General features: G+C 42.3%; 2 protein-coding genes across 7 annotated transcripts in view; both read right to left on the bottom strand.

Annotated features, from left to right (window-relative positions):
• Positions 1-1947: 1947 nt before the first annotated feature.
• Positions 1948-36537, bottom strand: prune2 (prune homolog 2 with BCH domain). Of its 5 annotated transcripts, none has more exons than XM_077206394.1 (12): positions 36408-36534; positions 26488-26597; positions 26167-26243; positions 25205-25405; positions 24957-25133; positions 23399-23501; positions 13335-13466; positions 13117-13203; positions 10613-10711; positions 10119-10157; positions 9968-10012; positions 1948-4659 (listed from the first exon to the last, which is right to left on the bottom strand). In XM_077206394.1, the coding sequence occupies exons 3-12, from the start codon at positions 26219-26221 to the stop codon at positions 4632-4634; spliced, it is 966 nt and encodes a 321-aa protein (XP_077062509.1). In that variant the 5' UTR covers positions 26222-26243; positions 26488-26597; positions 36408-36534; the 3' UTR covers positions 1948-4631. The 5 variants fall into 5 exon arrangements, with proteins under 5 accessions (XP_077062509.1, XP_077062508.1, XP_077062510.1 ...); XM_077206393.1 differs by lacking the exon at positions 36408-36534 and adding an exon at positions 27460-27714; XM_077206395.1 differs by lacking the exon at positions 26488-26597 and having other exon boundaries at positions 36408-36537.
• A 34896-nt stretch (positions 36538-71433) lies between these two features.
• The window catches only part of LOC143714915 (guanine nucleotide-binding protein subunit alpha-14-like), an 8836-nt gene continuing 8180 nt past the window's right edge, over positions 71434-72089 (bottom strand). The window contains exon 8 of one of the 2 annotated variants that reach the window (XR_013195650.1): positions 71434-71955. The gene's annotated coding sequence lies outside the window, so the exon portion shown is untranslated. The other variant, XM_077206388.1, reaches the window with a different exon arrangement.

Genomic DNA, 72089 nt, shown 5'->3' on the forward strand with positions numbered 1-72089 from the left:
GCTATTCCTGTCTTCGTGTTCCTGTTCTGAGTTCCCTCAGGATTACTTGTTTGTTAAATAAAGTGCTTGCGATTGGATTCACTCTCTGCTTCATTCCTGCCAGCACGTAACAGAATAACTCACCAAAATGTGTCCAGCAGCCACAAGCAACCAGGCCCTAAGGAGATACCTGTCGTCTATGTCACAAGATGGCCAGCCCATAGTAAGGTATGTGAAGGACTCCTGGGTTTTCTGCCATTTAGCATCCCTAGACGACGCCCAGCTGATAGAGCTGTTCCAGAGTGGACTAGACGAGGACATCGCTCTTATGATGTCAGATGACTATACCGACTGGACGCTAGAACGGTATATCGACCTGGCCCTTTCCTGGTGCATTTCTTCGTTTGCTGTGGACATGAAGGAGAAACCTGCAGTATCCCTTCAGTCTTGTCTTTACGTCACTCCCATTATCAAGCCACCCACCAGATCGATCGATAGCCGTCCGGGTTTGGTGTCCAGCGTGGTCGATCCCGCGCTGAAGTCAGCACGGGTTGCCAAGAAGGCTATCCTGCTTGGGACTCGGTTCGTCCAGACCATCCCGCCTGCCGAGCCTTCGCTTCACGTCAGCCCTGTAGAGCCTCGTCACGTCCCAGCAGAGCTTCCACAGCCTCACCATGTCTCAGCAGAGCTTCCAGAGCCGTGCCATGTCTCAGCAGAGCTTCCAGATCCTCGCCACGTCTCAGCAGAGCTTCCAGAGCCTCGCCACGTCTCAGCAGAGCTTCCAGAGCCTCGCCACGTCTCAGCAGAGCTTCCAGAGCCCGCCATGTCTCAGCAGAGCTTCCAGAGCCTCGCCATGTCTCAGCAGAGCTTCCAGAGCCTCGCCACGTCTCAGCAGAGCTTCCAGAGCCTCGCCACGTCTCAGCAGAGCTTCCAGAGCCTCGCCACGTCTCAGCAGAGCTTCCAGAGCCTCGCCACGTCTCAGCAGAGCTTCCAGAGCCTCGCCATGTCTCAGCAGAGCTTCCAGAGCCTCGCCACGTCTCAGCAGAGCTTCCAAAGCCTTCACCGCTGGTCCCGTCCAGCTCAGAGCCCTCACTGTTGGTCTCGTCCAGCACAGAGCCCTCACCACTGGCCCCGTCCAGCCCAGGGACTTCTTCACCATTGGTCCCGGCCGATCCAGAGACTGTTCAAGTCAGGTCTGCCGATCCAGAGACTGTTCAAGTCACACCTGAACCTGAGCGCTCAGCGGAGCCCGTGTCTGTTCCTGAGCCTAGAACCCGTGTCTGTTCCTGAGCCTGAGCCCGTGTCTGTTCCTGAGCCTGAGCCGGTGTCTGTCCCTGAGCCGGTGCCTGCTCCTGCCTATGACCCCGTAACTACCCTCAAGAAATTTTTGGGGGGTGGCAGTAGGTCCTCGCCGTGGCAACCCAGGGGCCCACGGCCACCAGAAAGATCTTCACCGCCCTGGCCGCCCGAAGGGTCTTCTCCGCCGTGGCCGCCCGAGGGTTCTTCTTCGCCGTGGCTGCCCGAGGGGTCTTCTCCGCCGTGGCCGCCCGAGGGGTCTTCTCTGCCATGGAGATAGCGTTGGAGGATCTGCACGGCAAAACAACTCAACGTGATACACAATGCAATGCGTAATTCAAAATATGGTTAAAAAATCTTCATATTAATACTTTTTTTACTGAATTTTCTTATGGTGTGGGCATCTTAAAATTAAAATGTAAAAATTCAAGTCACTTTTTCATCCAGATTTTGTGTGTGTGTGTGTGTGTGTGTGTGTGTGTGTGTGTGTGTGTGTGTGTGTGTGTGTGTGTGTGTGTGTGTGTGTGTGTGTGTGTGTGTGTGTGTGTGTGTGTGTGTGTGTGATGTGCTTCTCAGAGAACTGGCCAGTGTTCTAACATTTTTGTCATTTAAAATGTCAGAAAGAAATGTCATAGGTATCAAAATAGTACATGAAATACTCCCACACAACTGTTCAGATATTAATTAAATTTATTGATATTACACTGCAATATGACATACATCTCAATATGCTCTGCTGGAGAAGGCCTCTGGATAAAAGTTCATATTCTAAGATAGAATTTCAGTCTAAAAGGATCAAATATCAACAACCAGGGACACATGCAGTGATACAATCACACACACAATGTCTCACAAATATTCACACACACTTCATTTGAATATTGTGTTTACAGCAATCTTTTTAAGTCCCTTTATTTTATTTCAAGAACTTGGTACCTAAAACAGCATATAAACTCATTCACAAACAGTCACACACCAAAATACAGACCTCTACACATACACTCTCCCACACTGACACAAGAGGTGTTCGAAAGTAGACAGAGAAGTCACAATGAAAGTGAAAACCTCTGAAACAGCATGCTCTTAGGATTTGACAGAACTTTGATTGTGGCAACTATTTTTACCTTTATTCATGGCAAACACGCAATAAGACATCAAAGTTTTGAAACATCTAGGACTGATTTGAGAGCTCTGAGCACAAGAATGACTAATGCATTACTACATAGCTTATGATTCTTAAAGGTGAAGTGTGGCATTATGGCACCTCTAGTGGCACCAAACAGAATAGCAAAAATAACTTGATTTAAAATGTTAAAGTCCCACACACACACACACACACACACACACACACACACACACACACACACACACACACACACACACACACACACACACACACACACACACACATATATATATATATATCCATTTTAATTTGAATATTTCATTCACATTGCTTTGTGGGGATGTAGTTCTCTATCATTAAAGCCGTAAAAAGACACAATGTCTTGTATCTGTGTCTTTTTGTAAAAATGTAAATACTTTTTTGCTTCAAATCAAATTTGTAATGTTATGATTCAACTCTTAGCTGATTAGTTTGTTTCATGACTTAACTTTTTTTAAATCCCTTATAGGAAAAATGATTGGGAAAAATACTTCCGGACCCAAGGCCACTGAAAAAGTGAGTACTCTATCATTTGCACTCTATCATGTTTATATTAGCAAACATCGTGTTACGCAAACGTTCTGAGGCCACCTCTTGTGGCAATATCCACTATTGTTCAAGGAAATTTACGTAATTGGTTGAGCAAGACATGTTTGACAGCAAAAATTGATTATGAAACAATTTTGTGAAAGAGCCACAAAAGTCTTTATGCTATATTGTTCACAGAGTCAACCTATGAAGAGCTTAAAGGGTTAGTTCACTCCCCCAAAAATAAAAATTGTCATCCAAAAACAGTAATTGTCATTACTCACCCTCATGCCGTTCCAAACCCATAAGACTCTCGTCCATCTTCGAATCACAAATGAAGATATTATAAATGAAATTGAGAGATTTCTATCCCTCCATTAACAGTTCACGCAACCATCACCTTGACGCTTCAAAAAGTACATAAAGAGATCTTAAAAAAAATCCAAATAAATTGAGTGGTTTAGTCCACATTTTCTGAAGAGATACAATCACTTATGATGAACAGCTTTAATTTCGGCTTTTATTCCCATATAAACATTCATCTACGTGAGAACCAAAGGGTTAATTCCTGTGTGCCATGCAGAGCTTTCGCAAGAAACAATGTTTTTACAATAAATGTTGTATGGTTGAGCTTATGTTTATATGTGAATAAAAGCCTAAATTCAATTTGTTCATCATATAAAGCAATTGTGTCTCTTCAGTAAATTTGGACTAAACTGCTCGATTCATATGGATTAGTTTAACAATCTATTTATGAACTTTTTGCAGCGTCAAAGTATTAGTTAATGGAGAAACAGAAAGCTCTCAGATTCCATTTACAATATCTTCATTTGTGTTTCGAAGATGAACAAAAGTTTAATGGGTTTGGAACGACATGAGGGTGAGTAATTGATGACAAGGTTTTTTGGGGGTCAACTAACCCTTTAATGTAATAGAGAAAGCATTTTAACATAATACACTTCACATTTAAGAACTATAAATGATTTCTCTCTGATGATTTTAAACTGATACCCAAACTGATATGAGGCTAAATTTAAATTAAAACCCGACTAGTACTGTTTCTGACAATGGAAATAAGTAACTCTAGAGTGCTCTATATTCTATGTCCCCAAGTCATCAATTTAGCATGAGAAGGTAGAGAGTTAGCATTGGTGCTAACAGGATGCTACGCATTGTCTTTGTGTCTAGAATAACCTTGCATGCATTAATATTGATATACAGCAACTGAAGTGACATGATTATTTGCCTATTTTGCCTTTTATACATGCTCCAATTAGAAAAATACCTGACTGTGAAAATTATGAGCCTAAAGGGGAAAAGTACAACATGATATTATTCCTAAAATGTCTCCCATGCATTATTCAAGTAACAAGAGAAACTTTTGCAAGAAAATAGGAGACAAAGAATGTTTCAAGCATTGAGCTGGTTTAAACTATGGTTCTGTGGTGCAAATTCAAATGTGAGAAGAATTATTATATATGAGGTGATTTGTTTTTAAGAAGTGTGGTGCTGCTTTAATCTTCCCTGCACTACGAGTTAACAAAAATACCCTTTTCTCTTATTATAAGTGATTATTGCATCAATATTAGCGTGCAATCATTACAATTTGAAATACTCAAAACCTTTACAGACATATTGTTCTTGCATCCACAGCTGACGACTCTTATGAACTGCTCACATTGGGTTGAGCTCTGCAACAGATATAAAAAGTTCTATCATTATTATTATTTATAACATTATTTAGTATTATTTAAAAAAATGAATATACTTTAAAGTTTACTTGAAACAGCATTCATATAACATTTTACTTCTGTAATATGACATTTCCAAGTAACAATAAAAAAAGAATTGAGTGTATGAATGAATGTAGGATTATAGTTCACCTAAAAAAAAATGAAAATCCCATCAACAATTACTCACCCTCGTTCCAAACCCGTAAGACTTTTGTTCATCTTCAGAACAGAACTGAAGATATTTTTAATGAAATCTGAGGAATTTCTGTACCTCCATTGACAGTCTACACAACTACCACTTTTGACGCTTCAAAAACTTCATAAAGAGATCATAAAACTAATCCATATGAATAGACAGGTTTAGTCCAAATTTTCAGAAGGGAAACGTTCGTTTCATGTGATGAACAGCTTGAATTTAGGCTTTTAATGTCATAAACATTGATCAGTGAAAATAAACAGAAGTTCAACCGAACAAGCGAGAACAAACCTCATTGGTTCTTGCGGAAGCTCAAACATGCTGCGTAACATTTGAATGAACCTCATTAGTTCTCACATGTCAAGCAAGCATGCTTGAGCTTCCATTTACCACACCTGATGTGTGCTTTGATGAACATTTATAAATGAATAAAGTCCTAAATTAAATCTGTTCATCATATAAAGTGATAGTGTCTTGGACTAAACCGCTCAATTTAAACTTTGTGATGCGTCAAAGTGGTAGTTGTCAATGGAGGGACAGAAATCTCTAAGATTTCATTAAAAAATATCTTCATTTGAATTCAGGTAAATAAATGTCTTAAAGGTTTAGAACGACATGAGGGTGAGTAAAACATAACAATTGTAATTTTGGGGAGAACTTACCCTTTAAAGGCACAATATGTAAGACTTTTGGATAAAAAAAAATCCATTAAAACAATTATATATATTTTGTATATAAGCACCGCTGCAGCTGATGCCATACAGCCCAACATCCTTTCAAATGTTTTCAAAGGGAGTAAGCTGCGAGCAGCGCTCCGGGTGGAAAAGCTTCCTGTAAGCATGAGCGCGTGTGCGCGGGCACTAGACTTACAAGTGTATTTGACGCCCCGATCATAATGGATGGGGAGCGTTTTATTAATGCCTTGCGCTTTGTGATAACACTTAAACGCGCGGGCGGAGCCCGGGGGGAGGTTTGTGTTAGCAAGCGTGAACGCACTCTGGCGGGCACGAGACTTTCATTCATAACCTGCTTTCTTGATCGTGTAACAGAGCGGGCAGATAGTGGGCACAGACTTGTGGACACATTTCTTACATTCAACACTCGAGCGGCTTTTCCACGCTTTATGAGAGTGTGCTCTGCGAGATTCGGAGTGCTTATGTGTAGGGGTGAACACTGGGGCGTGGGGACTTTCACTGCACTTACAACACCGACGGCATGAGCCGGACCAGACATTATACTCTTTTTGAGATTTTTCTGGGTCGCCGTGAAAACAGCGTTTGTGTGCAGGCGAGAGGGTAAACAAACTGGCTCGTTGGCTGCTAATTGAACCACTGCAGTAGCCTGTTTTGAAAGCGTGAACGCTCGTGAGCGGGCACGTAACTTACATTCTTAATCTGACATTATACTGCTACCCACTTGAGATTTCTCTGGGTCGCCGCGAGAACGGCGGATGTGTGCAGGCGAGCGGGTTGCATTACCGGCTCGTTGGCTGCCAAATACACCGCTGCAGTAGCCTTATCTAAGGGGACTGACAGGGCGAGACATTTCGACGGCGGCGCGCAAGCCCGTCCGGGTCATGCAGAGAGCTCGAGAGGGCTCTGCATGACGCGCGAACAGGGACAGGGGAAGCTCCCTTGTAACGTAAAGAGAGCTAGCCGCGTGCTAGTACGTGTCCCTCGGCCTCATCCTCAGATGCGACGGCAGTGAGGCTCGTGAGCGGCAGCTGCGCATCGGTGAGGAGGGGCGGGGGGTGTTGAAGGCTTCGAGTCGAGCCACAGAGCTTCACAGAGCTCGAAGCCCCGGAAGTGCGAGGCGTCTTAAAAAAGACAATCGCTGCTCTTTTAGAATAGGTTTTAGCAAGGTAAAGGATACGTCGCCGGATAGCGTAGCTCGCACGGATGGCTGAAGGTGGTGAAGACGGCCGGCTACCTCAGCGCTGTCCTAAGTTGGCTGTTCGCTGTTCGACGGCGGCGGTGGCTTCTCTCAGATCCAGCGATGCGAAGAGCTCGCTGAAGAGACGAAAAATTAGGGAAGTCAGCCTACAGCCCCTATGTTTATACGCTAAGCCACGCCCATTCTGGTGGGCTGTGACGCTATGAAGGCGCGGGCGCCCTTCATTGGGTGTGACGTCACGCCGGGTTCACTGGTAGGCTGCAGCAGTTGCCCGCAGGGCAGCCAATGAGCACGCGAGATGGCCTGCTCTAGGTCTGCTAGCTGCTGCACTGCGTTGACAATGAATACAAAATTAAGGATCATTTTTTGGCTTCAATATCTCGAGAAGTTGAATCTTTCCCGTAGCGTAAGCTAAACTTAAGCAATACGAGAGAACCTCTCATAAGAGGTTTAGCTTATTACGCTAGTATATGGGGCATATAATAAGTAAAAAGAGATCGCTAGTTAATACCACTAACAAGGCTCAAAATAGCCCCACACTAACACGGTAGCTTAATGAGGGTCTCTACATACAAACCGAAGCACTGAGAACTTTGTAAGTGTACAGACAGTTTAATAATAATATACTTTATAAAGACAGTACCATCGCGTATACAGGCAGGAGCCATCTTTGGGAAACAGCCTCGACCAGGCGAACCACTAACGCCGTGCTAAGTGAGCTGAACTGTGAGATTCACAGTCACAAGTCACAGTTCAGCTCGTAGCACGGCGTTCGTGGTTGACTGGTCGAGACTGTTTTCCAAAGATGGCTCCGCGATGGTACTGTCTTTATGGTACCGATGTGTTATTACACCCCAGGTTTATTCTTGGAGTTCTCCTTTAATGTTAATAAAAATGTTATACATTAGCTCACCCATGAACATATAATTTTTGCCTGAGTCCCGTTGGATTGCTTTCCATCGGCTGTGGAGGTGAAGACAACAACTCCTATGATTCCACGGTCATTCATAGTCTTATCAAGCTAAGCCTTTGTTATTGATCTCTACTGGTGAAACTTACATACTGTGCCTTTAAGAAATTTTTGTATTGGGGAAAATTGTCAAGAATTGAATAGGAGTTTGCTCTGGATTATACTGTATAAAACAAAATGTTGACAGCACAGGTGGTAATGTGTAATGTGATAGCCTCTACTGTATATATATATATATATATATATATATATATATAGTAGAGGCTATCACATTACACATAACACATTGTATGTATGTATGTATATTGCCATAATCTTCATTACATTAATGCTAAACTGCATTAAATAATTGTGTCAATTATTGGCAAGGTTTAAAAAATCGCTGCAATTTAGTTATTATCGTAAACCAATAGACCTTATGTAGCCCCGCCCCTTTTCAGCGCTGCGCTAATTGTCTTTTGTCTACCGGTCTGTATTTTCACAGCGATCTTGCGTATTTATAAATGAATCTTGAATTTTGAATGAAATGAATTTATTAAAATCTTCCCGGTCTACTGACATTTGTTAAGACATCTGGTTTACTCATTACAATCCTCATGATAACTTTCGTTAACTTTACATCAAGTAAATCCACTTCAAAAGCTAATTACTCCTGGACAGCAATGCCATAGAGATATAACAGAGCGACCGCAAAAACGGAAGTTCAAAGACAATATTCTAAAGATGGCTGCGCCCTCGATTCTCTGGCGCATAAGGTCTATAGCCTGCATAATGTTGGTGATGTCAGCAGAAAATGAGAGCTCCCTTACAAAGTAGAACTCAACACTTATCTATGGGGGATATACTATCAGCGTGATCAGTGTCTGAAGTACGTTTGCCAAAACAAAAAATTTATTGGCCAACGAGAGTCCATAAATTCACTACCTGAGCGCCTGTGAGTAAAAGAGGGCACCTGCAATGTATGTAATCAGCTTTTCTGTCTTCAGGAGCCGATTGTTTGTGTTAGCGAGTGTTAAGAAAGAAAGCGATTTGGTAAACAGGTCAGAATCACTGAGGAAAATTCAAATCCCTTCTCCTTCCCTTCCTTCCTCCATAACTATATACAGTATTATATTGTTCTTGTCACTATGGCTAGTGCTGACTGAATCAAGCATGAGCTATAGGAGGCCCTAGATGAGTGTGTTAGAAGGATAGGATAGGAAGTAGGATAGTTCCCTGGTGTCTCCCTTCTAGAAGGGCAGCAGTGCCAATGGTTGTAGCAAGCGCTTAGCAGGCTCCCTTTGGTAGGCTGCTCTTTGGGGTTAAGTGTTGAGTAGAACCCTGTGCTACTGTTGGGGTTTTAAAATAGTGTCCTCCACTCCCTGTTGGAGCCCTAACCGATCCCTTAGAACCTAACAAGTAGAGTTAAATTGTCTTCTAGCATCCCTTCTTGTTATCGGGCACCTTTGCAAGTGCCAGGAGTCTTGGGATCCTAGATGAGTCCAGGCAGGGTGTGAGCACTTTCCCCCCATTGTGCGGTGATGGTAGAGCTAAAGCTCCCCTGTGGCTCCCTATGTGTTGGAGTTCTATGTTATGAAGCTGATGAATAATTATTCTAGGTGTGACTCCAATATGTGCTCTCCCTGATGTAGTGGTAGGCCAATGTTGCATTTTAAAATATTCTCCCTGGGCCAGTATTCCTTAGAAAGCTGTGTCATGCAAGAGAAATTTATTTAGAACCTAAACCTAGAGCTCTGCTCTTGAGCTGCATGTGGCTACGCCTGGCTCACAAGGAAGGGAAGAAGGCTGTAAAGACTGGGACTTTCCTTGTCGGAGCATAAGAGCTTGAGTGTTGGCCGAGGGAATATTACAACTTGACAGCTATGAGGCATCGGAAGCGCCTTGAATGATTGACGCATCTGACTCCGTACGTCTCTCTGTAGAGTAAAGTGATGTAATTGACTGTCATCGGCCAATTAAATTGTTGTGTTTGCACACGTGCTTCAGAAAACCGTCATGCTGATGACGTTACCCATGGTACGTCATCCAAACGCTGAGTCTCGTTCCCCTTTTCAAGAAATGATGGTTACAGTCATAACCTGAGATGTTTTTTTTTTTGCACAGTAGGACCAGGAACATGTAAAATGTGTGTTGCTATTTCATGTTGACTTTAAAAACCTCTTAATATGCTAATATGACTGTTTAATAAAATGATTTAAAAATCTTACATAGATCCTTGTGGAATCTCACTTCCTTGGAGAAAGCTGTTGATTCTTCATAAAGAAATGAAAAAGATATGTTTCGTTATATAGATAGTGCACTGTATGATATTTTGACGAAAATAGTCCAAGACCTCTAGAAAAATGCTCTAATACTCACGTAGAGCTCTCCGATGCTTCCCGTAACTCCTCATCCAGTCTAGAGAGGCAGGAATTAATTAATTTATATTTTAGCTCAGTTATATTTTTAACTTTCTTTAAATTTAAATAAAATGTAGAATATATAAAACTATAAAAAAGCTCAGATTTTTTAATAAAAAAAATAGAAAAAAAATTCATACAGTATTTATTACATTATTAGATTGCTAGATTATAGGGGTTTGGCAGAAAAAAAGGTTCGTATCTCCTAGTAAAACAGATCAATCTTATAATGTTACTCTTCACCCCAGCATTTGAAATGTCTGTTCCCACAGAAACGGGTCTTCACAGGTTTTAATTTATAGAATCACAACTCTTGTGCAAATTCTCATAAACAAACTCGACACCTTTTCAGCAGCTACATCTGTCAGCGATTGTCTCGCTATCAGAATCTATGTGTGCTGCTTTCATTTAATGAAAGACAGTTAAACATGTCGCTCATTGATACTTGCTCACCTGATGATGCACTCGGGTATGTGGACATACTCCATTGGGATGAGCTCCTCCAGTTCAGCTAAGCTGTTCACATACTTTATCTTACTGCTGAACTTTGAGCTGGAAAACATTTATGAAACAATTTTATTTTGTTTCTTTTTGTCTCCAAAGGCAATATTTTGTACACTACGACTATATTCAGACGGCAGACAAATCAGATTTTTTTCTCAGATCTTCTCAGACAGACTGTCTGCACCTTTAATTGTAAGATTTAATTGGTCAAATAAGATTTTTGTGTTCAGACATAAACAACCCCTTTGCATGGGTTGCTTTGGTAACAACAAGGCGCACCCATTTGGAGTTGTGGTCGGAATTAATGGCACCCCTGGTAAATATGATCAAAAATGTCTGTAAAAAATAAATCTGCATCGTTCATCCTTTTGATCTTTCATTCAAAACAATTGCAAAAACCTTTTATTGAAGTAAAAGAATTGAAAGTGCGGGGGAAATCACATTATGAAATAAATGTTTTTCTCCAAAACACGTTGGCCACAAATATTGGCACCCTTTTATTAAATACTTTTTGCAATCTCCTTTTGCTAAGGTAACACCTCTGAATTTTCTTATAATGCCTGATGAGTTTGGAGAACACCTGACAAAAGATAAGACACCATTTCTTCATACAGAATCTATCCAGATCCTTCAGATTCCCAGCTCCATGTTGATGCTTCTCTTCAGTTCACTCCACTCATCAGGTTGGGGAAGTGGGACGGTCATGGCAGAAGCTTCATTTTGTTCTCCGTAACACATTTTTGTGTTGATTTTGATGTTGGTTTTGGATCGTTGTCCTGATGGAATATTCAACCACAGTCCATTATAAGATTTCTAGCAGAGGTTTGTCAGGTTTTGATTTTTTATCTGTTGGTAATTGCTAGAATCCATGATACCATGTATCTGAACAAGAAGTCCAGGACCTCCAGCATAAAAATATGCCCACAACTTTAAAGATCAACCGGTAAATTTAACCGTGGGTATGGGGTACTTGTTATCCCTGTTTGCACCAAACCCATCTGATGGCCTTGCTGCCAAAAAGCTCTTTTTTAAGTTTCATTTGACCATAGAATCCGGTCTTTTTTTTTTTTTTTGGCTTCTGACCTCAAGACTCAATTAATCTCAGCAATTCTTCATCTGTGATCCTTGAAGAGTCTTTGGTCAGTCAAACTCTCCTCTTCACCATGCATTAAGACAATATAGACACACATCCTCTTCCTGGCAGATTCGTAACATCTTTAGTTGATTGGAACATCTTAATTATTGCCCTGATAGTCCAAATGGGGATTTTCAATTCTTTAGCAAATTTTTTTCCAGCCACTTTCTATTTTGTGATGCTCCACAATCTTTTGATGCACATCAGAACTATATTCTTTGGTTTGACTTATTGTGATGGATGATAACGGGAATTTGCCCTTTGTGTTTCCTCAAAAACAAGAAGTCATAGCTAGACAATTTCATGTTCCTAGTCACCCTGGTGTGTTAAAAAAAGGTAAATATTAATGGGAATATACTTCAGAGATATTTTACTTGTAAAATATTCTAGGGGTGCCAATAATTGTGGCCAACGTGTTTTGGAGAAAAACATTTATTTCATAATGTGACTTTCCCCCCACTTTCAACTGAAGAGAAGAAGCGCCAACATGGATCTGGAAATCTGAAGGATCTGGAGAGATTCTGTATGGAGGAATGGTCTCTGATCTCTTGTCAGGTGTTCTACAAACTCATCAGGCATTATAGGAGAAGACTCAGAGCTTTTATCTTGGAAATAGGAGGTTGGAAAAGTATTTAAGAAAAGGGGGCAAATAATTGTTCCCAATGTGTTTTGGGGAAAAACATTTATTTCATAATATGACTTTCCCCCCACTTTCAATTCTTTTACTTCAATGAAAGGTTAGATTTTTGCTTTTTTTTATTTATAAAATATCCAAAGGATTAAAACCGCTGATTTTTTTTTTTAAATAATTCTGACCAGCACTGTATATCATGATTTAAAATAACTATGTTCTATTTTAATATATTTTAAAATGTAATTTATTTCTACGATAGCAAAGCTGAATTTTCAGCAGTCATTACTCCAGTCTCCAGTGTCACATGAATCATGATAATTGTGTGTTGATTGGTGTGCAATAAACATTTCTTATTATTAACAGTTATTTTGCTCAATATTTTTGTGGAAACCATTATATATTTTTTTCAGGATTCTTTGATGAATAGAAAGAACAAAACAACAACATTTATTTGAAATAATTATTTTAACATTGTAAATGTCTTTAATATCATCTTTCATCAATGCATCCATGCTGTTAATCTGCTTTTTTAAATCTTAAGGTAGTTTTTATTTGTCTACAAAACTACTAACTTTAGATGCTAAGGTTTTTAAGATCATGAGAAATGTATTCTGTCGAGTGTATCTAAACAACTGACCAATCCTAAAAAACTAAAACAAAACAAAAACTTGCCAGTCAACATACCTGATAAATGGTTTTGTGATGGCTAGAATTGTCCTAATGAACCATGATGGGTGAACAATAATGAAAGATTTTAAATTCTTTCTAAGCCTGAAAAAGAGTAAAAAAACAAAAATAAGTCATCATGTTTAATATACTGTATATTGTGCATTGCACATTTTAATTTATTTAACATACTGTAAATAGGCAGAATATTGATAGGTAAGGCATATTATATATACCTCCTGTCAATCATCTGGTAACATCTCTTAAGCCAGTTGAGGCCAGGCATCCTCCGGTGTGGAGTGGCTCCATTCAGATAGATGATCATGTAGTCCTCTGCTACCATGAGCTCTAGTGTACTGATAACATACCTGAAGAGTAATTCACATTCATTTAGTGATTTGTTCTCAAAACATTTAATATTATTATATTCTAGGATTATTCTATGGAGGGTATGTCACTGCGGTTACATCCTGAGTGGCAAAAAAAAAAAGTGGCAACATTGTGTTCTGCTTGAAAACATACAAAACACTTCTAAAATGGGAAAGAGATTTGCGGTTGACTGTACAAATAGATTTAACAAGAGATCTGAGCTATTTCTTTACATACTGCCGAAAGCTACAAAAAAGAGAACCAAATAGGTCGCTGCCATTTGGAAAAATTATACCATAGCTTATACATTGTTTTGACAACACATCAATTAAATAGTTACCATTTGCATTCTGCATAGCTGTAAAATTATGTCAGTGTTTATTAAAAAACATCCATTATGATGAGCATTGTGTTCTACAAAGAGGGATGGTTGGATGTTAGTTGGATGTTAGTTGGATGTAACGTCTCGGTTAGGAATGTAACCCTCGTTCCCTGAGTAGGAGACGTTCCGTCGTGACGACGAATGGGGTTTCGCTTAGAAAGCCTATCAACTTCGAGTATTACAAAACGAGCCAATGGCAAAGAATTGGCGCAAAGAAATTCGATCTGCCGAATTTGCATGGCGTAACTCCGCCCCACCTCGTGGGTATAAAAGGAGGACGCCGGCAACATGCATATATGTTTCTTTACTGAGGAGCCGAGACTGAACTCAGGCGCTACCAGCGGTACAGCGGAAGTGGCAGGAAGATGGAATGTCTCTGTTCCCTACTCATACATACGTAACCGAGACGTTCCCTTTCGTAGTCACTACGAGTTCAGACGTGACGACGAATGGGGTCTGAGCTCCCTGTCGTGAGACTAGCATGGACGAAGGAGTCCAACTTAACACAGGAATACCAAAGTACACTGGGAAGCATATCTCAGTGGAAATATGCAGTCAGTGCCAACTCGAAGTGGACGAGAGTTGGGTGGGGTATTTGGGGGGGGGGCTTAAGAATACACATACTGTACGACCCGGGAGGGGGCTGCATATGGAAAAACACTGGGGTGTCCAGCCCGCAGGGTGGAATGTTTCAACCCCAGGGGAGGCAAGGTGGCTTGCCAAGGGAAAGACACATGCTCAGAGAGGCTTACAGTGGAAATACACATGTGAGGGTCGCCCAGAGGGGGAACCATGCACATTGCGGCCCCTGGCCAACGCGAAAGCTGCCAGTGGCATAACTATGGCATTTGACGTCAACAGTGCTGGAGGAACTCGGGGCTTGACGGGGAAGCTCACCTGAGGAAAAAATATTGCACGTATCCAGTCCGTGGTGTGGAATGGCGAGCAACCGAAGACACCTGAGCAGATCCTAGTTGAAGGATGGCTGGTTGAAGCGAGTACATGAGAGGACACTGGCTCAGCTTGGAGATTGTAGAATCTTGCGAATGTGTTGGGTGTCGACCAGCCTGCAGCTCTACAGATGTCTGTTAGCGAGGCACCATGCGCTAGAGCCCAAGAGGAAGCCAAACTCTGGGTGGAGTGAGCCTTCACACCAAGGGGGCATGGTCGACCTTGCTGCTGGTATGCCAAAGCAATGGCGTCCACTATCCAGTGAGACAACCTTTGCTTGGAGAGAGCCTTTCCCTTCAGCTTCCTACCATAACAGACAAAGAGCTGGTCTGAAGTCCTGAAACACTGCGTTCTGTCTACGTAGTCACGGAGGGCGCGTATTGGACAGAGCACTGCCAAGGCTGGGTCTGCCTCCTCCAGGGGTAGCTTGCAGGTTCACCACCTGATCTCAAAAGAAAGTGATGGGAACCTTGGGCACATATTCAGGCCGGGGTCTCAGGATCACGTGAGAAAAGACCGGCCCGAATTCCAGGCACGCTTAGTCAACGGAAAATGCGTGCAGCTGTGCGCCAGTGCGTCCGTGCCGAGTGTGCCCTCGGTCAGGGAGTAAAACGGGTCGCAATGGGACGAGCAGTGGGAGGCAAACAGGTCTACCTGTGCATAATACTAAACCTAAACCTGGTCTCGAGAGTGAGCTAGGATTAGCCAGTCGTCGAGATAGTTGAGGATGCGAACCCCATGTTCCCGAAGAGGAACAAGGGCTGCCTCGACGACCTTCGTGAAGACGCGAGGAGACAGGGCTAGCCCGAATGGGAGAACCACGTACTGATATGCCTGCCCCTCGAAAGCAAACCGAAGAAACAGTCTGTGTCAGGGGAGAATGGAGACATGGAAGTAGGCGTCCTTCAAGTCGATCGCTGCAAACCAATCCTGTGGTCGCACACATTCGAAAATGCATTTGGCCGTGAGCATCCTGAACGGCAGCCTGTGAAGGGAGCGGTTCAAGACGCGCTGGTCCAGGATTGGCCGTAACCCACCGGATTTCTTCGGGACAATGAAGTAGGGGCTGTAGAAGCCGGACCTCATTTCGGCTGGAGGGACAGTCTCGATCGCACCCTTCGCCAGTAGGGTGGCGACCTCCGCTCTCATGACAGGGGCATTGCCACTGACCATAATGAAGCGGACTCCCCTGAAGCGGGGAGGAGACCGTGCAAACTGAATCGCATAGCCGAGCCTGATGGTTCGGGCGACCCAGCGGGACAGGTTGGGAAGCTCTAGCCAGGCTCCCAAGGTCATGCGAACCACAGACGTCCCCTCAGTGGTGCAGCGAAGCGGAATGACCAGCCCGGACATGGGTGGCATAGCGGCTCGGTGTGGGGGCACGGTCATTAGCTGCATCCTGACAGAGGAGGCCAGGGAAGGACCAGCGTTCCGGGGTGGCCTGCTCTGCCAGTGGTCTGGCGCCTGAGGGGGACGAGAGTGGCGGGGCCCATGGGCGACGCACACTGTCGTCTGAGAACTCTGTGACAGAGGGGGACGAGAGTGGCGAGGCCTGTGGGCGGCACGCACTGTCATCCGAGAACTCTGTGTGCTCAGAGATGGGTATGTCAGTTCTTTCTTTAACCACATTAGGGTGCTGCCCACCCAGGGGTGAGCAGCGGGGAGTGGAGAACAAAAGATTCTCCCCCGGCCCTCCACCGAGGGAAGGAATGGTCCTGCTATCATCTCCTGACAAGGCAAGGCAAGTTTATTCATCTAGCACATTTCATACACGGTGGTAATTCAAAGTGCTTTTCATAGAATAAATTAAAATAATCAAAAGAAATCAGAGTAATTAAAACAGTTTTGAATAAAAAAAATAAAAAAATAAAAATACAGTACAAACAGTCGGACGAACAGTGGCACAGTGCTCATTCAGTAAATGCACAGCTAAACAGATGTGTTTTGAGTCTGGATTTGAATGTGACTACTGTATGAGCACATCTGATCTCTTCTGGAAGCTGGTTCCAGCTGCGGCTGGCATAGTAGCTAAAAGCAGACTCGCCATGCTTAGAGTGAACCCTTGATATTTCAAGCTGATGTGATCCTAATGATCTGAGTGATCTATTGGGTTTATATTCAGTGAGCATGTCTGCAATGTATTGAGGTCCTTTTTCCATTTAGTGATTTATATACCAGTAATAATACTTTAAAATAAATCCTAAATGTAACTGGCAGCCAGTGTAAAGACCTGAGGACTGGTGTGATATGTTCATATTTTCTGGTTTTGCTCAGAATCCTGGCAGCAGCGTTCTTTATGAGCTGCAACTGTCTTATGGTCTTTTTGGGAAGGCCAGTGAGAAGTCCATTACAATAATCCACCCTGCTGGTGATGAAAGCATGCACAAGTTTATCTAAGTCTTGACTGTAAACAAAGCATCTAATTCTTGCAATATTTTTCAGGTGATAGTATGCTGATTTAGTTACTGCTTTGACATTATTACTGAAACTAACCCAGCAGGCACAGTATGTCAATGTGACGTCAGGAAGACGTTGGACTCCAACTAATCCAACGTCAGTCAGACGTCATATTTTGGTTGAAAATGAAAGTCAGGTTGACGTCTAAACCCAACGTTTGTTTGACGTCAGACAGATGTTGAATTTTGGTTTGAATAAACACTGCAAAAAAATGTGACATGCAAGGCAGCACATTAAATATGTGAAGATCTCAGCAGAGGAGGATTAAACAACTCCACAAACAGCATTACCAACTTCACTTATTACTAACCAGACTGACTTTGTTTGATTTCCGTTTTAATTAAATCAATAGTTGTATTTTAAAGTAACTATGGTGGTTGTTAGCGTTTTTTTTTTTTAGTTGGACTCTTGACCCTTGACTCTTTAGTATAAAACTTTCTCTGGCTGCTTTAATTGTGTGTTTATAAAGCACATTTGTTGTGGCAAAAAAGGCTAGAGAAAATTAGATTAGATGATGTTGACTGATTTTTGATGATTTGTGTTTTTAGTGTTGTTTTATCATAGAAGCCATTTAATTTTACAGCATGAGAGCAATGTTCTTCATCAAATAATATAAAGGATTTTAAAAACATTTAGTTGTTCCTCTGCATTATTACTTAGCCATCAAGAATCAGTGCATGACTCTCAACAATGGTGACAATCAATGAAATGCTTCATGCTGTGTACCACCAATCAAAACTCACCCGTATCTCCCAGCATTAGCTTGTTTTATGCTCAGAGTTGATCTGATTATCTGGATATTTTGTTTGATTGTCACCATTTTTGACATTCATATGCTATTTCTTGATGTCTGTGTGCGTCTAAGTAAAGCAATAGATGAAAGGTTTTTGTGCACTAAGTAGTTTTAAAAAAAAAAGTATATTATTTGATAAACAACACTGCTAGATATGCTCTAGAATCAAATGACTTCTATTGTGAAAAAGACATTATTAAAACCACAAATTCCATATAATCAAAGCATTAGACACAGAACAAGATCAGGGATTCAAGCAATTGCATGATGTTCATCATCAATAAACAGCCAACATCACCTGTTCTCATGGCATTTTTAGCTACAACAATTGTATTTTATAAACACACAATTATAGCAGCCAGAGAAATTTTGATATTAAAGAGTCAAGGGTCAAGACCATAACTAAAGCAAACGCTAACCACCATCATGGTGACTTTAAAATACAAAATATGATTTTATTAAAGGGGAAATTAAATAAAGTAAATCTGGTTAGTTTTAAGTGAAACTGGTAATAAGTGCACGGCCATGCATTTCCCCTTTTTGTTTGGTTTATTCCAACCAAAATTCAACGACTGCCCAACGTTGGAGCTTGACGTCAAACAAACATTGGATTTAGACATCAACCCGACTTTCATTTCAACCAAAATCCAACGTCTGACAGACGTTGTAGTCTATATCTTGTGCCTGCTGGGAGGGTCTGACTCTAGAGACACACCCAGATTCCTGACTTGATTTTTAGTTGTTTGACCCCTAGAGTGAAGGTATGCGTTCACCTTGAGAACTTCATCTTTGTTTCCAAATGCAATGACTTCAGTTTTGTCTTTGTTTAACTGAAGAAAGTTTTGGCACATCCAACTGTTTACTTCATCAATGCATTGGAACAGGGAGTTAATGGGGCTGTAATCGTTAGGCGATAGGGCTAAGTAGTCGTAATAGTACGTGTGTCATCTGCATAGCTATGGTAAGCGATTTGGTTCTTTCTCATTATTTGGCTCATTGGGAGCATGTACAGGTTGAATAGGAGTGGTGCAAGAATTGAGCCTTGAGGGACTCCGCATGTCATGGATGTCGATTCAGACTTATGGTCTCCTATACTCACATAATAACCTCTGCCTTCTAAGTATGACCTGAACCATTTTAGGACTATCCCTGAAAGCCTGACCCAGTTTTCCAGCCTGTCAAGAAGTATGTTTTGATCGACAGTGTCAAATGCAGCACTGAGGTCGAGTAGTACCAGCACTGATAATTTGCATGTATCAGTATTTAAACGAATATCGTTTATTATCTTTATGAGCGCTGTCTCTGTGCTGTGATGCGATCAGAAACCAGATTGAAAATTGTCAAAGTACCCATTCAAGCTTAAGAATTTGTTCAGCTGATTGGAAACAACTTTTTCAATGATCTTGCCTATGGAAGGAAGTTTTGAGATGGGTCTATAGTTTGTATAGTTTAGTATGGTCTTATCCAGATTCAGGAGAGGCTTGACAACTGCAGTTTTTAGGGAGTTTGTAAAACTCCCAGAGAGAAGTGAGGCATTTACCACTTCTAGGAGATCTGCTTCTAAACAGTTAAACACACTTTTGAAGAAAGATGCGGGAAGTGTGTCAAGAGCGCAGGTTGATGTTTTAAGGTGCTGTACAATATCTTCCAAAATTTTGCCATCAATTTCTTCGAAATCAGACATAGTAACTACTTTCTCAGGTTGCGTTTTGATCTGTCTGACCCCAGCGCAACTCAAGGATGAGCTGATCATCCTTCCTGATTTTATTGATTTTCTCAGAGAAGAAGGAGACAAATTCACTGCACTTGCTGTCTGAGAGCATTTCACTGGGAATCTGGCTTGGGGGGTTTGTCAGTCTCTCTACAGTAGCAAAAAGGGTGCGTGTGTTGTTTATGTTGCTGTTTATAATATTTGAGAAAAAGTCTGTCTAGCTTTGCCTAGTTCCATATTGAAAGCATGGATGCTGTCTTTGTATATGTTCTAATGGACTACAAGTTTTGTCTTCCGCCCCATGCGCTCTGCTTTTATGCATTGTCTTTTCATATTTTGCACTGCTGTTGAGTTTCTTAAAGGTGCTTTTTGTCTGCCACTCTTCCTGACTTTCACAGGAGCAATATCATCAATTACACTTTTAACTTTTGAGTTAAAAGAATCAAGGAGAAAATCAACAGAGTCAGCAGATATGTTTGGTGTTAAAGATATAGCCTTCATAAATAGAGGACTAGTGTTCTCATTTAAGCATCTCTTCTTAGCAGACACAGATCTAGTTTCAATGGCAGGATCAGTATATCAAAGAAAATACAGAAATGATCAGACAGTGCCACATCCTTAATAACAATCGATGAAATGTTTAGACCGTTACTGATAAGTAAATCTAGAGTGTGTCCACAATTATGTGTGGGTCCATGTACATGCTGAGTCAGATCAAAAGTATTTAAAACAGTTATGATTTCTTCTGTCATATTTTGCCATATTCTTTTGCCAGCAGCCATATCACCCTGTTGCCCAAGACTGGTTGCGCACTGAAGCTAAGCAGGGCTGAGCCTGGTTAGTACCTGGATGGGAGACCTCCTGAGAAAATCAGGTTGCTGCTGGAAGAGGTGTTAGTGAGGCCAGCAGGGGGTGCTCACCCTGTGGTCTGTGTGGGTCCTAACGCCCCAGTATAGTGATGGGGACACTATACTGTCAAAAACCACTGTCCTTCGGATGAGACGTTAAACCGAGGTCCTGACTCTCTGTGGTCATAAAAAATCCCAGGATGTCCTTCGATAAAGAGTAGGGGTGTAACCCCGGCATTCTGGCCAAATATGCCCCTTGGCCTCTGTCCATCATGGCCTCCTAATCATCCCCATATACTGATTGGCTTCATCACTGTCTCCTCTCCACCAGTAAGCTGGTGTGTGGTGGGCGTTCTGGCGCAATATGGCTGCCGTCGCATCATCCAGGAGGATGCTGCACATTGGTGGTGGTTGAGGAGATCCCCCCTTCTATGTAAAGCGCTTTGAGGTCCCAGAAAAAGCACTATATAAATGTAACTAATTATTATTATTATTATATTGGTTTCTGCATTATCTATGTGGATGTTAAAATCTCCAGCAATGGCAAAACAGTCAAATTCAGAGGAAATTGTTGATAACAGTTCTGTAAAGTCCTCAGCAAAGGCTGGAGAGTATTTTGGAGGCCTGTAAATAATGAGAAGTAAAATTCGTGGAGCACCTTTTAACACAATACCCAGATATTCGAAAGACGGGTAATTACCAAATGATTTTTGCTTACATTGATTGACATCTTTATAAAGAGCAGCTAAACCCCCACCTCTTCTAACAGCTGTGCAGACACTCATAAAAGTAAAGTTAGGAGGGGATGTTTCATTGAGGACTGTTGCACTGCAGCTGTCTTCTAGCCAAGTTTCATTTAGCAACATAAAATCCAGGTTGTATGTGGTTATTAAGTCATTGACTAGAAGTGATTTATTTTTAAGTGAGCGGATGTTTAAAAGTGCTAACTGAACAGTCCTATTTTTTGTCCCCACAGCAATCTTAGTTTGGCGTGTAATAAACACCAGATTAGATGGGTTTGCTGTACGGCTTTTGAAGGCCTTAGACTTTCTATCATGTAATCGAACAGCAATAGCGAAAGATACAGGCACACTGGGTTCCCGCTTGTTCTGTAAACATTTGAGAAAGTTACTGTCATCATAGCGGGGACCCGACACATATCATCGAGAGCTGGTATCAGTTGTTTGTGGTTCACCTCGAGCCGCTGGAGGAGGGTGTGGGGCCTGGCGCTGTGGCAGAGGCCGAAGAGGCTCTCACAGGTGGAGGGGGAGGGCAAGCTTTGGTGGTTGCGGGGCCTGCCGTTTTTTGGTTGATATCTGGGGGCTTGAGTATGAGTGGGATAGTTTGGTTCCAGCATACACCAGTTGTTCCATTTTCTCTGAGAAGCACAGAAGTGGAGATGCTGGAGAGAGGGATAACGTGTCTGGTGAGAGGGGCTGTTGCTCTGATGTTATCGGAGGCTGTAATATGCTGTCCCGGTTTTCTTGGCTGTTTTCCAGAAAGTCGTCCTTGGGTGCTGAATCTTGGAGCAGTGCTAGTATGTCACAGTCTGTCTGTGGTGACCTCTGTGGGCAGGGCTCAGCTGAGATTGTGTCCATATGCAGAGGTTGTTGTGGCTGAGTGGTGTTATCATTGTCCTTGTGTGATGTGTCAACCGCATGGTTCTGAAGTGAACTTTACAGTTTACACTGAGTGGATTGGCACACACTGCAGAAGGATGATGGAGGGAGAAGTAGATGTTGTCCTTTAGCACTCTTTAACCAAGTATGTTTGGGTGGTGGCCATCCTGTTGAAACAGTTGCCTCTGACTCCAGAAAAGATTGAAGTTGTCAATGAAGTTCTCTCCTTTTATATTGCAGGTTTTTTTGCAGCCATGTATTAAGCCCAAGCAACCATGATAACCTGTTTGTTCCTCTTGCTGGGAGTGGTCCCCTGATGAATGTTTGAACTTTCAGTCTTTTAAGCATTTCAAAAAGTTCATTGAAATCCTTCTTAAGGAGTTCCAACTGCTCTTTATGACTATCATTCTTCCCAACATGAATGATGAGTCGATTTGCAGTCTTATGTTTCATCAAAATGTTCTGAAGTTCCCTGTTTACATCAGAAGTTGTTGCTTGTGGAAGGCAGCACGTAGTTGTATCCCTGCTACTAATGTTTCTGATTATGGAGTCGCCCACTATCATAGTCCTGGGCTCGGCTGCACTCTGAGCTGAGTGCCGCTGTCTGCTCGACCTTGAGCCCCAGTTAGCATCAGTGTTAGCTACTGGCTTATTCAGTCTGTGACAAGAACTGATCGCCATCTCTGAGCAGCCCGTCTCAGGGGCGCCATGGCCATGGCACGCAGTGAGGCGGCTGCCTGTTCCGCGGCTCTATAGGATTTCGCAACGAGAGTAGACGAAAATCTACAAGCCCATTTATTAGTGCTTCACAATACACATTGTTTCTAAGCAGCTTTACAGAAATGTATAATGTTATGTCTATAAAATTCCTTAATGCTTTAACAAGTTTTAGGGCTTGGTGATGACAATTTAAAAATGATATAACTGGTCATCCGGATTTAGATCTACCAAATAAATAACACATTCATAGTGTTTTGTTTAACAGGTAAAGCATTCACAGGCAATTGTTTTACTCCCATTTTCGCAGTTTCCTCTATTAAATCTAGTCGTGTTGCAGACTGTTTTGCCATTTAGTGACGTCAATGCATACCCTCTATATTATAGGATTAACAAGCCTTGTAAGATATTTTGACATCAGCAACTGATTGGCTGATATCAGACTGAACTTACAGAAAGAGGTTTTCCATGATCTCGTGATAGTCCTCTCTGTCACTGTCAGGCAGGAAGCATGCAGCAAACACAATGATGGCATTTGCACCATTGCTATAGTAGCCTGTGGGTAAATAATAAATATATTTCAATATTAATTGCTCAACACAATTTAAAGGCATATTACAGGTCAACCTTGTGGAAAAAGTGGGCTAAATTGTAATAAATGTGCACTAAGTAGTGTATTTCAAATATAATTAAAAACTGTACTTGCAGGTGATATAATATTGATGAAATAAAAGCATACTTAAAGAGAGTGCACTTTCATGACTGTTTCTTAACACACTTAAGTACACAGTTAAAAAGTGCACATTTAAAAGTCTGTTGTCATGCTTTAAAGAAGAACACTTATTTTGAAATGGTGACTCAAATACTAAAGCACATGTGGAATATTTGATGGATGTAACTGTTAATATATTTTAAATATACTAAACTACAACTTCATCATTGCAAATGTGTAATTGCAAATATAAAAAAATAAATGACATAAGTTTCAATAGAAATTATCTTTCTAATACACAATAAATGCTTGTCAATACATTCGACAATATGCTTTTACCATATTTCAAAGACAACAGAATTATGAAATTACATATAAACATGCTGAAGTCCTACTTCAATTGGGACAAAAATGACTGTTACATTTAACTAATTGCATTTAATTGTCAATAACATCTAACTAGATGGTTAGTATCCAACTTAACTAAATGTGCAAAAACATTACATTTAATTTGCACTTAAGTATGTTATTTTCAAATATATTGTTTCCGTATAATATTAGTCTACTCTTTTTAAAAGTAAGCTAAATGTACTTAATTTTCACAAGTTTAAATTCACTTTAAGATATATCACCAGTGTCTGTCTGCTGTTATAATTATGTAGATTACATTATATATATATATATTGGCTAAGCATACAGGACCACAAATAAATTCAAATGCTTAAAAGTATAACCACTTAACCATAACTTTCAAACATTACTCATGATTTGATATGAATCATGAATTTGATGTCTTTCCCTTCATTTTTGACCAAATTAAATCCTTAATTGGAAGATTTAGGCATTATAGCTAAAATATCAAATATCAAACATTATTTTCCATGTCTATGTAAGTCGAGGTGTCCAAACTCGGTGCTGGAGGGCGTCTGTCCTGCACAGTTTAGCCCCACTAAACTGCCTTAACTGCACACCTGCCTGTAAGTTTCTAATATGCCTATAAAGAGCTTGATTAGCTGTTTCAGGTGTGTTTAATTGGGGTTGGAGCTAAACTCTGTAGTACAGTGGCCCTCCAGGAGTAGTACTGGACAACACCTGATGAAAAATAGGATCTTCGCATTTTTACTTTTAATACTCCATTGACTTCCATTGTAAGGCTATACTGTACATGCATTCTCCTTTGTTTTTGAAAACTGAGAAAAAAGTCTGAATTATTTTTAGTGCCAATCACTGTCTCTTTGCTTTATGCTTTATACCCAGAATACTCCTTTAAATTTTCCTTGAAATATTCCTTTAACGTACCTCCATGGGATATGACTTTTTGGTAGGGTTCAATGCTCTTCATGTTGATGCGGTGCTCTTGCTCTCCAATAATGACAGTTCTCCAGAGTTTGGAATCCTGCCTCTCTTCTTCAGCACTGTATGTGGGAATGGGCTCAGCTGTTTCTTTTACTGAATCTCTCTGGGATGCTTGAGGCTCTGAAAAAATACTGTGTATTAGTAATCTCTTTTTAATAATAAACAATTATTTACAAGTGTTTATGTCCAACCTTCCCAGTCTATTTCATGGTCAGTATAATCTGCTTCATCAGGTGTGTCCAGATCATCAACATTGATGTCGAGGTCATCTGGTGTGTCAAACAGATCATCCTCACTTTGGTCCAATGATAGACTAATACGAGGAGCGGACAGCTTTTTCCTCTGAGAGGCCACACCCCCTTGACCCTGTAGGGGCAAGGAGGTGGGTGGAGCTATAGTGGAAATTAACAGATAATCAATTAACATTTATAAAATGATCCAGCATTACACATGTTTCTGTGTACTGTTTCAGATTGGGTCATTTGAATAGTGTTCCAGGGCCTAAAAGCATTCAGAACATGTCCTACTTGAGTAAATATCTATTTCAGTCATGAAACTATAGAGGGTGCATGCTGATACTGTATGTCCACACATCATTACCGCAGGCACAAGCTGATTGGCCTCTACTGATCCTTCAGCCAATAACATTTTTTGCCCGGCATTTAAATAGTCTGCTTCATTGTTTGCTGTTAGCTTCCTTGCACTATCAGGGTTCCTCTGAAAACCTACACATCCCCCAGCTCCATCTGCCTATCTGCTACGGCATTTATCTATACGTCTATTTATGCGGCAGCAGCATATCTTACATGCTCACAGCAGTGCGTCTGTGTATCTATTGGAAGTAGCAAGTCTATACTTGCTCTGCTGCAGCAATAATCAACAGCAGCAGCAGCATAGCAGATCTAGTCTGCCAAGACCAAAATACATTAACATTGCCAAATTCAATAACATGCTAAAACTATTCAGAGATTTGTTATGATTGAAACCGTGTTAAGCCTAATAAGATGAACAGAAGAATAGAATGTTACTTTACACCTCTGATTTATAACCAATCCACTGTTCTATTAATCTAAAGCAGTCTTTTTAAATGTATTCAGTCTGCTTATGATATCTTCGGGCAGATTCTATAAGTGTCAGTATTTAGCAGTCTTACCTGGTCTACTCTCTGCACCTTCAAAGCTCATCTTTCGTTCATGAGTCAGGTCCATCCCCACATCGCCAGAAAGGGAACTATGAGAAACACACACACATGACAACGAGAGATCATTATCACTTATCAATCCAGGAAACTATAATAATAATAATGAATAGATACATTAATTAATAAATAGACCTTTATTTAAAGTTAAAATTAAAAAAAACAACAGCAACAACAACAACTGAATAATAATAATAATCTATCCTGTACTTAACTACAAATTTTACAGTTTTAACACACCCTTGTCAAAATTGGAGCTACAAAACAAGGACTCACAGAGAGCTGTTTCAAATGAGTCTCCAGCAAAGTAGATGACTTAATATTGTGAATCCGGAAATGTTGTCGCTCTTCAATATGTTGTAATAGCAGTCTTGCATTTGCTGCAGCTGCAACGCACAACAAACAAACTCACTTAACATAACTAGTCTCTATAAACGTATCTGCTCTAAAAAACTCTCTGTACTATCCTTTTACCATTCCTATTTGGAATTTGGAATTTAGAAGCAGTGTGAATTCATGTGTAAATGTATGCATGGACACACACAGCCACATGAGAAGAGAAGCCTATCTCGCGGGAGTGTCTGCAATAAGCTGCCAGATGGTTGCCAGTTCTCAGACAGAGAATGTGTGTTGAGAGAGAAAGAGAGTGGATGAGGGTGAAAGTGGAAAGGTCTGTTGCTCTCTCCTTCCATCAAGACTCTTGCTTAATCCATCTATCTTTCCATCCTCCCCAGCAGGAAACAGGAAAAGTGGGCGGGCGTTATGTCATCATCGTCATTGTCATCAACAACCCTTTCTACCCTGCTCTCTCTCCCCTCTTCTTTGTGAATCACTCTTCCGCGTCAGTGTCCGCACACATTTACATTTACAAACACACAATCACACACACACACACACACACACACACACACACACACACACACACACAGGCAAATAAATGAGCCGTGCATGCAGAGCCATGAATTTGAATGATGGCAAAACCAGGTCAACTGTGCTCATAAGCTGAAACCTCATTACAAAAAAATGTGTTTGTATTAAACATGATAAACATTATTTTATGATCCACGTACAAACAAAAGTAGCTGCCCATGTCTTACATCATGAAGGATGCTGATGCTAAGCCTCTTCCGTTACCAAACAATGATGCATCACAAACAAATGCCTATCCCTCCCTCTTTCCCTTCCCATCCCAACACTCAAGGTTTCAAATAACAACATGCCTGATATAATCACCCACAATGCACTCACCACCACAGCTGAGGCACAGTTTTTTCCTCCTGCCCTGCGTTTCAGATCATGGATGTGTGCCTGTATCTCTCTCAGTGTCATGGATGCTCTGTTCACCCACTACTGAGAGCCTCCACCATTTTGTGGTCATGTGACCCTCTCAAGCACCAAACAAGAGCGTGAGGCTGTTCTCTCCGCCCTGAGCTTGAGATACAAAAGAGTGAGACTCAGCGCATCAGTACACTGCTGTGAGGCAAAATGAAGCTGATGGGCTCTGACTGTACAAGTGAATTGTGAGTGAGTCTGACTGTGCAGATGAGTAAAGAGAGGTGTGTCTGAGGATGAATGGACACTAATGCCGAGTTCAGACCGCACGATTTTCAAAATAATCGGGTCACTGTTGTTTTCACACTGCATGACCATCTGGGGTAACATTCAGTTGCTGCTGCATTCACACTGCACGATGGATCGGCGACAGGAGGTTTCACACTGCATGAATTTACAAAAGAAAGAATCGCCGACAACTACAGCCTGGTCCGCAAACTACGTTTCACAACCAGAAAAACGTGAGAAGTGATAAGGAAATAACGGAAGATCACGCGTGCTTGAGACCGGAGTTCTCGCGCGACACTGAATTTGTTATTAAAAATGATAGCCTACAAGAAGATTATGATCCAAATTGTCTGTGCGCTGATTTGTAGCAAAAATGATTTAAAAAAAATAAACAGTTTATGCAGGAAATGGTTGGGAAGACGAGGGGAGCAAGGACTGTGTTTTGCAAAGAGAGTTGAGGATAAATAAATAATTTTGAAAATGTCCTGCTGTTGCTGCTGGCCATGCAAATGTTTGTGCTTTGTTTCTGTTTGATATAATTGTAAATATAGGCCAATCTATTAAAATACTAATATTCTGGTCTATAACTCCTCCCCGAACAGCCTGCTGTCCTGTATCTTGCTCTCTCATTGGCTGTCGGTCATCGCCGATGTAGTTTTCAGTCAGAACACATTCACACAGCAGGATTGTGAATGGCCGACAGGTTCAGATATTTAGCATGCCAAATATCTCACGGGCGTCGGTGACTCGTCGGCGATTCTCTCAGTCTCAGATCGTGTCTTTGTTCACACTGCGTGATTGTCACTCGCGTGAACGAGCACCGATTTGCCTGTGATTTCGGGCAATTGTCGGCGATTTCTCAAAACCTGTCGGCGAGCCAAAATCGGGGCTAAAATCGTGCAGTCTGAACTCAGCATAAGAGAGATGGAGTTTTTCAGAGAACCCATTAGAGCAGGTGTTGAGTCCCATGTGAGTGGGATCAGATTCATTAAATAAACTGAATCTACTCAGATATTCTGGTTCCTATTGACATGAAAGCATTGCACAATTGCTGCAGATTTGTTGACTGCACATCTATGTTCTGAACAGGGTTCAAATTATGATTTCATTTTTGTGGGGGTCTCTTTAAAAAAAGAAAAAAAGTAACCCACGAGCAGGCGTGGTGTATGTGATAAATAAATAGCTAAATACTGCACTTCATTATTTTGAGTTCAACGTACGTTTATTAATACAGGAGTAGAGAATATTTGGGTGGAGTTTGTTACCTCTAGGGGGGTCTGGGGGCATGCCCCCCCCCCCCCCAGGAAGAAAATTTTGTAAATTTTAAAGATAAATTCATTAATCTGGTGCACTTTGAGTCACCCAATCCGCTGTTAAAAATAATCCAACCGCCCAAACATATATTCTTTGATTTAGATCTGCATCTGATCATCATTACAATTTTTCAAATTCTCAATGTTAAGCATGATAATATGGTAAAATATCACACTGAAGTAGGCTGATTTAAAATTAACATTTATTTAAATAAAAAGTTATTCTTTGGCCAAAATTACATTTCCTTAATATCCTAAACAGAGGCTTTTTACTCCATTCAAAGTTAAATTGTCAATGTTTCATCACATCAATGTTGGCAAACACTCTTATCAGAATAAATTTTTTACCTTTAAAATAGGGCATTTTTCCCTCTAATTTTATGTAGCCTATGCTCCATCTTTCTTTTAAAATATTCCTTAATTTGATCAATACATTAAATCAGAATAATAAGACAGTAGGCTGTTACCAATCAAATTAAATAATTTACATTGAAAAATTACAACTGTAGTAAATTCCCTGATATATTTTCCTTGATTGATTTTCTCTAAAGAGAATTACGTTGTTGAAAACGAAAGTAGAGTGACGCTCATTTCGTTTTACCATGATAAGAGTTCCGTGTCTTTATTAAAATCAACACATTATAATGATTTATCTGTCATCCATCCTCGATTAATTTGAATGCAGGCTAATTTTTTTTATTATTTGTCTCGCCCGACCCGCGCAGCACTATCGGCAAACTTAATGGCCACAGGCCGAGTTTTGTTGAGAGCCGGAGGCGGCTGCCTCGTAATTCCATGCAGGAAAACCCTGAAAGGAGTTCGCTAAAATATTGGTGGGGGCCTACTTAGCGTCCCCCCAAATCATTTTTTTGCTAGTAGCTACTTTTGTGTATTTACATGTCTGAAACCTAAAATAAACATTATGTGGTTAAAAACACTGAATAGTTGTGATATATTGAGCGCATCTGTCTCTGGCTCAACGCCAGCCAACACGAAAGCACTTTTGAATTTAGCAGTTGATCACGTGATGCACTGACTGTTCTAATCACACCGCTATGAACGTACGTGCGAAAGGGTTAACAAATATGCCTCGATTATTGAAGGAAAAAGTGCTTTATTTGTAATTTAAAATGATGGTGCTGATGATTTTTAGAGCCCCCACAGGTGTAGGATTTTACTGCTTTCATGGGAGCTCATACTCTCTCTATAGGAGCTCAGCTCCCACGTAATTCGAACCATGGTTCTGAATCTCGCGTTCCACCACAACTCAAAGGCTTGAGATCTGTGACTGTGGAGGCCCATTTGAGTATAGTGAACTAATTGTCATGTTCAAGAAACCAGTTTGAGATTATTTGAGCTATGTGACATGGCATGTTTTCCAGCTGGAAGTAGCCATTAGAAGATTGGTGCTCTGTGGTCATAAGGGGATAGACCTTTGTCAGCAACAATACTCAGGTGGGCTGTGGCATTTAAACAATGCTCAATAGGGAAGAAAAGGCTATAGCAAATTCTGTTTCATGCTGACAAATCGGAATTGTTGGGTCGAGGTTATTGGCCCACCCTTATGTTGGTGAACACTTCATCAGATAAATAAAAAGATGTCATTGCAAAAGGGCGGAAGTCTTTTTTTATTAAAGAATATGAGGGCAAAAATATTAGCACAGATTAATCATTTATAATAAATACTGTAAAATTCCATTAAAAATAAGAATTGTCTGTTTTGATTTCATGATGACTAAGTACAATTAAGTGGCCTTTTATTTAATCAACATTATTTAAATATATACTTTTAAGATTTGAAGTACACTTCAAGTCTACCGTCAGTACAATTAAGCATGCTTCTTTTTCACAAGGGATGTTTCACAAAATATTAAGATTTTCCCCCAAATTCACGGTCAAAATGTAATTCTCATTAGTGTAATCTGAAAGAAAATAAAGATATATTATTTGTATTATAAATTATTTTTTACATAGTGGTAGTTGGTTGTAAATTTATGCTGCTAAAAAAAACTAGGTTTGGTCAAGATAATTCAAACAGAATGAGATTGTATGTTAAAGGGTTAGTTCACCCAAAAATTAAAATTCTGTCATTATTTACTCACCCTAATGTTGTTCCAATCCCGTAAGACATTAGTCTATCTTCGGAACTGTAATGAAATGCGGCTGACACCCATTCATCCAACTGCCAGAGGGAACCCTCTACCGAAAACTAACATGGGCTATTGCTTTGTTGGTTACTTCCAGCCTCACACCAGTGTAAATAACCATGCATTTCCACTGCTTCCTTGTGAAGTCTATCACTGCCTTACCGAGCGTAATTCATTGCTTATTCTTTGCCTTCTTGTAATGACCATTGCGCTTGCCTTATTGGATTACTGCCTTTTGGATTACCGTTTTTGCCGTGTTTGCCTGTTTGGACTGATTACTTGTCTCTGATTACCCTACCTGCCTTATCGACCATGTCTCTGTCTAGTGTATTGGATTTGTTTGCTGAGATTAAATAAACTTCCAACATTTTGATTCTATTTTGCCTCCATGTCAAGTCCCTCACAGAATACTATGCTACAATAGATCCAGCGGAGGTTTCTCAGCTCCAGGCAGCTTTTGCTTACCAGAATTAAATTCTAAAGGGCTACCAGGACCCACTGACTAATCTGAGTGCTGGCAATGAGAGTTTGACCCAGTATATCCGCTCTCTTCCATCCCTTCAATTTCCCCAGTAAGATTTGCTCTTCCTGAATTTGATTGCTCACCTGAGAAATGTAGAGGATTTTTAAGACAATGCAGAATCTACTTTTCAAGTCAACCTGAGTCATTCCACCAAGACTCAAAGAAGTGTGCATTCATGATGACGTTGTTAACTGGGAAAGCTTTAGACTGGGCATTAGAGCTTTGGGACAGGGACACGCAACTTCCTGGCATGGATCACCAAAACTCTGCTTGCCCTCACAAAGGGAGGAAACTTCCAGTCTCCAAGACAAGTATGAGTACCAAGTACCTTTCTTCTCTCTGTTTACACAGTTTTTCAAATTGAACTCTCTTCTGATGATAAAGCAAAATACGTTTCAGCGCTAGTCGACTCAGGAGCCATGCACACTTAACTTGATCCACCAAGATCTTGTGCAAGAACTACAGAGACCAACAATACCTGGTCTCCCTGCAATCAATATTACTGCTGTAAATAATGCACCCATCAGCACAGGCATCACTCACCAAACCGTTTCCAGTAACCCTCCAAATTGGACTGTTCCACACAGAAACAACTACCTTGTATGTCATCAACTCCCCCAAGAACACTCTCATCTTGGGCCATCCATGGCTGGCTGTCCATGACCCCATAATTTCCTGGAACCAGGATGAGGTCAAACAATGGTCAAATCATTGTACGTCAAATTGTCTGCACTTCGCTATTACCATGCCATGTCTCACCACAAGTATTGAAAGTCAAGTCACTTTTATTTATATAGCGCTTTTAACAATATGGACTGTTTCAAAGCAGCTTTACAGTGATTATACGAAATTAAAGTAACAGAGATTGTTTTGGCTTTACAGCAGCTGAAGAATAAAGTTATTGTCCAGCGAAAGTTAGTTTTGATCGATTCACTTCTGTTGCAAAGATCATTAGTTATTAACTTAGGGGCCGCTTACACGACACAGTTCTAACAGAACTTAACGCACTCCGACCCACTCATTCGCACAACAACAGTGGCTCGAGAACGCAAACCTTGAAATAGGTTCCAAGGTGCAAGCCTTGAAGAAAAAAAAATAAATAATATATATATATTATTTTTTTATTTTTTTTGTCCTGAGAACCACACACAAACCACCATATCCAAGGAATATTCAGAGTTTTCGGAGGTCTTCAGCAAAGTCAAAACAGCTCAGCTACCTCCTCACTGTCCTCTCGATTGTGCAATTGAATTATTGCCCAACATGGCACCACCCAAGAGCAAAGCCTACCCATTATCCAGACCTGAAACCATGTCAATTGAGAAATATATTGAAGAAGCACTTGCATCCTGGTTCATCGGTCCTTCTACTTCCCCTGCTGTGAGTACCATCTGCTCTTGAACAGCTTTGCAAAGCCTATACTTATACCAAGCTGGACCTGAGAAGTGCCAATAACCTAATTCGCATTAGAGAGGGTGACGAGATGAAAACCGCATTCATTACCACCAGGGGGTACTATGAATATCAGGTTGTGCCCTATGTCCTGGCTAACTCACCAGCAGTGTTCCAGTCCTTCATCAACAAAATTTTCATAGACCTCCTTAACAAGTGTGTCATCGCCTCCATGAAGATATACTCATTTACTCCAATGAAAAGGCCCTGCATATCAAGGACATTAAGATGGTCCTCTCACATCTACAAGAGCACCAGCTCTATGTAAAGGCAGATACATGTGAGTTCCACACAACCAAAACCACATTCTTGGGTTATATCATCATCATCAAGGTTTTGAAATAGACAACTCAAAGATTCAAGCAGTCACAGAATGGTCAAGACCCTACACAATTAATCAAAAACTTTTATAGATGCTTTTTCCGCAATTACAGCCTCATCTCTGCACCTTTAACTTCTCTGTTAAAAGGCAAACCCTCTAAATTGATCTGGAGTAACACTGTTTAGGAGGCCTTTGAGACTCAAAACAAGCTTCACTGCAGCCCCCATACTAAAACACCCCAACTCAAATCTACCTTTTATAGTGGAAGTTGATGTATCCAACTGTGGCATTGGTGCAGTCCTTTCCCAACATCATGGTAATCCCGGCAAGCTGTATCCATGTGCATTCTTCGCACATAAGTTGAACTCTGCAGAAAGGAACTATGATGTAGGCATCAAAGAGTTACTCTCCATGAAGGCTGCACTGGAAGAGTGGTGCCACTGGCTTGAGGGGTCAATCGATCCGTTCCAAGTAATCACCGACCATAAGAACCTTGAAAACATGAAGGGGGTCAAACGACTGAATTCAAGACAAGCTCCCTGGTCACTCTTCTTCACAAGATTTCAATTCACAGTCACTTATCGTCCAGGCAGTAAAAACAGAAAAGGAGATGCCCTTTCCCGCCATCATGATCCGACTCACCTTACACCACAAGATGAACCCATACTACCACCATCCGTTATCATTGCACCCATAAGCTGGGACATCATAGAAGAGATCCAAAGAGCACAAGCAGACCCAGTACCACCTGAATGCCCTCCAACCAAGCAGAATGTACCTTGTACACTACGTCAAAGAATAATACAGTGGCTCCAGAGGTGGAAAGGCTAAAGATCCTACTGCAGCAGTGAACAATAAAGATGGAGCGACTTTCTTCTTTGGGTGGAATACTAAGAACTAAGAACGGGTCCCTCGCGCTACTGGCCACTGAGGGCGAGTAAACGGGAAGATACCGGCTCTACACGGAGGCTATAGAATCTAGCGATGTATTAGGTGTCGCCCATCCCGCAGCTCTACATATATCTGTCAGTGAGTCGCCTTAAGCCAGCGCCCAGAAAGAAGCAACAGTTCTAGTTGAGTGTACTTGCAACCCGAACGGGCAAGGCACGCCTTGGGCTTTGTAAGCCAAGGCGATGGCATCCACTATCCAGTGGGCCATCCTCTGCTTGGAGACAGAGAGCTGATCTTAGGTCCTGAAGCTTTGCATTCTGTCCACGTATAACCGCAAAGAGCGGATGGGACAGAGAAAAGCTAGGGCTGGGTCTGCCTCCTCCGAAGGGAGTGGTAGAAACCTTGGGCATGTATCCGAGCCGGGGCCTCAGGACAACGTGAGAGTTATCCGGCCCGAGGCACAATTCGTCGACCGAAAATGCTTGCAGGTCCCCTACCCTCTTGAAGGAAGCCAGAGCAGTCAGGAGCACTGTCTTTAGTGACAGGATCTTTAACTCAGCTGACTGCGGTTCAAAGGGAGGTCTCTGCAGTGCGCTGAGCACCAAAGACAGTTCCCAAGATGGTAGAGTCTCCTCGCTCCCCTATGGAACCTGACGATCAGGTCATGCTTTCCCAACGATTTACCTTCAACTGCATCGTAATGTGCGGCGATAGCGGCAACATACACTTTGAGTGTGGAGGGAGACAGCCTTCGCTCCAGCCCATCTTGCAGGAAAGAAAGCACAACTCTGATCGGACATCTCCGGTGGTCTTCCTGGTGGCAAGAACACCATTCAACAAACAGGTTCCACTTCAGAGCATAGAGGTGCCTCGTTGAGGGGGCTCTAGCAGAAATGATGGTGTCTACCACCGCCTGGGGTAGGTCACCTAGAACCTCCGCGTCCCGTCCAGGGACCAGACATGGAGTTTCTAGAGGTCTGGAAGCGGGTGCCATACAGGTGCCGTCTCTGAGAAAGCAGGTCCTTCCTCAGAGGAATGGGCCAAGGAGGTGCTGTCGTGAGGAGCATAAGTTCTGGGAACCAGGTCCAGTTGAGCTAATACGGCGCAACTTGCAATTAGGACTCAATAAGAATCGATACCCAACCCTAGTAAAGACAAAAGTAATCCATGTGACTCCAGTGGTTTAAAAGTGACACAAGTGCTTTGTTTGCAAAAAAACAACAACATAAATTACGACTTTATTTACAAATATTAATCTCCAACGCGCATTCATGTAACAACGTCTGTTCCAGCGTCAAGACAACACGGATGCGTCGTGGTGCTCTCGTGAATTAATAGTTTGTAAATAAAGTGGTAAATTGTGTTTTTTGCTCAAACAAAGTACTTGGATTGCTTAATGAAATTATGTTTAACCACTTGGTTCACATGGCTTACTTTGATGACTTTACTACCTTTCTGGGGCTTGAAAGTGGTAGTTCCTGTCAATGGAGGGAAAGAAAGTTCTCAGATTTCATTAAAAAAGATTTGTGTTCAAAGATTAACGAAAGTCTTACGGGTTTGGAACGACGTGAGAATTTTGAGAGAACTAAGCCTTTATGGTTAATGTTTATCAAAATATACAAGGGAAAGTGCATATGTTTATGCTTTTCATTACAGGTTTTCCACTATTATGTACTTTTTTCACTTAAATAGTAATACAGTGTGACTGGAGGTTATAACCATTCTGTACATACTCAAATCATATACACTATTGTGGTCACTATGCTTTATACTGTAAATAGAGCCTTGTGTTCTCAGTTGATCATTCTCGTGATCACCCATAAAGATTCACTGTCTTGAATCTGCCCCTTGAAAGTGTCCATAAAATAATTTACACCTTAAAACACAAGGTAAAAAAAAATTCCTTGCTATCCCATGATTTATAATTTTCTGTGATTTAAGATCCCCACAGTGCTGAGAGACCCCATGTTGTGTGTTCAGTTACTCACCAGCTTTTGCTAGTCTCTTTCTGTTGCAAGTCTCTCGTAAGTGTTAAAGGAAGCAATGGGAGGTGCTTTATGACCTCTTACTCAGAAAGGGTTTGGTCCAAAGTTCATCGCTACGGCAACTGTGCCACCCACACCTGACTTAACTAAGTGTAAAGTTATAAATCTCTGCTGGAGTTATCGCATTGCTCAGAAACACACACACTCTCTCTCTCTCTCTCTCTCTCTCTCTCTCTCTCTCTCTCTCTCTCTCTCTCTCTCTCTCTCTCTCTCTCTCACTCTCACACACATTTATAGGGACTTTACATAATGATTTTTATACTGTACAAACTGTATATTTTAAAATAAAACCTACCCTAAACCTACTTTCATCCCTAAACCCAAACTTTCTGCATTTTTATATTTTCAAAAACAACACACTTGACCACAAGGTATTATTTGTTAACGTTAGTTAATGCATTAACTAAATTAACAATGAGTGAAATATTTTTACATACAATACATTATTTAATAACCTTTGTTAATGTTAGGTAATAAACAATGTTCATGTTCCTGTTAGTTCACAGTCCATTAACAAATGTTAACATAAGCAACTTTCGATTTTAATAATATATTGGTAAATGTTGAGATAAACATTAAGAATAATAAGCTGCCACGTGATGCAGGCGATGAGGACATGCGTGCTTTAAAGGGACAATGTGTAGTTTTTTAGGTATTTAATTATCTAAAATCAATATTTTTTATTCATAAATATGTCCTCAATGGTGTACAAATACCTCTTACCTTACTAATCCTTGTAAACGAAGAATGTATTATCTTTATATACATGTGACGGGTAGGTCCACGGAGGCTTCCATGTAGTTCTGCCATCTTGAAAATCTATAATAGCAGAGAGGGTCAAAAAGTACTAGGCCAACGCGTTTCCACAACTCACGTCACTGAAAGCAGCAGAAACAGAGGAGCAGAGCAGAGCAGTGAGAGGCGCTTGTCACTGCCCCGGCAAGTTTAAAAGGCTGCATTGCACTGTTATTATTCATACTGTAACATTCTTTTGTTCGTTGTGTCAAGTTGCAGTTTGTTTGATTAAAATAACAAACCTGTTCACCCGAAGGAAAACTCGTCGAAGTGCTATTAGAAGACATCCTGTCATAGCTTTTTGGTACATAACAGCTACCGTAGATACAACACGCATTTGAAAAATCGAGGCGCTGGAGAGCACAATTCGTTTGAATGCAAAATACAATTTCACTGCTAGATGGTAGAAATTCCTATACAATGTCCCTTTAATGAGCTCCACTGATTAGCTATATTATTCATCGAAAATCCTTCATTAATCTCCCTAACTCGAAGAATTTTGAGTCTTTTAAGTATCTGGAAATACATTATTGTTTATGTCAGAACACAATTTACCCTGAATAGGATGTAAAACACGACCAATTAGCAACACTGCCGAACGACCTCGACGCGCTAACCAGGGGTGCGTTTCCCAAAGCCAACTATGGTTGCAAGTTCCGTCGTTACGAATAGAGTTCAATGGAAATTGCGATCATAGTTGGCCAACGATGCTTTTGGGAAACGCACCCCAGTATGGCCGAAGATGTGGAAGGTGAAGTATCGTTACAGACTCTGTGGAAGGAAATCAAAGCCAGCAAAAAAATTGACAGGATGACCATTGACATTCAGACCAAATTAACCCGTATCGAAACCTCTATGACAACATTATATAAACAGATGGTCGAGGTCGAAACTAGAGTAAGCGCCACTGAGGACGACTTGAGAAACACTCGTTCGACAGTCAGTTGCTTGGAGAAGGATGTCTCCTACTTTAAAGATATCAAGCATAATCGTGGCAAAACACCTGAACTTCATAGAGAAGCAGAAAATTATTCAACTTGCGAGAAAATGTATAAGGAGGTTTACTTTGAAAACCGGCACATTTATTTCTTCCCTGGTTTTAGTGCGGAGCTGCAGAATGATCGGAAAGCTTACACGGACGTTAAACAAATGTTGAGAGATCGGGAAAATGAGTACTCCTTCGTATACCCTTTCAAGCTTTGGATCCTGTACATGGGTAAAGCAAAGTTCCCTTTCGAGAGATCTCTCGTATTGCGTAAGTTAGCTAATCGCTATGAGAAAACGTCTCAGGTTACGTATGTAACCCTGGTTCCCTGAGAGGGAACGAGACGCTGCGTTGAGACGCGGTGGGAACGCTCTGCGTGATTGCGTCGTGAAGCAAGTGTATAATCAGTCCAATGGAAGAACGAGACTCTACCGGCGGTGACGTCATAGACCAGGAAGCTATAAAGCACACCAGAAATCAGACCGCGACAGCTTCTGAAAAGGCCTGAAGCAAGTCGATCAGGGCATGCAGGAATTATGGCAGGAGAACGCAGCGTCTCGTTCCCTCTCAGGGAACCAGGGTTACATAAGTAACCTGAGACGTTCCCTTTCAAGGGAACTCGAGCTGCGTTGAGACGCGGTGGGAACCCCATGTCCACTACACCATAATGAGAAATGCCCGTTCTGTGTGGAGTCCTTGCGCACACTAAGAAACAAGCAGCCTAGCCCCGGGAGTAGAGAGGTCTAGGTCGTAGAATCTGACAAATGTATGCGGTGAGGACCAGCCTGCCGCATTACAAACGTCCTGCAGGGAAACCCCTGAAATTAAAGCCTTAGAGGCAGCCATACTCCTAGTAGAATGGGCGCGGACAGCCATGGGTGAGAGCTGTCCGGCCGCTTCATAAGCAAGTGAGATAGCCTCAACTACCCACTTGCTCATTACCTGTCTAGATGCAGGGCAACCTTTCTTGGTTGAACCGAAGCAGACAAATAACTGCTCTGATCTACGCCACAGGGCAGCTCTGTGAACGTAGGCATCCAAAGCCCTAACGGGACATAACAGATTGAGACCTTCCTGATCTGGGGTAACGAAAGGTAGAGGGCAAAAAGCCTGCAGCACAATAGGGCCCGCCACATTAGTGGGGACCTTAGGAATGTAACCCGGCCTAGGGTGTAAAAATGCTTTCACCATACCAGGTGCAAATTCCAAACATGAAGGAGCCACCGACAGGGCTTGCAGATCTCCAATTCTCTTGATAGAAGAAATAGCGAGAAGAAATAGAGTTTTTAGTGTAAGGAACTTCTCTGAAACCTCTTCAATAGGCTCGAAGGGAGCCAGGGCCAGACCCTCGAGTACAATGGCCAAATCCCAAGCCGGTGCTCTAGAGTGCAATGCAGGCCTAAGCCTCAGTGTACCACGGAGAAAACGAGTAATAAGAGAATCTCTCCCAAGAGAAGAAGCCCCCAAAGGGGAGCGATAAGCAGATATAGCCGCTACGTACACCTTTAAGGTGGAGGGAGATAATCCAGCAGAGAAACGGTCTTGAATGAAATCGAGAACTGTACCAACCGGGCAGTTAGCAGGATTTAAAAAACGTTCTCCACACCATGTAGAGAACAATTTCCATTTCAATGAATATAGTTTTCTCGTGGAAGGAGCTCTGGATTGAAGGATGGTCTCAACGACCTCAGTCGAGAGACCGGATTCTAAGAGCTGGGCCCCCTCAGAGGCCAAGCCCACAGTTTCCACAACTCCGGGCGAGGGTGAAATATCGTGCCCCCTGCTTGAGATAACAAGTCCCCCCTGACAGGAATCTCCATGGGAGAGCCGTGCAGAAGGGACACTAGGTCCGAGAACCACACTCGGGTCGGCCAGTGCGGGGCTACTAATAATAGATGAGCCCCCTCCTGGCGAACCCTCTCCAGAACTCCCGAAAGCAATGATATCGGGGGGAATGCGTACAGGTGCAGCCTCGGCCACTCCTGTACCATAGCGTCCAGTCCGAGAGGAGCTGGATATGTGAGGGAGAACCAAAGCGGACAATGGGTTGTATCATAAGATGCGAAAAGATCTATCTGAGCTTGACCATAGTTCTCCCATAGGAGCTCCACCACCTCGGGGTGAAGTCTCCACTCCCCGGGCCTCAGCCCCTGTCTTGACAGGATATCTGCTCCCACATTCAAATACCCTGGAATATAAACTGCCCTGAGTGACAGTAATTTTACCTGGGCCCATAGGAGGATCTGATGAGCCAGTTTGCATAATAATAGGGACCTCAGACCCCCCTGATGGTTGATGTAAGAGACCACCGATGTGTTGTCTGTGCGGACGAGCACATGATGGCCTCTCAGGTCTGGCAGGAAGTATTTGAGAGCCTGAAATACCGCCATCATCTCTAGTCGGTTTATATGCCACGAAAGCTGATGGTCCTGCCAGACACCTGTCGCCGAGCGGTGTAGAAGATTTTATTATTTAGAAAACAAGTAATTTTGCTATATATTTGGACACAATTATTTCTTCTGTCTGTGACTTTGGATTTCCTCTGTGTATGTGAAAGACCTTGAATGGAATGTTGTTTGCTGCAGAAAATTCTATTCTGAGAAGTCACATGGTAAAAGACCTTTACCCAAAACTATCTATAGGGTGTGTTACCTTCTTTGGAAGAAGATGTATGTATATAACTCTGAACCAAAAGATACTCGGGAGCGCACTGGAAGGCCAGAGGGCCAGAGAGCGTTAGAGCGCCGTTCTATGGAACGGGACGGCGTTCGAAAATAAAGTCTAATTATTTCTGGCATCAAAGATCTCTGCGAAGTTATTTTTCAGAAAGATTGCACTACACACTACATTTGGCGACCCCGGCAGGACTTGGGTTGAAGCTGAAGGAACCACGAAAGGCAACACTGGTGACCGACACAGACAACAGTGGCCACTGTACTTTGAGGTGAGCAATTTTTGCTTTTGAAAAAGTATGTGTTGTCACCAGTGAGCCAGAGTGGTAAGACCCTTTAAAATGCTTCTCCAAGTTTAAAGAACTAAAAAATTGAAAAGAGGATCTTTGATTCTAGAAATAAGTGTCTATTGTTGTTGATGATGTCAAGTAATGTGTTATAGCGCGGCGGAGCTCCCGTTAGTGTTTGCCAGTATTTATATAATCTGATGCAGATTGTATGAATATTGGTAGGATGCTGATGTGCCGCTAAAGGTTTTGTCGTACGTATGTAAGAATATGTGTTTGCTAAATCAAGAGGGCCTGGATGGATGATTAGCAAGAGTTTGAGTTTATTGGTAAAGGTTACCACCTTATTGTAGATTTTAATGGTATTGGGTATCATTAAGTATACTGGTAAAGGTTACCAACTTATTGTAGATTTTAATGGTATTGGGTGTCATTAAGTATACTGGTAAAGGTTACCAGAACTCTGTGTTACTTATTAAGAGGGCCTTGAGGATAATAAGTTAATTGCATGTGCACAGATTAAGTTTGGTTTATTGTTACCGCCTTGTTATAGGTTAACAAGGGACTGGGTACGTTTTATGTGGATTTCGCCAAGAGGGCCTGGAAGGATGGCGAATATTGCACAGATAAGTTTAGCTTTTGGTTACCGCCTTGTTATAGGTTAACAAGGGACTGTACGGAAAAGCTATGTAGTATATGACTCTGTTGTGTCGGAGGAAGTGAATCGCAGAGGTCTGTGATAGTTTAAAGTTATTCAGTGAAGTATTGTTTGTAAAAACAGTGAGAAACACTGTGAGTAGAATATAGCTCTGTGTGTGTATGTAGGATCCTGTCCTGTGTGTCTGCTTGACTGTGACTGTGGTTAAAAATAGGGGACAAGGAATGTGTGAATCTGCTTGAGAGACAAGTAATGTATAAAATGAGTATTAAAAGTAAAGGAAATAGTAAAAGAAAACAATTGTTTCAAGATATTAGTCTTGCAGATTATTGTAGTATAAATAAGTTAAAGTATAAAATATATATTAATAAATGGACTGATATATATTAATGGATAAATAAATAAAAATGCACGTGCTTAATATATTCTATCTTATATCTGAAGACGTCTAAAATTTGTATCTCATTATCCCTGAAGACAAAGTGAGAAAAATGATTCTATTGTAGATAATTAAGTTTGTGCTAAGAAAAAATAACTTGTGCAGTGTGCTAAAAGTGAACAAGATTGGGTGACCAAGTTTCAACAGTCATAAATAATTTACAGCAATCTTAGAATTGTAGTAAATGGGAATTGTTGGGAATGGGTGAGGAAAAATGTATTCACCATGTTAGATTATTTTGAGCACAGCATGCAAATACAGAAGAACGATTGAAGGCTGATTTTATGATAGGGAAAATTATTTAATTGTATTATACTCAGAAAATCAAAGTTAGATTATTGCTGATATTGCAATGAAGAAATAGCTTGCTTTTTCCTGCAACGAAGAACTTGCTTTACTAAAAATAGAATGGGAGAACTGCTGTTGTCAACCAGTGATTATTATATAGTAAAAAAGAACTAGGAAAAAGATGGTTAAAAGTGGAATTTAGATAAAGAGCTAATAGCTCAGGAACAAATATTTATAAAGACTAATTTGATCTATGCAGCTCTCTGAGTGTTCAAGTTTCAGATGGCTTCAGTGTCGAATGGAAGAGGTGAAAGGTCAAAGACGACTGCAGAGAGAAGAAGAAGAGAGGGTGAGGGGCTTTCAGCTCCCCTTCTGAAGATGACCACTCTCTGGAAAACTCAGCATGGATAAAGACTGTTTAATGCTGGAAAAGGTGAAACTTTCACTATTTCACTGGAGACTTTTTCCTGAGGACAAGAGGAAAATCCTGAGATGCAAAGCTGTGGCAAAATCTATCAAAGCCCAAACTGAGAAGGGGCAGAGAAACAACAGAGCCTATATTCCTGTTTACACCAAGCCTTGAGTGACAGCCAGGCTGACGACACATGCAGAGCGACAGCCAAGAAGCTTTGACAGACTGATAATCTAAAAACAGAAGAACTGACCGAAACCCTTCCCTTACGGGCAACACAGGTGTGGCAACTTCAATGATCACTCTAGAGACTGCTTCAAATTTAGTTATTATATTAACTTTATTCATTCTGATTATTCACTGGTCTCATAAGCAATTCTTTATATTCTCTGCTAAACTAACCCTCTCTGCTTTTCCAGTAGGTTCAAGTCCAGCCATATAAAAAAGAAAGAGAATACACTGAAAGAGACGAGTGGGTGCTCAACTCACCAAATAGTTCAAACTGAGGCTGGATTTGTTATAGTGAGGGCTATTATATTAAACAATTATAGGGCTAAAAGCATGAAAAATTATTCTGTAGCAAAGAAAAAGATAGACGCAAAATGTCAAAGAATTATTATTATTGTTTGCAAAACAATGATACTGGTCACTCCATTTTGTTTTGGTAAGTTTTTAGAGATATAGATTGGAGAAAAAATTACTCCAAAAGTCCAAGCTTATGATTCCAAGCCAATTTCCTGGTCAGGAACTGAAGTAACAATATGAAAAAACAAAGAATGAAAAGAGAAAAATAAAAAATATAAAAACAGTGCCACATTTGCGCAGCGCATAACATATCTGACTTCCTTTGCAGCATAACACGTCTGCCTTTCTTTTCAGCATATCATGATGGAGCTGATCTTTGTCAAAAGTATGAAATATTGTCTTGTAACTTTTGTATTGTAACAAAGTGGGTTGAGTATTGTCCAAGATGCCTAATAAATAGTGGGTTGATAGTGGAACTCAAGACAAAGAGATAACTGAGTTGAATTGACTAATTATAAGAGTACATTGAAATTTATTGTGAGAAAAATGCAAAAAGTTGCAAATAATGATGAAAAGTCAAATTTATGAAAAACAAATGAGAATATATGGATTAAAGTCCTGCTGTTAATGAAAGCAGAAATGACACCACTCAGCCCACATGACCTTTCTACAGGTAACAGCGAGAAGGACAATGGGACAGATGAGCAGATGATTGAAATCACATGTTGTTTTCACTAACAAAAATAATTAAGCTTTAATTTACAGATAGCAGCAGCTCAATTCCAGGAAGGATTCTGGGACAAGTCTAACAAAAAGAATCAGTAACTGTGCTTTGTAATTTCAGAGGAAGTGATCAACAGTGACATTTGAGTTCATGCCTCTCAACTTAAAATACACCAAATGACTTCAGCAACCCCCCCCCCCCCCCCCCCCCCCCCCCCGAAACAACTGAACTGAGGGATCAAGGACATGCTGACAATGAGAGAAAGAGTCCATTGCAACGAACGACTCACTGGAGACACCCTGTTGAAAGATGTAATGATTGATGACAAGGTTAACAGAATGATCAAATCATGAATGGAAGAAATGACAAACTTGACCAGAAACACAGTAATGAGAGGAACTGTGCAAAGAAGAGAGAATCAACAGAAATGAGTACAAGCTCAAACAATAGTCAACATCAACCAACTTTCCTATGATTGAATGTTCAGCCCTTGAATAGATTCAGTAGCAACTTGATAATAACCCCACCATAAAAAAAAAATGATTGAAGCAAAACTGATTAATTAAGAAAAGAAACTAAAATAATGTTAACAATTAATTTAAGAAATTGATATAGCATAATGGGAATTAAGACAATTCATGAAGGAAAATTTTAGAACTAAAAATAACTTTAAAATAAATTTTAAGGGGTACTCAGATGTAACTTGTCAATACAAGGGTATACTTAATTAATTTAAGGCTACAGTTGAAATTAAAGCAAGTATTAACAAATATTAAATTTTAATTTTAATTGATAAGAATACAATTTGATTCAAAATGCAATTGATTAATTAAAATGATATCAAGTAGTGCTTGATAGAAAGGATAGAAAGTTTATAGACTTAGAGGAAGTTATTGAAATCCAATAACAAACAAGCCCTTATGAACAATCTAAATGGCACCAGAGGGGGGTCAAAAATAGATATTTGGCATTCACATGAAGGACAGATTGTTGAACCAATGAATACTTTTGAATATTCTCAGTCCAGATGCGCAATGGTTTTAAACCAGTGCGCAAAGGGGGGAGTAAGATAAGGAAATTAAAAATTAAAATGAAGATAAAATTAAAGGCATTTTAAATTAAATGCATTTTTGCAAAGTTTTGTGAAATTTGTGCAAAAACAAAGTTAAGAAAAGAACAGCGACAAAAATAGGCCATATATCAGTATACCATGTGGACATGATATAGATGGGTAAAAGCAATGAAATCAACAGAGGAGGGACAGGAACAGAAATTAAATCTCTAACAGAAGTAATCCTTACATTGGAAGTCTATCAGAAATAAGGTCAGATTATATGTCAACTAAACAGAAGTATTAAAGATTAAAAATAAGTTGCATACGAACAGAAAGAAGTTTTAATAATAATTAAGATATAATGCTAATGGTTTAAAAGGTTGATAGAAAAACTTTTAGATTGTTAGATATAAAGAAAAAGAAATGTACATATAAGGAATATGTAAGAGTGCAAAAAGTTATTTCCTAGAGTTATTTTTCTAATTGTCTAATGAGTTTATTGAATGACTTTTATGAGATAAATGTAACATTGCTCTGAAGCTTTCTTAGTTAGAGTGATTACATGAGACATAATTAGTTTATTCATGATAGTTTATTTAGAAATTAGTAGAAACGAAGAAAATGTATTCAGTTTAGTCTTGAACTGAGGAGCTACAGTGAGAATAGGAAGCAATATGCGAGATTAAAAAGGTCAAAATGGAATTTATTGTTTAAATTTGGTAATAAAATAGACAGTAAGTGAAATGTATTGCAATTTATTAGATAGGTGTAAAGTGTTCTGTTCACTAAAATTGACTGACTAAAAGATGGATTCTTCGAATTTAAGAAAATGATATTCTCTCATAAGAAGTGATAAAAATGAGAGAGTTATGTTTACCCAGCCATATTTTGAATTAATAGTCATATGGATCAAGTAGAACAAAAATGCATAATAAATCAATTGGACTACTATAATAAGCAGATATTTATTATAATGCTTTGTCTGCATTAGGAGAAAAACAATTATGTGAAAAAAGTAAACTGACTTATGTTTGGTGATCAGTGTTGCACTTTTACTAAATAATATTGCGCAGGGAAGAAAATTTAGCGATTACGATCATGTTAGAAAACCTTAAGAGCAGAAGTTAAGGAAAACTTAATGTAAAGTCTGGAAAATTATGATTTTCTCAATTAGAGATGTTTTTGGAGATGCAATATTGAAATTCGGTTATTATTCTGTTGTATACTTTGTATATTAAGATCATTAGTTGGAAAACCACAGTTAAACGAATGGAAATGCGGAAAATAGATAATGAAAACTAATTTGAGAGGGCAACCAAATTGATATTTACAAACCCTGGATGTTGATCCCATTAAATGAGGAATTGAGGACGAAGAAGATTGATGAACCAGACCCTAGAGGATATCTACACCGCAAGAGAACTTTCAATAGTATAAGAGACTTTTATGTTTGATATACTCAACATAACTGTGTCAATAACAGAATGCTGAACCAAATGTATACACACACTTATAACACTGTCTTATTCTTTGGTTTAATTTTGATTAGGGAGAATTCGAGTTTTTTACTTTTTCCATTAAACAAAAAAGAAAGAACAACTAAAAGAAATAAAAATGTATGGAAGAAGATGTTTGGCTCGAGTGCTCCTCCGGAGTGTGGTGGCTTAATCCAGTAATTGGAAAGGAGAATGAGTGACTCAGTTGAGTCACTAGGTAGTATAACTGAGGGAGCTGGATTTTGAAACTACACTTTGGAAAAAACTAGTGAAAGTGAGGCTTAGATAAGCCTCAGAGGAGGGAATGTAGAAGATTTTATTATTTAGAAAACAAGTAATTTTGTTATATATTTGGACACAATTATTTCTTCTGTCTGTGACTTTGGATTTCCTCTGTGTATGTGAAAGACCTTGAATGGAATGTTGTTTGCTGCAGAAAATTCTATTCTGAGAAGTCACATGGTAAAAGACCTTTACCCAAAACTATCTATAGGGTGTGTTACCTTCTTTGGAAGAAGATGTATGTATATAACTCTGAACCAAAAGATACTCGGGAGCGCACTGGAAGGCCAGAGGGCCAGAGAGCGTTAGAGCGCCGTTCTATGGAACGGGACGGCGTTCGAAAATAAAGTCTAATTATTTCTGGCATCAAAGATCTCTGCGAAGTTATTTTTCAGAAAGATTGAAAACCACTACAGCGGCCACTCATGACCGCCCCCCAGCCTGTGAGGGAAGCATCCGTCGATAGCGTTACGCGTCGACAAGAAGCCCCCAATACTGGGCCTTGGGCGAGGAACCAAGGTTTCTTCCACATGACCAAGGCACGTAGGCATAGCCGCGTGACCTTGATCGTGCGAAACGGATTTCCCCTCGGAGAAAACCCCTTGGTCCTGAGCCACCACTGCAGGGGTCTCATGTGCAGAAGGCCAAAAGTAACTACGTTGGACGCAGCTGCCATGAGACCCACCAGTCTCTGGAACTGCTTCACAGTGAGTGACTGGCCTAGTTTTACCATATTTACGGCTGTGAGAATCGCAGAAATACGAGCTGGAGACAATCGTGCTTGCATAGTTGTCGAATCCCACATCACCCCTAAAAAAGTGGTCCTCTGGGCTGGGAGGAGCACACTCTTCTTGGTGTTTAGCCGCAACCCCAACCTTTTTAAGTGAGACAGAACGACATCTCGATGCCGAACTGCCAACTGCTCGGAACGAACCAGGATCAACCAGTCGTCGATATAGTTTAATACGCGAATGCCCTGGAGTCTCAGAGGAGCCAGCGCTGCATCCACGCATTTCGTAAAGGTGCGGGGTGATAAACCTAGGCCGAATGGAAGGACCCGATATTGGTATGCTTCGCCCCCGAAAGCAAACCTCAGGAACTTCCTGTGATGAGGATGAATGCATACATGAAAGTAAGCGTCCTTCAAGTCTATTGTGACAAACCAGTCCTCGGACTGAATCTGTGATACAATCTGTTTGAGTTTCTGAACTCTGCTGTTTAACTGATGCAGATCTAGAATAGGACGCAACCCCCCATCCTTCTTGGGAACGATGAAGTAACGGCTGTAAAACCCTGACTCTCTGCTGGGAGGAGAAACCCTTTCTATAGCCCCTTTTTGCAGAAGCGTCAGTACTTCTAGTTCCATGACCCGAGCCTGCCTTGGGTCCACCACTGTGGGAAGGACCCCTTGAAATCTGGGCGGACGAGAACCGAACTGAATTCTGTAACCCTTTTCTATTATACGCAGGACCCACTGAGAAATATTTGGCAGTAGTTTCCACGCTGCCAGAAATTCTACTAAGGGGACCAGTCTCTCGAGACTGGCCTCGGGATTCGGTTGTACGGACATTTCGGTGCCCTGAAGCGGCGAACCGGCAGGGAACAACCGAACTGACCGTTCTACGATCCTCCTCGGAGAATCATATGGGGACGCTGACACCTCGGTGCCCTGAAGCGGCGAACCGGCAGGGAACAACCGATGTGGCAGCGCTGCGACTCTCCTCAGAGAATCGCCCCCCAGAGGGTGCCGAGGATGAACGATTTCTCGAAATCGTCCCTCCTCGGAGGGGACCACCCTCAGAAGCCTGACGCCTTGGGCGTCAGGACTTCTTCTTAGCCCAAGCCTTCTTAGAGATGACAGTCCTCAGATCTTGCCTACCCCTAGCTGGTCTGGACTGCGACCGCCACCCAGATTCCCCAGATTGTGGAGGAGCCCGAGTGGCGACGCTCTGTTTTTGATGCACTCTGTGCTGTGAGGAAGCTGAAGCTGACTTCCTCACGTTCATCGATATCCTTCAGAAGATCAGCCTGGTATGCCTGCAGTATAGACATAGTGTGCAGACATGACGCAGCCTGACCTGCTGCCGAATAAGCTTTACCCACCAGCGAAGATGTAGATTTTAATGGCTTGGTGGGTAATGTCGGGGTTTTTAATGATGACGATGACTCGGGAGAGAGATAGCTCGCAAGCGTCTCTTCAGCCCGAGGCACCTTAACATAACCATAATCAGATGCACCCAAAACATTACTGTAACAGGAAGTTTGTGGGTTAAATACTCTGAATGACGCCGGTTTATTCCACGATCTCGAAACCTCATTGTGGAGATCGGGAAAAAACGGGAGTCCCCGACGTGGAGGCTGTGTTTTAGATGGTAAAAATCTTTCATCTAATAAACTTTTTCTAGTAACACTCAAAGAATCATCGGCTGGCCATTCAATATTTAATCTAGCTACAGCACGAGATAAAACCTCCATAAGCTCCTCATCATTATCGGAGGCATGAGCTGTCGAAAACTCAACATCCCCCATATCAACTCTGACGACATCCAGATCCTCAGAACTGGATAGCCGCAACAATGGTGCCCCAACCTGGGAAGCCTCGGGATTCGGTTGTACGGACATTTCGGTGCCCTGAAGCGGCGAACCGGCAGGGAACAACCGAACTGACCGTTCTACGATCCTCCTCGGAGAATCATATGGGGACGCTGACACCTCGGTGCCCTGAAGCGGCGAACCGGCAGGGAACAACCGATGTGGCAGCGCTGCGACTCTCCTCAGAGAATCGCCCCCCAGAGGGTGCCGAGGATGAACGATTTCTCGAAATCGTCCCTCCTCGGAGGGGACCACCCTCAGAAGCCTGACGCCTTGGGCGTCAGGACTTCTTCTTAGCCCAAGCCTTCTTAGAGATGACAGTCCTCAGATCTTGCCTACCCCTAGCTGGTCTGGACTGCGACCGCCACCCAGATTCCCCAGATTGTGGAGGAGCCCGAGTGGCGACGCTCTGTTTTTGATGCACTCTGTGCTGTGAGGAGCTTGTACTCGGATGAGACTGCTCGGATTTAATAATCATTTTTCGCCCAGCAGTCTCGGGGATATTGAAACGTCGAGGAAGAAACCTCTGGAACGCAGCCGATTGTTTTTTCGTTTCTTGAAACCTATCGACGACACAGTTGATAGCGTCGCCGAACAAACTTGAAGGTGACAGTGGCGCGTCCAGAAGAACAGACCTATCTTTATCCTTTATATCAGACAGATTTAACCAAAGATGCCGCTCCGTGGCCACCAGGGCTGCCATAGAACGGCCCACTGATTTGGCCGTCTCCTTGGTGGCCCGGAGAGACAGGTCTGTTGCGCGACGCAATTCTCGAATTGCGTCAGCGCTGACTTCCTCACGTTCATCGATATCCTTCAGCAGATCAGCCTGGTATGCCTGCAGTATAGACATAGTGTGCAGACATGACGCAGCCTGACCTGCTGCCGAATAAGCTTTACCCACCAGCGAAGATGTAGATTTTAATGGCTTGGTGGGTAATGTCGGGGTTTTTAATGATGACGATGACTCGGGAGAGAGATAGCTCGCGAGCGTCTCTTCAGCCCGAGGCACCTTAACATAACCATAATCAGATGCACCCAAAACATTACTGTAACAGGAAGTTTGTGGGTTAAATACTCTGAATGACGCCGGTTTATTCCACGATCTCGAAACCTCATTGTGGAGATCGGGAAAAAACGGGAGTCCCCGACGTGGAGGCTGTGTTTTAGATGGTAAAAATCTTTCATCTAATAAACTTTTTCTAGTAACACTCAAAGAATCATCGGCTGGCCATTCAATATTTAATCTAGCTACAGCACGAGATAAAACCTCCATAAGCTCCTCATCATTATCGGAGGCATGAGCTGGCGAAAACTCAACATCCCCCATATCAACTCTGACGACATCCAGATCCTCAGAACTGGATAGCCGCAACAATGGTGCCCCAACCTGGGAAGGAGAAGCCGCAGCGCGGGCTCCTTCCTGGGCAGAGGCACCGGATCCAGCAGGTAAGGGTTGAGAAAGGGCTGGGCCCGTCTCAAGCCCCGCTACTAGATCCATATGCGAACCCCAAGATGAAAGCCTTCGCTGTGCCTCGGCAGCAGCGGGACCCGCACCCCGGGGAGCGCGAACCGAACCGTCCTCCTCAAAGAACGCCCGGCGAGAGCGGAGCGTCCTCACGGACAGCTTCTCGCAATGCTCACAGTCAGCTCCCTCGAGAACTGACTGGGCATGCTCCACTCCCAAACAAGCAACACAAAGCTGATGTGTGTCCCCACCCGTGATGAAACGAGGGCAAGGGACAACACAACGCTTGAATTCTTGTTTCGCCATAATATATATATATATATAGATAGATAATGTGCTTGTGACAGACAACAATAAATAGACAAGGACAGTATACAGAGAGCACTTGCTGAAGGCAACAGAAGCTGTCGCGGTCTGATTTCTGGTGTGCTTTATAGCTTCCTGGTCTATGACGTCACCGCCGGTGACGTCTCGTTCTTCCATTGGACTGATTATACACGTGCTTCACGACGCAATCACGCAGAGCGTTCCCACCGCGTCTCAACGCAGCTCGAGTCCCTTGAAAGGGAACTCCTTTCATCGAGAATATTGAAGACAAATTTTTTAAACACAGTGCAGCTGCACAGCAGACATATAGCTGAGCGTCTAGCGCGCTCATTGGCTGTGCTGCGGCAACTGCACAAACCTATGGTGAGTCGGCTAAGATTGTGCCAACCAGTGAGGTCGCTTTGTGCCAGAGTGCGTCAGAGCCCGCCAGTACGGGCATGGCTTATAGCTATATAAGCCCCCATTTTCGACAACATTATATAAACAGACGGTTGAGGTCGAAGCTAGAGTAAGCGCCACAGAGGACGACTTGAGAAACACTTGTTCGACAGTCATTTGCTTGGAGAAGGATGTCTCCAACCTTAAAGATAAAGTGCAAGACATTGAGAACAGAAGCAGGAGATCTAACATATTGTTAACTTGCCAGAAAAATCCGAGGGAGGCGATATGGTTTCGTTTCTGGAACGCATTATTCCATAGATCCGTGGCGCCAAAAACTTTCCATCTCCTCTGACAAATGAGAGGGTGCACAGAACGGGAAATATTTCGTCGAATAAAACGACTCCAAGCATAATCTTGGCAAAACTCCTGAACTTCAGAGAGAAGCAGAAAATTCTACTACTTGCGAGATAACGTATAAGGAGGTTTACTTTGAAAACCGGCACATTTATTTCTTCCCTGATTTTAGTGCGGAGCTGCGGAATGATCGGAAAGCTTACACGGAGGTTAAACGAATGTTGAGAGATCGGGAAATTGAGTACTCCTTCGTATACCCTTTCATGCTTTGGATCCTGCACATGGGTAAAGCAAAGTTCCCTTTCGAGAGGTCTCTCGTATTGCGTAAGTTAGCTTACGCTATGAGAAAACTCCTTTTCTCGAGAATATTGAAGCCAAATTTTTGAAACTAAGTGCAGCTGCACAGCAGACATATAGATGAGCGTCTAGCGCGCTCATTAGCTGTGCTGCGGCAACTGCACGAATCTATGGCGAGTCGGCTAAGATGTGCGAACCAATGAGGTCGCTTTGTAATAGAGTGCATCAGAGCCCGCCAGTACGGGCATGGCTTATAGCTATATAAGCCCCCATTTTTGCCATAGATTTCAGATTTAATCTCCTTCATCAAGTTCCACTTCGCTGACCTCCGGTTTGAGAAGCCTTCACCGCCGCCGTTTAAAAGCCTTCAGCAGAACAGAGCGACCTACTAGCAGTTCTGAGGACGCTGGCTTACTGGTCTTCGGCTGAGCGCCGCCTTCAACCTGCCGTTCTGCTGTGCCATCCGGCGCGCATATATCTTTTTCAAAGCTACACTAGTGTGTTCGCCGCTGCAAACTCACTATCTAAAAGAGAAAGTTTCCAGGCGTTTTTTCAAATGGCTCGAGAAACCTGCGCCTCGTGCAGAGGCCCTCTCTCCGGCATAGATCGTCACATCCTGTGCTCTTCCTGTCTGTGCCGCAACCATGCTGAAGCTGCACTCTCTAAGGGCAGCTGCCCGGAGTGCGACGAGATGGTGCTCTCTACCCTGCGGGCTAAACTGGCCAGCTTCCCTGACGACGACCCTGCGCCTTTCGCCACGTGCTTCGCTCTCACCCAGAGAAACCCCCTCGCCGGTCCTGTTCACACAGGCAGACAAGCGCCCCTCTCGGCGAGCGGACATGCCATCTCTTTTGGGGGATTTGGATGAGGAAGAAGAGAAGGATGACAGCCTTTCACTTGCTGCATCCGAATGGAAGGGGTGGATGGGCTCTGCACCCTCAACACAAGCCAGCGCCAGCGGCGTGAGAGCCAGCCTTGACTCTGAACTTCTCCGCATGCTGACTAAGGCCGTCGAAGAACCCACGCAAAGCAGGCTGAATGAATGGTTCCTGCAGGGGCGCCGACAGGCCCCTCAGCAGAGACCCGCTCCTTTCTTTCCTGAGGTACACGTTGAGCTAATGAGCTAATGAAGTCGTGGAAAGCGCCGAAGCGAAATTCAGCTCTTCTCAAACCCTCCACCTTCTCAGCGCTCTCGACTGTCGACGGCGCTGTGGAGAAAGGATATGAGGGAATTCCCCCCATCGAAGAAACAGTGGCCACGCACCTTTGCCCGCCCACAGCTATGGGGTGGAAAGCTAAAGCGACTCACCCTCCTAAGCCTTGCCGTACCACTTCAGCTCTCGCTGGCCGAGCTTACGCCTCCGCTGGTCAAGCTGCTGGCGGTGCTAGAGTGACATCTTTGGGTGACCTTAACAGAGATAAAGGATACTGACAGGGCCGCCATTCTGGACTCCCCTATCTCCACCACCGGCCTGTTAGGCCCAGTGGGAAAGGGTTTCGCGGAGCGTTTCACAGAGGCACAGAAAGCATCACAAGCAGTTCGTCCCCAAACTTTCCAGCTCTGCTTCGGGCCGCCACAAGAAAGCGCCGCTCCCTCAGCCAGCAAAGCCAGCGCCGCTGGTCTCTCAGCCCCGCCCAGCAGCTGAAGTCCGTCACTGCTCTCGTTCAATGAGACGACAGCAGTTCCCAGACCGCTGGGGACCCCGACCCAAGATTGTGTTGGACCCCGAGCCTCGGAAGCCTTCCTAGCCCGAATGACAGGAAGGAAAAGAGAGTGGTCGCAGCGCAACCGGACCACCCCCCAAAAAGCCTTTTTCACATCTCCCAGTCCCCTCTTTAGTTCAGGCGGCTGGAGATGGCAACATTGCAGTCAACAAGTCTGTATTGAAACATGCACTCCTGCAAACATAGGCCGTTTTAACAGCAACGCAAATACAACACGAAGATTGCACTTTTCTGTCAGTTCCCCCTCCTGCAGGAGGTGTGTGTGCCTACAAAAAAGTTTGCACCCCTGCGCATAAGCACTGTTCACACGGTATCAGTTCGCCCTCTGGCTCGCACCGGAAGTGTAATAAATGTAGACGGTGTGCCCCCTATGAAGTATGTACCCTTGCACATAAGCACTGTTCCCACAGTATCAGTTCTCCCTCCAGCTTGCGCTGGAAGTGTAATAAATGTAGGCTGTGTGCTCACTATAAAGTACGCACCCCTGCACATAAGCACTCTTCATACAATACCAGTTCCCCCTCCAGCTCGCACTGGAACTGTAATGAATGTAGGCTGTGTGCCCACTATAAAGTACGCACCCCTGCACATAAGCACTGTTCCCACAGTATCACAAACACAAAACAGTTGGGTGGCCGGGTCCCTATCACAAAGCAGCCAATCCCTAGACTTCATTCAACCCCTAGCTATATGGGCCAAGCCCTGGGAAGCCATCCCCGGAATTTCAGAATGGGTGTTGAACATAATAAAATGAGGCTACTCACTACAGTTTGCTCGCAGACCCCCATGTTTTCTAGCTGTGGCCAATACATCGGTGAGAAGAGATGTGGCTCATGTCCTTTGCACCGAACTGTCAAAACTGCTGGTGAAAGGGGCTGTAGAGCCAGTCCCTTTATCACTAAGCAAGTCAATTCAATTCAATTCAATTCAAATTTATTTGTATAGCGCTTTTCACAATACACATTGTCTCAAAACAGCTTTACAGAAATTGCATTTCGGAAATGTACATAGAAAAATACAGTTAGTTAATCAAGTATTAATTTATGGCATAACATATCGCCGGCTTTGAGTCGTCTCTTCACAGGCGTCGAGTCGTCTCTTCACAGGCGTTGGGGCATCTGAAGTCTCCGTGAGAGGCTGGATACAAACTGGAGCTGACGAACGCTATTTACCTCGGGACTAGCGTCCCGAGTCGGGTTTTTACAGTCGTTATTTACTCGTTCCAAAGAAAGATGGCGGCCTCAGGCCCATTTTAGATCTCAGACACCTGAACAAAGCGCTTATGACGCGTCCGTTCAGAATGCTGACAACCAAACAAATCCTTGCGCAGATTCGCCCAGGAGATTGGTTTTTCTCAGTGGATCTGAAAGATGCTTATTTTCACATTCGGATAACACCCCATCACAGGCCATTCTTGAGATTTGCCTTCAAGAGGCGGGCTTATCAGTACATCAGTACTACCATTCGGTCTATCCCTAGCACCCCGTACGTTTACGAAGTGCATGGACGCAGCCCTCACCCCCCTGAGACAATGTAGAGTTCGATTGAACTGCCTCAACGATTGGCTGGTTATAGCCCAATCGGAGGCGCAGTTAATAACTCACAGATCCTGGCTCCTCAACCATCTAGAATACCTAGGTCTCAGGATCAATGCTTCAAAAAACGTACATTCTCCCAGCCGGAGTATATCCTTTCTGGGGACAGTCATAAATTCTACACAGATGAGGGCGCAGCTTGTGTCAGAGCGCGCTCTCACCATTCAGCACCTAGAAGCATCATTCAGATCAGGCGCTTGTGCGCTTTATGAGAAATTTAGAGGATGTTAGGCCTCATGGCCTCAGCATTATCAGTACTCCAGCTGGGTCTACTGTATATGCATCCCCTCCAGCGCTGGTTAAAACCACGTGTGCTGGCTCACGCGTAGCGATCTGGCCACTTACGCATCAAAGTGAACCACGGCTGTGTCAAAGCCCTGGCTCCTTGGAAAGCAGCCGACTGGAATCAGTCCGCCGTGAGTTTGGGCGTGATTTCGAAGAGGAAAGGGATCTCGACAGATGCTTCCAACAGAGGTTGGGGGGGCCCTACACGAGGGCAGGCCCATCTCCGGCCTTTGGTCGAGTCTGGAAAGGCACCTACACATAAACTGTCTAGAGATCACTAAAAGCTTTCCTCCCATACATAAAAGGTCACCACGTCTTGGTCCGGTCGGACAACATGTCAGTGGTTTCCTATATAAATCGCCAAGGTGGGCTCCGGTCAAGCAACCTCCACACCATGACCAAACTCCTCCTGCTATTGGCTCAGCTCAACCTGCGCTCGCTGAGAGCGGCGCACGTGCCGGGCATTCTGAACCAGGGTGCGGATATGCTATCCAGAGACAATGTCACCCCGGGGGAATGGTCTCTTTACCCGCAAATGGTTCAGCTGATATGGAGGATCTTCGGCGAGGCAGAGGTCGACTTCTTCACCTCACAAGACAACACTCGTTGCTAAGCATTTTTCTCCACAGATAGCACTGGCCAAGCCGCCCGCTGAATGCATTCCCTCCGGTCACGATGCTTCCTTAGGTCAATGAAGGGATCAGGGAGAGCAAGTCTGCAGTGCTCTTGAAGGTTTCACTTTATTTTGATGGTCCCTTTAACACATTCTGTTGTCTATAAGTAACATTGAACCTTCATGTCTACTAACTCTCATTAGAGTATTAGTAGAGTATTAGTAGACTGGTAGGATTAGGGTTAGAATAAGTTGACATGTAGTTGCAAAGTTACTTATGGTCAGTAGAGTGTCTGTAGGAGGACCATCACAATAAAGAGTTTGCAGATATGAAGATATGAAGCAGATATGAAGCTTTGCAACAATAAGTTGACATATAGTTGCAAAGTTACTTATGGTCAGTAGAGTGTCTGTTGGAGGACCATCACAATAAAGAGTTTGCAGATAGGAAGCAGATAGTCCACTAATACTTTAATGAGAGTTAGTTGACATGTAGTTGCAAAGTTACTTATAGTTAACAGAATGTTTAAAAGGGACCATCAAAATAATGTATTACCCTCTTGATAGCCCCTCTCTGGAGGAACCAGCTATGGTTCTCCGAGTTGACTCAGCTACTGGAATCAGCATCAGAGGCCTCCTCATGCAGGCGAAAGGGACGATCTGGCATCCCCGTCCCGACTTGTGGGCCCTCCATGTATGGACCCTTAATTGATATCCGGGAATCTTCCAGAAAGGGTGCTAAATACCATTACTGAAGCAAGAGAGCCTTCAACCAGGCGTCTTTATGCTCTAAAATGGTCTCTACTCATGCGGAGTGACAAAGGTACTTTCCTTTCTACAAGAGCTTTTGAACGCGGGTCGCGACCCCTCCAGGCTCTTATTATATGTGGCGCCCATAGCAGCACTTCACGCTCATGTGGCTGGGCAATCACTGGGAAGAAATGACCTTGTCGTGCGCTTCCTCAAGGGGGCCAGAAGGCTAGACCCGCCTCGACCCCCCTCTGAACCTATCTGGGACCTCTCCTCGGTCCTGGAGGCCATGAAAGGGGCTCCTTTCGAGCCGCTTCAGTCTGCTGACCTGAAGCCAATTTCTGACCTGGAGCTACTTAATCCAGAGTCGTCCTTAAACCAAGGCACGGGTATGTTCCTAAAGTGCTCTCGACTCCGATCAGAGCGCAAGTCATTTCGCTGTCAGCTCTTCCCTCGTCAGAAGACGAAAGAGACGCGAATCTACTCTGCCCTTTGAGGGCTCTCAGAGTCAATTTGGAGCGTTCTGCCCCCTTCAGGCAGTCAGAACAGCTCTTCGTATGCTTTGGTGGCTAAACCAGAGGTGTCGCGGTAACGAAGCAGAGACTGTCACATTGGATAGTTGACGCTATCTCGCTGGCTTATGAGTCTAAGGGCCTCTGTTGTCCCATAGACAATTCCACGAGAGGCATGGCCTTGTCATGGGCATGGTCGAGTGGAATACCAATTGAAGATATTTGTGCGGCGGCCGGCTAGCCTCACCATCCACATTTATGAGGTTTTATAACCTGGAAGTTCCCGCTTTGCAAACAAGGGTTCTTTCCGTATAAATACGGTGTCTAAGCACAATTTCCACAACTATAGGGCCCGACGTCTGTCTGGTCCTGAGCGAACCTGAATTACAGTTCTATATACCATATAAAGAAGGAGCTTGGCACTTTATAAGGCCCATTACTATATTTCCCTATATGACACTCATTACTGCTCCAGCCTCTAATAGGGCTCATAAATGCGGGTTAAAATTCATTTTGGCGGGTGTTAATAAAAACTTACTAGCCAGTTTTTGCCGGTGATGCATGAGGCATTACATGCATGATACATAATTCTCTGTCATTTATCCCCCTGGCAGTGCTTCCTACATTTCCCATCAACACTGTGTCGTAATGCTACGTGATGACGTTTCATATGCTCCTTGGCTGCCCGCAGTTTGCATTGAAACCAGCGCGAGAAACCATGGAAACGAACGGAGCGTCCACCAGAAAACACAAGGAAGAAGAACGAACGGAGCCAGAGCAGGAAGCATAGACTGAAAGAGGAGGGAGTTAGCTAGTAAAGTAAAGTCAAGTCACCTTTATTTATATAGCGCTTTTTGCAATACAGATTGTTTCAAAGCAGCTTTACAGAGATAACAGGAAAATAATGTTGTAATAGTATTCTGCCCTACAAAGGCAAAATACCTTAAGTCGCTAGAGTGTGGAACTGAGAAAAATGACTTTAAAGATTTTTAGTTGTCCTGCCAAATTAATTATAGGTAGAACACTGGAAATATGGCAATTAGATGTTTTAGTAATGAAAATTATCTACATAAAAAAATATTGAGCTCAAACTTGACTTTTGACCACTATTTTAAAGTTACTGTACTCTGCCTTTGTATTGTCAGCAAAAAGGGAGAAGTCATGCCAAGGCAAAAGGCAGTAACTTCCACATTATCAATATTTGGTTGCTGATCACCATTAACAAAATCACCTGTATAAAATCTAGTGATCATGGCATTTTTATTGTATGATTTACAATTACTTATAGACATCTACTTATTGCTTTGCTTTGGTTGCATTCTGGTGGCATTATTAATACATTAGACATGACAAAATACCTCCATAGCAGTAAAGAGTATATTCAATTGGTACCGAGTGACATAAGACTTGCTAAACGCACGTTCAAAATAATCACGATCAAAAAGATCCTCGCGCACATTTGAACCGGGGACTGGAATATAATATTCGTGTTCGAAGGTGTCACGCTCCTCGTACGTTCACGAAAAGTAGCCTACGAAGTACGAACGCAGATCTGTGCAGGACAAAGCTCTGAGGACATCAGAAGTTACAGGAACTGATGGCAGCTGTACAAAGTACACAGGCTACCGTAATTTCAATTTTAATGGAGAGTAAAACAAAGGCAGAACACCGTACAATCTGATAGGTAGGTAGCATTATTTGATAGAACGCCGGCACCGTAACTTCATATTGACGCACAGCTAAACAAAAGCAGAGTAACGTAACTCAATATGAGCGTTCCATAACTAAGCCAAAGAGGGGTAGCTGGTGTTACGGTGTTCTGCCTTGGTTTCTCATGGGCTTTGGGAAGTTACTGTTAAGACAACCCATTATTTTCTCGCTAAAAACAACGGAATTGACTCCATATGATAAAGGAGGTCTTGAATATAAATATCAATAACTAATTTTCGACCAAAAACGAAGTTACGGTCTTTTGCCTTTGCACGGCAGTATTGCTAAATATAAAATTAAATGTCCCCAAATAAGCAAACTAAAAGCCAATGGCGACAAAGGCGAAGAAAGGCGAAAAGACGACAGTGCCAAAACTCCAAAATTTAAGGAACCAAAACTCCATCAGGTGACAAGATGGAAAAAAAAAACCTTGGGAGAACCCAGGCTCAGTCAGGGGGCCAGTCCTCCTTTGGCCAATGAACGAACAGTGTATGATTATGATTTAGGCAGCATTATAGGTCAGAAGTCAGATGGGATCAGAACTTTCACAATAATTATCCAGTTGCATCTGGTTGGGGGTCGGAGTCATCATGCCGGTTTGGAGACGAGTTTGTTGAGGTGTCCATGAAGCCTTCACAGGGCTGATGAGGCTGGCACTTCAGGAATTGGTTGTAATCGTGTCCATGCGATGGTCCTTCATCGGATCTGGATATGGCCTGGATCCGGCAGTTTGCGGAAAACCTCGGGATAAACAGAGAGACTAATATTAGCGTAGACGCCATCCTTCTTATGATGTACAAAGTAGATCAGGATTTATGAGAAGTGTTCCCGGTTCCGGCTGATCTAAACTATGCAGCCTAACATTGAATTATAGAAGTCTATAATGTGTTATGTGTATGCTAAGCCAAAGAGATGTGTTTTTAGGCTAGATTTGAACTGACCAACTGTGTCTGCTTCCCGGACAATGTTAGGAAGATTGTTCCAAAGTTTTGGTGCTAAATAGGAAAAGGATTTTTCCCGATTTTGAGAGCAGTCGATTTTGATATTCTAGGTATTATCAACTGGCCAAAATTTTGAGATCGCAATAGACGTGAAGGACTATAATGCGTTAAGAGCTCGCTCAAGCACAGGGGAGCTAAACCATTTAGTGCTATGTAAGTAATCAGCAATATATTAAAATTTATACGATGGTTAATAGGGAGCCAATGCAGTGTTGACAGAACCGGGCTAATATGGTCATACTTCCTGGTTCTGGTAAGAACTCTAGCGGCTGCATTTTGGACCAGCTGTAGTTTTATGTATTAAGCTTGCAGGGCAAACACCCAGTAGAGCATTACATTGATACACAAGTGTCATGTAAGACATTCTGTGATGTTTCTTGAATATTTATTTGTTAACATGTGAAAACAGCTATTGTATAGCCTTTCAGCTAAGAGGTCGCCAATAGTTTGTTAGTTTAGCTGTTGAGCTGCACGTACTATATTTACAAGTTATTTACAGCTATAAGCATACCAGCTGAATGTAATATATATATATATATATATATATATATATATATATATATATATATATGTTACAACTTTGTAGCTTAACGGTATATTCTTTTATGTCTGTTAATGTATGACGTGTTTTAATAGCATTCAGTGATTGGTGCTATCTTTCTGTATCATTTCAGTTTTACAATTCCTTCATGAGAATTACGACAAAAGTAAAGTGCCTTGAACTTTACTCCAGCCTCTGACTTTCTCTTGAAGCCTGTTAGCTATCTGTCAATATGTGTACAGTCAAACACACTGAGGACAGAATAGTAAAAAAGTGACTTCACGGCGGGCAAAACAGCAACGAGAAGATTAGGTACTGAGCCAGTACACCCTCTAATGCATACTAAGGCCTCTTTATTCCTCCCTTCTAATACATCTTGGAGGATCATTATCCATAATGTCGCATACCAGTGAAGCTGGATTGGAAAAAGTGTCCATCACTGACTGGGGTGTTAAAGATCAGGAGACAGCACATGAAGCAAGCATGCCACCTTCGTTCAGAGAAAAGCTGAGTTGAAGATAAAAGAGGCACATCTTGCAGCTGATTTGAAGGTCAAGGAGGCACGTATAGCCGCTGAGTTATCAGCTTTGGAGCATGAGAGGGAGATTGCAGTAGCCTTCTGAAGCTGAAGTTCTTGAGGCAGCAGCAGAGATTGAAGGTAAACAGGGAAATAGGAGTCTCCACGGTCCAGTTCAAGTCTCCAATCAGCGCACCCATGAATACGTCAAACACCACTCCCAGCTACGTCTCAGTGATGAAAAACCCCCAGTACTTGAACCATACACGCCATCACTGTTGCCGCTCATGAAACCCAATGTCCAATCAGACAGAAAGGAGCATCTCCCTGGTCCCAGCAGTGCTTCTCATTTCTTACCCTACAATGAGGGTACAATTCAGGCTGCAGCAGAACAGCCAGAAAGAGCGACGTCCGTGGTTCGTCAACTCACCACAAGGGATGACAGCCATAAGGCGCAGCAGCCTGAAAGGCCAACGCCAGCAATTCATCACCACTCTCTTGATCACCTCCTCTCTACCCATCCACACCCTTGGTATACGGACGACAGGGCAGGTATGAGTGATTTTGCGAGGTATTTGGTACGTCGAGAGCTTGTGAATTCTGGCCTGATCAAATTTAATGATCGTCCAGAAAATTACTGGGCATGGAAGTCTTCATTCTGCAACGCTATTGGAGGATTGAACTTAAGTGCTGGCGAGGAGCTAGACCTCTTAACAAAATGGTTAGGAAATCAGTCTTCAGAGCACTTCATACGGATTTGTTCTGTGCATGTTGCCAGTCCTGATATAGGTTTAAGAATGGCTTGGGATCGCCTAGAGGAGTGCTATGGCTCATCCAAGGTTATTGAAAGAGCTCTCTTTGAGAGGATAGAGATCTTTCCTAAAATCAGTCATAAGGTAAAGCTCAGGGAGTAAAGCTCCCAGTAAAAGCTCAGGGAGCTGGGAGACCTGCTAAGGGAGTTCGTTTCTGCAAAATCTGAGGGTTACCTGCCAGGGCTCTCATACTTGGACACCGCCAGGGGTGTTAACCCTATCGTTGAGAAGTTGCCAATTGGTCTGCAAGAGAGGTGGTTAGCTCAAGGCTCACAATACAAGGAGCAACACAATGTATGTTTTCCTGCATTTACATACTTCACAGACCTCATATGCAGTGAAGCACGCCGAAGAAACGACCCGAGCTTCACTCTCTCAACAGCCCCTATAACCCTGTTGTATAGTTCCCACAGGGTTACTACAGGTCCGTCAAAGCTTGAGCGAGTAGAAAAGAGACATATGGCAGCATGTGGCAAAAGCCATGTCTATGCTCACAAGACTGAAATCGCATTGCTACAAACAGCTTCTCAGGCTGACAGTTCAAGCAGCAGGCGAGGTGAAATAGACAAACAATGCCCTATCCACAAGAAACCACATCCTCTAAAAAAGTGTAGAAGTTTTCGAAGCAAGTCACTAGAAGAGTGCAAGGCTTTTCTTAAAGAAAATGGTATCTGTTTCAGATGTTGCTCTTATACCATTCACCTGGCAAAGAACTGTGTGGCAGCTTTGAAGTGCACAGAATGTGAGAGCGACAGCCATATTGCAGCACTGCACCCTGGACCCCCACCACTTCCGAAGAGAGTCAGTAGCAGTGGTAACAGACATTGAGCAGATGTTTTACGGTTTTACTGTCAGAGAAGATCACAGACACTTCCTTCGGTTCCTCTGGTTCAGGGACAATGAACCTGGCAAGGAGATTGTTGAGTACAGGATGAAAGTCCATGTGTTCTGCAACAGCCCGTCGCCAGCAGTAGCTATCTATGGTCTTCGTCACGCGGCACAACAGGGAGCAAGCGAGTATGGCTCAGAGGCCCAACACTTTGTGGAGCGCAACTTCTACGTCGACGACGGCCTCAAGTCTCTACCATCAGCTGCTAAAGCCATAGATCTGCTGAAAAAGGCGCAGGAGATGCTTGCCGGCTCAAACTTACGCCTCCACAAGATAGCGCCAAACCAATCTGACGTCTACGCAAAGTGTTTCCAGAACCTTGACTTCAATGACAATTCAGCCCTCATTCAACGTAGCTTAGGGCTCAGCTGGGATCTCAAACATGACGTCTTCACCTTCAGAGTAGCGTCTACCGAGAAGCCTTTTACCCGTAGAGGTGTTCTAGCCACCGTGAACACTCTGTATGACCCTCTCGGATTTGTGGTGCCAATCATTATACAAAGGAAGTTCCTGTTACGAGAGATCACTAGCATTGAAGCCCTCGACTGAGATAAGCCTCTTCCACATGAGAAGGAAACTGAATGCAAATGTGGAAGAACTCCTTGCAAGACCTGAGTGAGTTAAAGATTCCAAGAGCTTACACATCTACCCCCCTTACCAACACTCAAAAGAAAGAGGTCCACATCTTCTCAGATGCCTCGGTGAAGGCCATTGCCGCTGTAGCTTACCTAAAGGTGATCAACGATGTTGGAGAGTGTCACGTGGGATTTGTCTTAGGAAAGGCAAAACTGGTGCCCTCATCTGCCCACACTATCCCAAGGTTTGAACTGGGGGCAGCTGTGTTGGCAGTAGAAATGGCAGAGTTGATAGAGAGTGAGTTGGACATCAGTGTAGACACATTGCGGTTTTACACAGACAGCAAGGTCATCTTGGGGTACATATACAATCAGACCAGGCAGTTTTATGTGTATGTTTCCAACAGAGTCCAGCGAATCAGGAAGTCCACCAAACCTGAGTCTGCACCACACAGAATTTGGCAGATCATTCTCTACGTTCTGCACCTGCGGCCGAATTACCTAGCTCACAGCTCCGTTTTTGTCTCTCCCTGAAGGAGTAGCCACTTCAGGAGAGGAGCCATATGGACTCATTGATCCGGATGCAGACGTTGAAGTGCGTTCTCATGCCACCACTCTCTCTACTCTATCATCTAGTCTGGGATCTCATCGCTTTGAACGGTTCTCATCTTGGAAGTCTCTGGTGCAAGCCATAGCATTCTTGACACACATCATTCAGTCCCAAAGAAGTGCAGTAAAAACCAAGGTTGACATCTGTAGTGGCTGGCATCAATGCGAAGAACCTCACACGGCAGAAGAGCTGTCCAAGGCAGGAACTCTTATTGGCAAGTGTGTGCAAAGAGAAACTTACAGCAAAGAGTTTGCCTGCTTGGTTGCAGGGAAAGACTTCTCAAAAGTTCATTAAGAAAGCTGAACCTCTATGTGGACGAAGAGGGTCTCCTGAGAATAGGAGGCAGGCTCAACCATGCGGTACTCGACACTAAAGAAAATTTCCCTCTCATCATTCCAGGCCACAGCCATGTGGTAACATTGCTTGTGCGTCATTACCATGACAAGGTCAAACACCAAGGTCGTGTTTTTACAGAAGGCTCCGTAGAAGGCTCCGCACAGCTGGATTCTGCATCATTGGAGCTAAGAAATGTATCAGCAGTATCCTTCACAAATGTGTTACATGTAACAAGCTTCGTGGGAAAAGCGTTGAACAGAAGATGGGAGATCTACCTTCAGATCGTCTGAGTACAGAGCCACCCTTCACCTACATGGGACTTGATGTGTTCAGACCATGGGCTGTCACCACAAGACGAACCCGCGGTGGACAGGCTAACAGCAAAAGGTGGGCTGTACTATTCACCTGCATGAGCACACAGGCCGTGCACATAGAGACTTATGGTTGGTCTTGTTTTAAAAAAAGACATTTGCCAGATTATTGTAGAAGTGAAAAAAAATAATGAAAGTGAAACAGAAAAAAAGTTTTGGGCGCAGTACCATACTTTTTCACTAGATGGACAGCCAAGCTTCCTTAGTGACCATATAAGGGCGCCTTAATTTGTCATATGTTTGGAGTGATCTGAACCATGTATTTCCATAATTTTCATTCAATTTATGAAGTAGACATCCCTTTGAATTCAACCTCTAATAAACGCATAAAAAGAGCACATACTGTATGTGCATTATATCTTGCAGCCGCATCACAAATCGAGAATCCATAATATTTTTCTTTATATTTAGAACATTTTCAGACTTTTTTTTCTCATAAAATTGAATTGGTGTTATCTTTTGAACTCTTGGCATGAAAACAAACTGAGATTTCTACCAATCTTTCATGATTTTTCATTTTTATTGCTACTTCAAAATAAAGGCCAAAAAACGCCTAATGAATATGAAATATTCTTGTTGCAAATTAATAAATTACTGTCCTCTATAATTTCGTTTTTTAAAACAGCTACCGAATATGAAAATTAGAGATTGTAAGCTTTCAAATGATATATGATTTGTTTGTTTTTTTGTCAAGTTTTTTTGAGACTTGTTTTTTTAGACAAAACAAGACGTCATTATATAGTCTTGTTTTGTAAAAGAAAAATGACAATTGTAAAGTTATGTATATATGTTTTTTTTCATGTATCATAACTGAAAATAAAACAATATAAAAAAATAATAAAAGCTATAAAGTATTGTTCACTCTAAGTTCATTTTAACGTATGTAGTTAACACACACACACTCACATATATTTGGATTGTATACAAATATTTTAGGAAACTTAAAGAACGGAAAAAAAATTACTACATTTTGTACTTACAGAAAAAAATTACAACATTGTGTACTTGGACACACTTCTGGTAGAAAAGGAATGTAATCTTGCTGGTGTCCCCACCAGGCTTCTTAACTAGCTTACCATAAATCATCTAAATCAACAATATGTATGTTAGACCCTATACCGACTAAGCTACTGAAAGAAATGCTTCCGGAGGTAATAGATCCTTCTTAATATCATTAATTCATCTTTGTCACTAGGATATGTACCGAAAACTTTTAAGCTGGCTATTATTAAACCTTTTATTAAAAAAACGCAACTTGATCCTAGTAAATTAGTCAATTACAGGCCGATCTCGATCTCTATTTCTGTCAAATATACTAGAAAAAGGCAGTATCCTCACGACTATGTTCCTTTTTAGAAAGAAATGGTACTGTATCTGCGAGAATTTCCCATCAGGATTTAGACCGTACCATAGTACTGAGACTGATCTCATTAGAGTTACAAATGATTTGCTCTTATCATCCGATCGTGGTTGTATCTCTCTATTATTGTTACTCGACCTTAGTGCTGCATTTGACACTATTAACCACAACATTCTTTTGAATAGACTAGAAAATTATGTTGACATTAGTGGAATTGCATTGGCATGGATCGAATCATACTTATCTGACCGTTATCAGTTTGTAGTAGTAAACAAAGAGCTTTTATATCGACGACAAGTTCAGTACTGAGTACCACAAGGCTCAGTACTAGGACCATTGCTGTTCACTCTGTACATGATACTTTTGGGAGATATCATTAGGAAGCATGGCATTAGTTTTCACTGTTATGCTGATGATACTCAACTGTAAGTTTATTTGCGCCCTGACGAAACTTACTAATTCACAAAATGAATGGAATGCATAACTGATATAAAAAAACTGGATGACTAGTAATTTCCTATTACTTAATTCTGAAAAAAACAGAGATTCTAATTACTGGACCAAAAACCTCTGCATGTAATTGTCATGGGCAACAGCTAGTCACCACCTCCTCACTACATTTCCCATCATCCTCCCTCGCCCTCACCTGCATGCACTTCCCAATCACAGACATAGCTGTCACCTTTCACCAATCTTCACTGATCATCATTCAGCACTATATAACCATATAGAGACCACCCTTCCAGAGTCTCGTCCCGTCGAGACCGCCCTTCCAGAGTCTCGTCCCATCGAGACCGCCCTTCCAGAGCTTCTTCACGTCATGCCCATCAAGCCTGAGGTTCTTCACGTCATGCCTGTCAAGCCTGAGCTTCTTCACGTCATGCATTTCATGCCTGACCTTCTTCACGTCATCCCAAGACCTGTTCCTGAGTGTAAACCCATAACTCCACCCAAGAAAATTTTGGGGTGGGGGCTATTGGTCCCTGGCCATAGTGGCCAAGCCGGGCTCTCAAGGAAAGGCCACGAAGGCCGATCCGCCCTGGTCTCCAAATCTGAAAGCTCTGCCCTGGCCTCCTGAACGCCAGTCTCCGCTCTCGCCACTCGAACGGCAGTCTCCGCCTTGGCCGCCCAAACGGCAGTCTCCACCCTGTCCGCCTGCACAGCCTGCTCCACCCTGTTCTCCTGAGCTGCCGGCACCGCCCTGGAGTCTGCATACCTTGCTCACCCTCTGGATGAATACTCCAGGATGCCCGCCCCCCCTCCCTGGTTGCACCACCTACGGTGCGAGGACACGCCTACGGACACGCCTACCGGGAGGTGGGAGTACTGTCACGGTAACTAGCTAGTCACCACCTCCTCACCACATTTCCCATCATCCTCCCTGGCCCTCACCTGCATGCACTTCCCAATCAAAGAAGTTGCTGTCACCTGTCACCAATCTTCATTGATTATCATCCAGCACTATATACAACTCTTCCCACTGCAGTTCACCATTGTCTGGTCTCGTCGTTCCCTCAAAGAACCCTTACCTGACTCCTTACCTGCACGATACCTACCAGAACTATTTCTCTTCAGTCATCTGCTTCCATCATCCGTCTTCAGTCATCTGCCTCGATCTCCAGTTCAGAACCTGCAACAGATAAGACCATTATTCATTTAGAACACTATATTCTTCAGTTACTCACCTGCTTCCGTAGTTGCTATCACATACTTCTGCAAATAAACCTTTTGATCAATTTACCTGTGTGAATCATTCTGTTTCATGACAGTAATAACCTAAATACTGTCTAACACTTGATGGATGTTCTGTCAAGTCTTCATCAAAGCCCTAAATAGTTTAGCTCCCCAGTACTTGAGCGAGCTCTTAACACATTCTAGTCCTTCACGTCTATTGTGATCTCAAAATTCTGGCCAGTTGGTAATACTTAGAATATAAAAATTGACTGCTGGCAGTAGATCCTTCTCCTGTTTAGCACCTAAACTTTGAAACAGTCTTCCTAACATAGTCCAGGAAGCAGACATACTAATGCTAGACTAAAAACACATCACTTTAACCTACTGTAGCATACACATAACACATTATCAACTTGATTCAATGTTAGGCTGCATAAACTAGGTCAGGCGGAACCGGGAACACTCCCATAACACCTGATGTACTCGTTACATCATAAGAAGAATGGTGTCTACGCTAATATTAGTCTTTCTGTTTATCCCTAGGTTTACCATAGTCTGCCGGATCCTGGCCGTATCAAGATCTGATGAAGGACCTGCGCCTGGACACGGAGACAACGCAACCCTGAAGTGTCAACTAGTCTCTCCTCGTGAAGGCCTCCTTCCCTTCCCTTTACCTCTGTACAGATACAACGTTATCAAAATGAATCCAGTTTGCATGGATATGCAGAAACGAAAAAAAATCTCTGTATTATGCAGGCCGGACAAGTAATTTGGCAATGTCACCTTGTAAAGAAAGACTACATGCCTGCGCACATATATATTCAAATGTGCATACCTATAGACTAAAAATATGATATGCATGAGCACGCTGTCGCCATTTTCACCGATTCACGTTTTTGAGGTTTACATTGAGATGATGATAACGTTTAAAAAAAAAAAACTTGCACCTTGGAACCTATTTCAAGGTTTGCATTCTCGAGCCACCAAACACTGTTGTCATGCAAAAGAGCGGACGGAACACATTAAAATGTTCTGTTTTCGGTTGAAACGGTGTCATGTAAACAGCCCCTAAGTTAATAACCAATGATCTTTGCAATGGATGTGTATCAATCAAAAACTAACTTTAGCTGGACAATAACTTTATTCCAGAGCGGCTGTGCTGTAAAGCCAAAACTACGGTGGCCGAGAGAGCTCAACGTGCTGCAACCTAAAGAAGACACATGCAAATAGAAAAAAACGCATGCAAATAGAAAAAACGCATGCAAATAGAAAAAAAACGCATGCAAATAAAAAAACACCCGCAAATTAAGAAAACATCTTCATCAGTTTCACAACACACATGCTCCAAATACTCACAACACGACCAAATACAGAAACGCGCTGCAAAAGCTCACAACACAACCAAATACAGAAACGCGCTGCAAGTGACACAGACCACAACGGAAATGTTTCCGGGGAACCAAATAAGTGACGGACCCGGCTGGGACGTGCTTATTGGTCGTGAGCATCCCTATGCCCTACTACTCCCTTCGAAGGGCAGACGGCAAAGCTCTTCGAGTGGGACTTTGAAGTGAGCTTGGCACTAGTGTACCATTTATGTAGCCGTTTGGAACGCACTTGATGAAGGGAGCAAGGAAAGACAACGTAATTTCCAACGTAAATATTTTCACCTGGGATGTTCCCATGACAACGCAGCACATTGTCCATCAGCTGAATAGCTGTTCTGATGACAGAAATATAATGCTGTTAACATAACGGTTGCAAATACATTATTTTTTTTATTTTTACTTCACAAAAAAACTGTTAAAATATGCGTTTTATATCCGTTATATCTGTGTGTCAGTGTCTCAACTTTAAACCTTTGGACCCTTACATTACCTAACATTTCTTATGAAACGTTTCTTTATGAAAATTTAAACATAACATGAAACAATTTGTATAGTGTAACTGATGTATAGATTAATATCTTGCCTTCATGTTCTTCTTTATCTTTTTTATTTATTTATTTCAGTTTTCAGCGCATTGCTCTTTTCTCATTTGTATTCTGATGACATTGAACATTTTGTTAATACATTTTGTATATTGTATACAAGTTGTATGTCATAAAAGATTTAATCTGTGTTTTGCGGAAAAAAAAAGTTAAAAGAAATAAAATAAAGTAGAATTTTGAGCTGTAAGCAAAGAGTATAGACGAACTATAAAAAAGTATAATATTATAATATTTATATATACAATATTGTTTTAATATTATAGTTTATTTATAAAAAATATAGGCTTTCACTTCTTGTCAATAAACGTTATTTGCTGTAAGCATGTCTATGAGCACGTCCCAGCCCAGTTTACTTTATTTAAATAAAAGGTATTATATTTGATCTTCTCTGCCTCTTCTCTTCATCATCGGACTTACAACGTTACATCCTGAGAGAATTGCCAAGAGTTCTGTGTATCCTTTGTTGCATTGTTCACTTCATGTTTCCCTACTGCTCCTTGTTGGTTACTATAGTTACCCTTGGGTGTTACTATGACAATTAACCACGCCCTCTCATTACGTTGTTAAGCCTGTCTTGTGTATAAATAGCCCTTGTGTTTTACTTGTGTTTGTCAGTCGTTACATTTTTGCTTGTATCCTAGGTTGTCTTGTGTTTCTCCCGCTCCATGTGTTTTCAACCTTGTGGATTATTTTAATAAATCTCTAACTGCATATGAATCCGATTCTCAGTGAGATTAGTCCGTCTGCGTAACACCCCCTCGAGGACCACACTTGAGATTTTTATTTTCATCCAACTGCATGTGGATCCAATTCTCAGCCTGCTCATTTGCCTGCCTGAATGCCAACATGTTACATGTATCATGAAGAAAACAATGATCTGAACTTTTATCTTAAGATGTTTGTGATGTATTCATGCAATAAAATTTGAAGTAGTAAAATTGCATTTCAGATTAATTTCAAACGATTTTCAGTTGCACCCTTCTGGGAAAAAAAAGTGGGATGGCATGTTTTGGCACCTAAATGAAAAAATAAAGTTACTGCTTGATGGAATTAAGTATTAAAATGCATTTGATATGCAATCAATTTTATTTTGTCGCACTAAAATACAACTGCATTGCATGTGTTGTAAAAAAGAAAAAAAAAAGAAAATGTCATACTAAAATTTTACACACATTAATTACACACATTAATTTGAAAGAAATGATCACATTAAAAATTGTGACTGTACATACAGTAAATATTTACAAACGTGATACTTAGAGTCGTTCCATACAAGGGTAAGTAAATGAACACATTATTATTTTTGTTGAGGGGTGGGGAGGCTATTTCTTCAACTTTAAGAAAGAACAGAAATCAGTACACATGATTTCTTTAGATAATCTCATGTTTCTTCAATGGTTTCAAACATGTTCTCATGTTTCTTCAATCTCATGATCTACAATTGATGCCCGGGTGCTGCAGAAAATGGTTGCCCACTGCTCTGGGTGTGCGTGTCCACGGTTTGCAATGTTTGTGCTCACTACACCTAATGTGTGCACTAACTTGGATGGGTTAAATCAGGGGTAGGCAAGTTCGGCCCTAGAGAGCCGCTGTCCTGCAGAGTTTGGCTCCAACACTGAGAAAAACCTCACCTGCCTATAGCCTTAGTAATCCTGAAGAGATTGATTAGCTTGTTCAGGTGTGTTTGATTAGGGTTGGAACTAAATTCTGCAGGACAGTGGCT

The sequence above is a fragment of the Siphateles boraxobius genome, unplaced genomic scaffold, assembly GCF_051911475.1.
Source record: "Siphateles boraxobius isolate OS27281-9 unplaced genomic scaffold, OSU_SipBor_1 56, whole genome shotgun sequence".
NCBI classification, from domain to species: Eukaryota; Metazoa; Chordata; class Actinopteri; order Cypriniformes; family Leuciscidae; genus Siphateles; species Siphateles boraxobius.

What these genes read in the sequence shown, in the direction of transcription:
- prune2 (XM_077206395.1), bottom strand. Translation starts at nt 26,221, where the DNA reads ATGGACCTGACTCATGAACGAAAGATGAGCTTTGAAGGTGCAGAGAGT. An exon ending in AGGTGCAGAGAGTAGACCAG is followed by an intron (nt 25,406 to 26,166) that starts GTAAGACTGCTA and finishes TTTCCACTATAG; the next exon opens with CTCCACCCACCTCCTTGCCC. An exon ending in ATCATGGAAAACCTCTTTCT is followed by an intron (nt 13,467 to 23,398) that starts GTAAGTTCAGTC and finishes ATTACTCTTCAG; the next exon opens with GTATGTTATCAGTACACTAG.